Below are 61,064 nucleotides of genomic sequence, written 5' to 3'. Positions count from 1 at the left end.
ACGATGTGTTGTCACTTCTTTTTTTATATGTTCTGTGTAAGAAACCAGGCAAGAGTAAGAGACTCAGGCAAGTCATTGAAAGTTATGGAAAGTCAGACCAATACATTGCATCAGGAAATGAAGAGGTCATTTCTTTGTGTTTATGACAATTTAAATTTGCATAATATTCTGCCTCTGTATCCTAAAATCAGAAGGTCTTAGTCGTCAGTGCGCAAAAACAACAGAGCTTTAACCAGCCACTCCAGTCATCTCTCTGATTCTTGCCTGATTCTGGGCCTTGTACTGTTCCACAATGTGAAATTATCTTGACTTGACTTCAGCTGAAGTGATTACACACCCAGGTTGTCATGTCGCCCCCCCAGACAGGGGCTTCAGTGGGGCTGGCTGTGAGGAATGTGGCCCATGCAGGATAGATACCCACCATTAACAAGCACACATGCAGCCCATATGCTCTCCCAGTGTGAGAGACACACTGATCTGGATGCTCAAAGGACAGCCAGGACTCACGGGTCAAAGGGGTTTCTCTCACAGGACCCGTGTGTCTGAGGGGGAGGGAGCCATTATACAGCTCTGAATCACTACTGCTATTGGATTGGATGGGTATGGAATAAAAAAAAATAAATTCAAATACATCTATGGAAAATGCCAGATTTGTCTTGGGCTTTGCATTTGCATTATTTACATAAACACCAAAATATCTATTCACTGTGTCAAGCTGAATTGCTTGACACAGTGTAAGTGGTGGCGGCAAAAGTGTTAGAATAACCTTTGGAGAGCCTTTTCTCCAACATCATATGAGATATAAATATCACTCACCCAGAGTCATCATTTCAACATTAGAGACTTAAACTATAGCCTCAGGAGCTTTAACACCAAGTTCACTGAGACCTATTACATTGCATCAGGGTACTTAATTTCAACAAATCACACAAATTTTGTTCACATGTGTCAGCGCTGGCACTGAGCGTTCTCATCGGGGCTGGTAAGTGTCAAGTCTTTAAGCTTGTGTGTACCATTTATAATTTCAAGGCATGATTAAGTGTGTGTGCGTGTCTTTCTGCAGTGGAAGCAAACCATATGGACGTTGTCCTAAAAGACATCTGATCATTACCTCTGCCAGCAGAGCTGGAAGAGGTTTGTGTTTTTGCCCCATTCCATCTGTTTGTTTGTTTGTTTGCAGAATATCTCAAAAAGTTATGAACAAACTTGCATGAACTGACCATGAGCCAAAGAAGAGCTGAGTAAATTTTCACACTGATTGGCCAAAAGGGTGTGTGGCTGTGTGGAGTTGGTGTAGCTTGAGTTGTTTGTTTTTTTTTAAATTTATTTTATTTTATTTTATTTTTATTATTATTATTAATAGGAGGATCGTTACTCCATTGAAACTGTTACCTGATGGTTCATAGTGACAGTTGTGAAACACATCTGTGACTTACTGTCCACAAATACTTTCAAAGGTTTCTGCCCGGGGCCTGATTGAAAGTCCTTTGGTTTCTCTTTTTCTTCTTGTTTTGTTTTTTTGTTTTTTTGTTTTTTAGAGTTTTACATTTTTTTCTGGCCCTAGTCATTATGATCTTCTAAACTGACCTTCAATGGGCTGTGATCTGTGCTGTCAACAGTTGGGACCTTAAACAGTCAAACAGAAATGAGCTCCTCTAAGTATCATACCATACATTTGTATGCCAAAAAGAGACAAACATGCATTTTATTGTATTTTCATATCAAAATCGTATTCCTTTAACCTCTTGAAAATACAGAATCTTAGTGGCGAATTCATAGTGTGTACCACGGAAAAATTAAATTCCCAAATTGCCAAAAGGTCGCTCATGTCAGCCTTTCTCAACAAATAAACCTGCCTTTCTCCTCTAGATTGATGTCCCATTGGTTTACACTTCTGAATGTGTGTGTGTGTGTGTGTGTGTATGTATATATATATATATATATATATATATATATATATATGTGTGTGTGTGTGTGTGTGTGTGTGTGTGTGTGTGTATAGTGTTTTTCCTATGGTAACTAGGGACTCAGAGAGTTGGATGGTTATGCCTGAACCTAAAACTATCACTGAACATAAAGAACTGATGACACCTTTAAAGAACTGAATGCAGTCCTCCTCAACAAATCCCTTAGATGAAAATTATTATTTTTTTAAAATTAGACACTTATGGTAGAATCTTAAAAACATTTTATGTGGCCAGGAGCCAGATATTCGTTTTGTTCTGTATGTGGTTTGAAAAGCCATTAACTTTTTGTACATCTGCATGCACACAGCCTGTTTTTTTGCCCTGTAATTAGACAGTTAAAAGTGGAGAGATGCAGGAAAGAGCAGGGAGAGAGGCGGGAGTGACATGCGACAAAGGTCCTAGGCAGGATTCAAACCCACGATGTAGCGGTTCCATCTGTGCCGGAGACCACGGAGCCACCACAGTGCCCCACACACAGCACTGTCTTGTCAGCTCCCGACCAAAACACTGAACGATTCCCTGATGACCTATTGGGCTCACAGCATCAGAATGTCTGTGGGATATCCAGCCTCAAACTATCTGTCCCACAGAGAGATGCTGGCTGACTCAGCATACCTTTTACTGCAGTTTTTCTACTCTTGAGTTTTGTTGTTTTTCTGTTCATGATAAACACATCCCCCCAGCTTTTATTTAGGCTAACCCTTACCCTAACCCTAACCCTATTTACAGGGACTTTCCACAACTTAAAAGTATCATACAACCATATTTTAAACTTACTGAATATCATTTAAATTCAGGTGGGGATCCCAAAGTTTCCAAAGATACCAAATACATCTTACGAATCACAAGGAAATGTGATAAAATGATGCATCTATATTTTCTGTCTGATGTAACGCTGCAGCCATAAAACAATGGCAACTTGGGTTTGAATATTTAACTCAAAACTGTCAAAACTATGTTGAGTCCTCACTGGCAATCGGCAGTGATATCCAGCACACCAACAATTAAAATGCATACATGAGGAAGACATGAGCATTAAAAGTTTTATTCATGATTTTATTGCACACACCCTCTCCATTACAGGTTTATACTCAGAGCAGCTAACCTGTATTTCCACAGAAAGACACAGAAGAAACATGAAAAAGTGTCAGCTTGCCTGCACACTCTTATCATCGCTCTGTGTCTCCTACATTACTCTCAGAAGCAGCCGGTCTCACACAAAGTCTCTCAGCCTCACACACATCACCTGAGTAGATGAGAGCCTTTGGACAGCATGGAGGCAGATCACAATGAAACTTCATAAACGTGGTTGTTGTTGTGTCCAGAGCCCTCAGGTCACCTCTGCTGCCTGAATGGACAGTGAAGTGTAATAGGAGGTGGGAGGAGGGCAGTTGGGTGGGGTTAAGAAAACCAAAGCTCACTGTCCTTGATTTGGTTGCCTGGAACAAAGTTTTGTCAGCCGTCACAGGGTGCAAACGTCCTTGTTAGTGCGTTGGTGTGTGAGACTTCAAATGCTTCCACACCACGCCCCTCCCAGCACTCCGTCCACTCACTGTGTATTCTGCCTGCATCTGATTTCTTCACCAAACACTTCTTAATTTGTCACATCTGTTCTCTGGGTGCTATGGTGTTTTGCACTCACAGTTATAATCTTATGATTTTGCTGATCAAGCATTTAAAGCTTATGCATGTCAGTCTGCTCAGCTACATGCCTAAAACGTGCATGTAGCGAGTTCTGACTTAAAGGGCCACACCAGTCCTATTTTGACTTCTCATCAACAGTTGCAATTGCATCGCCCAACAAATATCATAATTCTGTAGAGAATACGCTTTGGTAGCATAGGAGACAAGGTTTACTGACCTCAGTTCACTCCCAATCATGTTCAAAAAATGTGAAAAACTTCTGTGTTAAACTTGAAAGTTGCTATGCACAGGTAATGCCATTTTGTGAAGGTGTGTCTGCTGCTAATATTTGCAAAAAAATACTGTTTTACTCAACTGGAATCACTTACAGTGTGCATTCACGCCACATGTGCTCTGCATTCAAAAGCTCAAACAGGACTTGGGTCCACTTGTCAACCCCCAATTTCTTAGTTAGATTTAGTTTAGGCGTATGTCAAGGTGAATGGCTAACACACCCTCCGTTACCAGTTTACATAAATGGTAAACATTTCTTTGTTCTGTGGTGCAACTTTGAGCCAGTTGTTGACCTTAACCATAATAGGATCTGCCATCAGAGCTGTCAGTCACAACCGCTCACAAGAAGAGAGTTGTTGAGCAGAGTTTGAATGTGCCTGGAAAAAATATATGATACATAAAATTAAAGTGAACAAATTTTAAAGAACTACTACTTTAACCATAGGGAATGTACAACGCAATTCTCAAGGCAGTTGATGCAATAGTCACAAATTTTAATCCACAGATTTCCATGGACTCGAATTTTCTGGACACAAATTAATTCAATTGTTTTGCACCAGTAACAATAGCTTCAACTACCTTTAGCCACATTCTTTTGCTTTAGCCAACAAAACTACCCTGCTAAGGTTAAAAAAAAAAAAAAAAAGTCATTATTAGGGTTAGCAAATGGTTGATCATCATGGTTAAGGTTAGGAAAAAGGTTCCTCATCATGGTTTAGGTTAGGAAAAAGGTTCCTCATCATGGTTTAGGTTAGGAAAAGGTCATGGTAACATCAAGAAACATAACGTAATGGTAAACCAACACCAGTCTCACTTAAAATAGGAATCAAAATTCAATCTCCTGAGTGAAAATCATGTTGATTGACCCTTCACCAACCCCGACCTTCTTGCTCTTTATTCCACCTCATGGTACATGGTGCAGCCATGAAACATACTTCCAGTTGAAATACATCACTTTGAAAGTCATGCTGAAAGTCACCAAAAACGGACAATTCATGTCATAAATGCACACAAATCTACAGACTTCATAAACTGCCGTGAGACCGGGCTGGAACGTAAGTGACAGCCAGTTATTCACATGAGGAATGACCTGTGCACAGCAAGTTTCACAGAGAAGTTTTTCAAAATTTCAACATGAATGGGAGTGAACTGGAAGAGTTAGCCTTGGCTTCTATGCAACTGATATTTGTCATGTACAGATACATTCACAGCAAGTGATGAAAAGTCAAACTAGGACCTGCACGGTACCTTAATGTGACCAGATTAGCTGTAACATAGTACAGGATTCATTGTCTACTGTTATCTTGCTGTATGAGGTATGAGGAGTGATTTTCTTAACTTCAATTACAATGTGATAGTCAGTGGCTGTTTTGAATGTAGAAGTGAATCAGCGCCATGACACGACGCAAACCAGACGATCACCGCTGCCTGCTCAGCAAACATTATATCATGAGATAATTGTGGTTTAAAAGTGTCCTGCTGTGCTCCCACTCCTGGTTGATTCTCTTAATTGACTGATAACAATGACGAGAGAAAGTCTGTTTACATCTGTAACAAGTGCATGATGAAGGCTTGCTTTACATGCCTCAGAGTTGACAGAGATGACTCCCATCCGACTTGGATAAGACGGACCTTTGGCAATAGCCTCTCCTAAGGGGGTCGATGGCCTGGAGGGGCTGCGTAGCAAGCCTCGGCCACGCTAATGTATCTGTGTGGTCCAGGCACAAAGCCCGGGAATTAGGCAGTTTGGACCATTGGAGGTTTGCTAATATGAAACACAATATGCACATACACATCCAGCCTCCAACCTGCGCTAGAGCCCTGCCTCATACAGGGAGGCCAGAATGAAGATTAATTCATGATGAGATCCACTGGAAGCAACCTGTAGATGCTGATTAATCCTATTGCATGCATAAATAGGAAACGGAGCAAATCAGGTTTATTGTGCTGCTGCATGCAGCTCTGGTTGCTTGTCAGTCAGAGTGAGAATGTTTGGATTTTTACAAGAAGGGTAAAAAGATCTCCGCAAAGGACTACTTAAATACACATCCTTTACTTTTACCATAGTAAGATAAAATACAGAACACATTCAGTGAACTACACAAGGCTACTACTGTCAGGTGTTTTGAATCTTACTTTGAAAGGCCAGCAGAACAACACTGAAATGCGGAGTAGACTTTAAACAGTTTTTGTAAAGGCATTCATTTGTGTTTTTTATTCATCATACATTATTAAAGCTTACATTTATCATGGGCCCTTTTGCTTGCATACTGCTAGTAAGAAGAACACAAAAGTCTCCTGCACCTCAGACATGAGTGGGCACTTTATAAATTAAACTGTACAGTTTTGTAATACACTTACAGACTGGTGTTATTATGATGGAGACATAGAGATATGTTCATTAATAACAGAGGAATCTAAGCATGTTATTGTTCTGTATCACTGAAAGCAAAATCATGGTGTGATGTAAAGTACAGGAAACTGAGAAAACTTGCCCTTTTCCACCCACGAGCAGCACACCTGTGTCAACAGCTGCATATTTATTGCTGCAATCACATTTTTTATGACAAAGTGTGACATCAGAAAAGTGACTGTTTAACAAATACATGGAAAATCTAATGCTAAAGTAAGAAAACACCATCACAACATCCATGCATTTTTGTGAGAAGCTCAGAGTTTACAGGCAGTTAATTTAACTGTCATAACTACACTTAATCTTGATTGATTCACTTTCTTAAAAAAACTTTACTCAGGATAGAGACAATGTTTTTTCTTCCATCATAGTATAACATAATTCTCCAAATATCAAAAATAAAGTTGCACATTAGTGTTGTCCTTACATATTGGACATATCGGAGCCGAATTTATAAAACATTTTTAAAGGTCTTAAGCTGCTCTCCTGTGCCAATCAAATAACGAGTGCCTTTTACTTTTAATCAGCTGCCACATCCTAATACACAGAGTTCCCTCTGAAGGACTTAAACTGGAAACATTGTCATAAAAATAAGGATTATGGCAACTAGATTCCTGACATCCAATGTTTTGGTGACATCTAGTGTTAAGAGGAGTGTCACACAGTCACACTATTCAAGTCTTCTCCCTTAGATATTTTTTTCATACTGTATTATCTCAGCTATCTTCCAAAGTCGCACACTGAGTTATAATAAGATAAGTATTTTATATACTTGAGTTTCTCTCTTATAGTTGTTGGGGACTGCAGAGTTTTCGGCTAGTGCAGCATGAATCCACACATTCACATCTCCCTCCTGTGACGTCCTAGATATACAAATATTTCTGGATAAATTGCAACCACAGTAGATCTCCACCCTCTGTAATGTTTCCTTGACTGTTGCTTTTTGTTTCCAGCTGGGGCAAAGGAATAATATGAACGCTAAAGTCCAGATTTGCAACTTCTATTCCAAATTTACATTTTTAAAATGTATTTATTTATTTATTTATTCATTCATTGTATTTTGCTCCAGTTTAAAGAAGATTCCTACGTGGGTATGCGGTTACCCATGGAGTTACGGTGGTCTGACTTTGACAACACAGAAAACATGAATCATTTCACTTTTTATTAGCAGCAGGATGTTTTTATTTCAGTTCTGAGCAAAGAGCGACCTGTGTAGGGAAAAGTGAGAGAAAAAAAACCCATGATTTTATTGTAATAACATCTTTATTTCTTACTATTGGTTTGCCATAGCATTTAGTACAACTTTGGTGGCAGGAACAAAGTGAAAACAAAACAAAGCTATCCCACCTCAAATAAATAAATTAAAAAAAACAAACAAAAAAACAACAAAAAAACAACTACAGCTTAGTTAGAAATAGAAATGCATGAATAAACAGAAACACGCTGCAGATGCAATCAAATAGATAGGTTCTACCAAAAGTGACAAAACAAAAAGAAGCATTGAGGCAGTAATACAATATTTGATGAGCATTGAGCGAGCAGCATAAGAAGAACCTAAAAGGCTTCAAGCATGTTCAGACAATCAAAGTGTGAGCTGTAAACATAAAACGTTACAGTGGAAGCAGCTTTGAAACTCACATGAACTCACATTACTCTTTCACACAACACACACATCATATTACGTTAACTCGTGTACAAGCAGTGAGGAGAACGAGGCCTAATTCAAACACATTTTCCAATTAGTTTCCCTCTTTAAAGGTATATTGTCCTGTAAACTGTGTATACTGTCCTGTTTGAGCTCCAGAACAAACCACTGAGCCAACAGTCTGCAGGTTTACTTACAATATGAGGCTGTAGGCTCCTCCACAATTTTTCAACAAAACTGTAAAACTCAAAGTTACACCTATGCTGACTTCAGCATGTGTTTTTGGGTCAAAGGGTAACCTTACAGTAGCATAGCACTTAGTAAAACATGACTTAAGGGTGACATTGGAAAGTGTATGCCGTATTTTTACATGTAGTAGTGAGAAGAGATGATTATTACATTTTTAAATAACTCTGTAACTAGCTTCCAGTGTCATCCTTAAGGTACTTTAAGTCCAACCTGTGAACTAAAAACATAGAAGTCAGCATAGTTGAGACTGTCCTCTGGCAATAACAAAAAACAAACCCCATGGGTCATTTGTACAGAGGCTTATACAACCTACAGTGACGTTTTAGAGTTGAGCGACCTCTTGTCCTTGCATAACGAGGTTAGTGCAGTTGGTGGGGTAGCGGAAGAGTGAATCAACACGCTGATAAACTTTTCCTGACCTTAACCAAGTATTTTTAGTGGCTAGCAAGCTCAGGAAACAGTCCTTTGGGTTGTTTTAGAGTCGCTCCTGTGGGCTGTATGGCACAACTAATTTCAGAAACACTCCAGTTGGTCATATTAAGAAGTTAGAGCAGATGACCTATGTGGTCTTATGGATTGGAGGACTTAACTTTTTTAAGGTGTTTCTGCTGTTAAAGAGAAAAAAGAGAAAAAAGCAACAGTCATAATGTGCCAAACAGGAGGGTGATTTATAGGAACTGAACTCCAATGCAATATCAAAACAAACCACACATTCCATGTTTTTGCCCATGTTTTCTGATTTAGAGATTACTGTATAATACCGAGGTTTCCCTCAGAGGAATTTTGGGGATCTGACATAAACCACTATTGGCAAGAAAGTTTGAGCAATTTTGAAATGATTTTTTCTTTTTCTTTTTTCTTTTTTTTTTTTTTTTGCTGAAATAAAACCCATAACTGCCACATCCGATTGAAGCCTGAGACACATGAAAGGTTGAGCATGTCAAGTCCATTTAACTTGTATCAGATACAGGGAGTTTACTATGCAGAACTCAAAAAGCTTGAATATTTTAACTGTTTAATGAATTTGTAGCACGATTACATTTGACAAAAACAAAGGGAATTAGAACTTTTACATACAACTCTATATTACAGGATGGGCAGATTTCTGTGATCAAGGTTCTTGATTGAAGTAATTATGCATGAGATGCAATATAAACCCTTAAGCAACATTATTTTTTTCTTAAAAAACCTACAAAACCATAATTGTAAGGCTAATTGCCACAATCATACTATTCTGATTGTATTTACTGAATGTTGTAATCTTTATTCATCCAGGTAGGTCTCACTGAAATCAAATATCGCTTTTACAAGTGAGTCTTGGTCAAGACAACATCAGCAGATTTGGCTGCAGACTACAAAAACAATAAAAGAAAAGTTCTGTGATAAACAGACAATCTGCTTGTTTCTAATCAACACCTAGAAAACAACATGTCACATTTTTTTTTCTGTTAGGTACAGTTATGAAAAATAATTCCTTAAGGTACAGTGGTAAGAATTAAGTTAATTAAATAAATATCTTGGCTCATCAAAAGTATATTTTAGTAAAATAATATGCAGTGTAAGGATGGAGATAACTTAACCTTGTTTTGTTAGCAGCTTCTAATCTTTGCCACAAATAAACAAAAAGAATGAATGAAGTTACACATTAACTGTAAATTAAAACAATACTGTATGAACATTAGCACCTCAAAGTGGTTATAGGGAAATATCACAAAAAAAAAAAAAAAAAATACTGTTCAACTAAGTTATACTTTTGCCCGAGGACTATTTTTCTCTATCAGTGGGCATTTGCTTTAGTGTCCCACTTCACAAGATACAAGAAACAAGAGTTTGGCTTGGCCCAAAGTCTTTGATGTCGTACCAATATACAGCGCCATGTTGAATGAATGAATCTTTCTGGTTGTTAGCTGAGAGTACCAGCTCAGGTAAAGGTTCAGATTAACAATCAGGCTGAACTTCTGTGTGGCACCGTTAGTCCAGGGCTTCGTTCTCTGGTATGTGGCTCTCGGAGAGAGTTATTTACACTGTATGAACGTGGAAATACTGAGTGGACTGTCGTATACTGCAGATTACAGTAACATATCTGAATTCTTAATTTCACTTGAGTCAAAAACATTAAAAAAAAAAAAAAAAAAAAAAAACTGTTTGACTTGTTAACCTGGGAAAGCGAGAGCGTTCATGGACTCAGAAGACCCACAGCCACAGGAAGTGACATCACCAGTGACAGAAGCCATGTAGCAGACCGGGACATGACACTGATTGCGGAGCAGATTGGGAGGATCCCTGCAATGAAGAAGAAAATGAGTTGTGATGTTTGCCTTAGGATGGCTGTGTTAGTCAGTTTGAAAATCTACTGCATGTGTTGCCATGAAATTTGGTGAGCACGGTCTTGCTCCCCAGAGGGTGAACCCTGTCGGTTTTTGGCGATCTCAACACATTTCCTCTAGCAGAGGGGTTCTCAACCTTTTCCATCCCAAGGCCCACATATTCATAATTAGAATTATGTCAAGGCCCATAAGAAAAAAGATATTTCTCACAAGCTCTTTTGATTAATCTATTTTTTTCATTTATTAAACAAGTGCTGACACTAATACCAGTTCTTCTTATGAACTGGAGAGCCAGTATGTCGTAAAATCAGAATTCACCCCTTGCCACATTCCATAAAAAATCAATCACAATAATTACAATCACAATAAAATCATTGTTTTAACCGAAAAGTGCTTGAAATAAAAATAATTTTAAATAATTTAAATATTTTTTTAAAAAATCAACACAAAGTCACTGCCCTGACTAACAGAGACTGGAAGTGATCAAAGACACACATCGATCTCCATCGGCTTGGATGTAAAGGTGCACATCTGCTATTTGAAAACACATCCTTGGAGGCCAAGCCAGACAGTGAGAATAGCATCCTGAGTGGCCTTGCTGTGGCGATGTATTTGACAACACAGGTCGGGTTGCAGGTGTTGTATTAACAGCTCAGGTCAGTTTCAGAATTTATTTAGAGAAAACGGTGGGTAACAGGTCAGGTACTGAACTGAGTTTTGACGGTTTGGATCACTGGACTCGTTCAGGACTCTGGTTTCTACCCATGGTATTCCACGGCCCACCCGAGGGGTGCTAACCATCAATGGGCTGTACCCCACTGGTTGAGAAACTCTGCTCTAGTGCCATCCTCTGGCCTAACATTTAACTCGATTCAGCCCTATTGATTTTGGTGAACCCATTTCCCAGTCCACTGGCATGTAATTAAAACACTAACATGAAATTTAGTAACTACATTCACACTCCCACATTGAGGAACCTGAGCATTCTCCCTGTTTGATTCACCTTGTCAATTTTGGTTATCTTGTAACATTTTCTCTAGTGCCACCCTCGAACAAATGTCCACGCCCACTTCTTCTACAACTTTCCTCCACCTGTCACACAGCACACCAGCGCGGTAGCAGTGGCGAAACACATGCTTGTTTCGACCAGGATGACATTTATTTTGCTGATCAACTGAGCAAAAATCGGGTTATTATTACATATTGGACATATAAAATCAGTCATCCACTGCTGATAAAATGGAAGTTCTTCCCTGACCACAGCTACATTACAAAGTTTATAAAACCTGCAATGACATATTATCTTTCTTTTGCAGTAATGTCTTATGTAAATGAATCCTTTATTTAAAAGCAGTAAAGCATTAAAACTCACTAAAGTTTAGTTTATTAGGAAATAAAAGTATGCAGACTACTCTATCCTCACCTAAGAATAATAAAACTCTTCACTGAAATTCATGAATTCAGTGAAGAGTTTTAGTGTCCCAAGATGGTCTAAATACTGCCTCATAAAATTCAAGGAGAAACCGAATACTTGTGATTGCTGATATTGAATATTATCAATCACAAGTAAGATCACAAAAAGATCAGTCACAAACCCATATCAGTTAAACCCTGATTGGTCTCATTAGCACATATAATCAGTGAAATCCACTGACCAGGCAAGCCTTTTGTGGTGGTACTCACTCTGATGCACAGCCATGCTGTTCTCCTTCCAGCTGCTGCCCTGGTAAACCCTGCAGGAGTAGGTGTAGGGCTTCTCATCGGCCAGGGGGGCCCAGGTGAGGCGGCATAAAGTGGGGTTGACCAGGCTGACATTGGCCCTCCTGCGGTCTTCTGTGGACACTAAGTTGACGACGTTGGGGTACGTGCTGCCCACCAGCCGGCTGTCCTGCCGATACTCACAGTAGGGGCCGGGGAGCTGATAAGTGGGCGGGAACTCGCAGTCCACCCTGACGTTTCTCTCCAGGTAGGTTAGACAGGGATACATCTGAGGCCCGCGGGGAGTGAACAGGAAGCCAGAGACTGAGGTGACTGGAGGAGACACACACAGGACATGAGACACAACTATGAGCAGGAAAAAAACAGAAAATTTTACTTTTATTATATTACTAATATTAATTGTAATTCACAGCATTGTTTTTCTGGGGCCCCTATGGACCCCCCTCCAGGACTCCTGGGGGGTGGCCACACCCCATGTTGAGAACCATTGAGCTAAGCCATCCAGTTAGTTTGCTTGCTCTGTTGTCTGTGGGAAAGTAAGCTGTATATTGGACTTACATTTATGCTTTTACCTTTAACAACATTTTAATGTCACTGGACAGTGTAGTAGCAATCCAATGTGTATTCTTAGTGGAGGATAGATTAATCTGAATAGATTAGTCTATTAGAACACACAGTCTTCTGGGAGATTGGCTCCTACTTTTATGCAATGAGAAGAGAACATTGCACTGTTTAATATTTAATCTGCTCCCTGCTTTCATCATGATGTAGCTCAATCTAGCTAGTGCTTGTTCCCTCTCCACACAAACAGAATGTATGTGGTATGTATGTGGTTAAGATGGCATGATTGTGTCTTTAATTGTAGAACATCTGTTGCCCACAACATTTTGAAATCCTTTGGATCAGATAGATGACAACATTATTGATCCCCATGGTTAAATGGAGTAGCAACCCATTGCTGAAACATAACTAAGTAAAATCATGATTTATTACTGAGCAACGGGTCATTAAGCATTAGCTGTACCTGGAAAAAGGCTGTGACTTGAAAAAATGCACTTAATTTGATTGATGACTCTGTTTCATTAAATTGCACTGCACACTGAAACCAAATAAAATGTCCAATATCAAACTAACTTTTGGCTTAGTACCACAGAACGCATTCAGACACCTAGAGTCACAAATGATGGACTGCCATGAAATTAGTTAATTGAAGGTGGAATAACCCACTGAGTCTGACTAATTAAAAGTACATTTAGATAGATAGATAGATAGATAGATAGATAGATAGATAGATAGATAGATAGATAGATATTCCTGTATTAGGAGCCTACCAAAGAGGAGGCAGGCCGTGGTAGACAGGTGCAGCTCCATGGCGACTTGCTGGTTTGCTGTCCGGTCAGATCAATAACCTTTAAATCCCCTGGCAAAGTTAAAGACGGGACATCGTTATAAAGTTTAACCTACAGCCCCATATTATTATCACGGATGAGAGCAAACAGCAGAAATGGTAGTTATAATCGGGGCCAAGACATAAACAGACGCCATCAATACAGACTGGAGCCTACTGTAGTCTACGTATGTGTGCAGCCACACTAGCGGGCCAGGATCTGCAGCCCAGTCTAGGCTATGCTCCACATGGCTGCGGACATCTATATGGCTGCAGATAGGAGACTACGCCCTTGCAGCGCCTTCATACTGCAGCAAACAGCCTCCCTTCACTTCACTGTAGTCTGTTTGCGCACATTTCTGTCTCCGCTGCAGCTGCAGGAGCAGTACAGGCATGCATGTCTCAAACTGATGCCACATCTAATCCAAAATGCATTAGATTATTAAAACGCGTCATGCCACCGGTCTCATGTCCTGTCTTTACACGAAACAGCAGCTCCTACCTGCCTGTGTATCTGGCGCGTCCCTGTGAGTCCGGCAGAGAGCAGAGCGGCAGATCTTCCCAGCAGCCTGGCGCCTGTGCACAGCTCCGAGTCTGCCTCTTCGCGAAACAGGCCTGCACTTCAGCAAACTTAACCAGCCAAGAAAGATAACCTCAATGCAGTGTCTCCTAGCCTGGGGCGCAGGAGGCTGCTGGAGTCCTTGAGGGACAATTAATGTTAAAAGTTGATATAATTTCATTGTTAGATTTGTTAGAAATTGAGACAAACATTTAGAGATAAAAAGTTGTCATCTTAATTTTACTTAAGATGTAACAGTAACTTGAAGGTTGCTGTTTTCACTTCATAGGTCTGCAGTATAGAGTCAATAAAGAAAGAAAGAAAGAAAGAAAGAAAAATCCCTCAGCTATGGGGGGTTGGAAAATGTCTTTACTGGAATATCTTGGAAAGGAAATTGTCCTAATGTGCCTTATGACTCATTATTATGAAATTCTGGGCCGCCACAGAGAGAAATCGGTCAAACCACCGGAAAAAAATATGAACATTAAGAATTGAGCCTTGCTGATTAAATGTTGAGTTAACCTACTAAAGAGCTTTTTTAATTGGCCTCTGTCACTCCGGCTGCGGTAGTGGCTGTGGATGACGTCACAGATTAAGTGCGCAGCTTCAGCCAAAATGCCAAAATCACATGAGAGAAATGTTGGTCTGGCTGAAGTAAAACACAAAACTGAAGTATGGTGAATTAATAATAGGCTTAGCAACAACAACAGCAACAACAAGAACAGTAAAACCACCACCACCATCACTATCACCACCAGCCTACAACAACAACAATAAAAATAAGCTTGCATAATATTATTATTGCCGACATTTATTTATTTATTTATTTATTTGCGTGTTGTTTGTTTGTTCCAATAAAACAAGCACCAAATGGTAAGTAGTTTCCTAACAGTCAAATGCACAGGGGAGACGCAGTTGAATATTTTTAACACTAGGGGGCGCTCTAATGATGGTACCAGTGTTGGAGGTTTTTGGGCCGTTTCCACCGGCTACAGTGACTGTTTCCCCAGGGACTTCAGTTCAATCCACTGCCTCAGCAGCAGTTTTGACCTTAAATGTATAGTTACCTCACTGCCTCCCACCGCACCGGAAACGCAGGGAAAACATGCTGCAGGGACTGAAATGTTTTGTTTCTGCATAACAGCACCGAAAACATTTCACCAATGAGGCAAAATACAAGATTGCCTTGTTAGGGCATTTAGGGGACCAAAGTGATGAAGATGCATTTCAGCTAATCGAACCCACTTCATAGTGCAGCAGTGGCAGTAGTAGGCTTGTATCCTTTATAAGTCATATAGATGTTTGTGTCATGTTTATGTATTGACAGAGGGTGGTAATCAGATAATCACATCATGGACGTGCCCCTACAGCACCCCACCCCACCCCACCATACCACACCCTCCCTCCCTCCCTCTCTCTGTCTCTCTGTCTCTCCCTCTCTCATTTCCGTGCAGTTCCTCCTCTCTCTTTACCTCAATGTACCCCGGGCTTCACACTGCTGAACACTGAGTACAGCTGAAACTGCATCACAGAAGGTGAGTGATTAATGCAGTTTTATTTGCTAAATAATTTTTGCTATGTTATACAGGTCCCTCCCCCTCCTCCCCTACCATGTTCTGCATTAAGTATTTGTTTAAAAACTAAACAAAGCATTACTGCAAATGTTTGAATGAAGGCAGAAGGCAAATTTGCATGAACCAAACGCATAATATGACTAGATTTATTGATCCCCCCCCCCCCTCCTTTAGAGTATGCACACAAAAAGGTAACTAAACGAGCCATGCTTTCTGGAGAGATTAAGTAAATAGACAAATTGTGTGCAAATGTTGGCTTTTCACCAAAGTGAATTTTTCAGTTTGTCTCTTTGCAGTGTCAATAGTGAGGGGCGTGTGTACTCAGCTGTGCAATATTATGATGCATTGATTCTTCAACAGTAACCTTTTTTGTCTTCTGTGTGATTGAGAGCTATGTGTAGAGTATGCAAAGCACTGCTATCCAAGACAAATTCCCTTCAGGGGACATCCTGAATCCTGAATCTGTGCGGGCAGATGCTTGACTCAGTGATAGTTGAGATGTTAGTGTTTCTTAGGTCTGACCTCAGCCTTGTCTTTACATGTTATACTTGTCATATTCACTGTTTTGTTTGTCTTGAACTTTAATGATCTAAAGAAAACAAAATACAAAACCATATATTAATTTGCTCTGACTCTAATTTAATTCAATTATTTTTCAGCAGAAAAGTTGAGAGAATGTTCTTCCTTGCCACAATTTTCCTTTTTGGTAAGATAACTTTAGTCTTGCATAATAAAAATAATGGAAAACATTTCTGTTACTGGCATGTTTTTTGCTGTCATTATGAATCTTTGTCTAATGCATGGATGTTACATTCGTCCACCTCATTGGGCAGAATTATCCTCTGGGATTGCAGACTGATGTTGTAATGGCTGACTGTCTGATAACATCTGTGTGTTGTACTGTATATAGGCTTTGCGTCAGCCCAGAAGGTGACTCAGTTGTCCTACTGCTCAATAGATGAGCACCACCTAAGGATGGATTGCAAATATTCGCTTCCTGCTGAGTCACCAGAGGCAGTTTGCAAGTATACACAGGGTGAGAGGGTCCTTGACACCACTGACCCAGAGGAGGAGCAGCATGCCCCCTTCAAGACCCGTGCCAAAGTCCGCATCTTCCCGGGCAACAACTGTCGTCTCTTGTTTAAAAACCTGCCCAACGGCAAATCCAATTTCACCTGCAACATCAAGCAGACGGAGACAGCGTCCAAAACCTCTGTGGTTGAAAAAAGTAAGCTGCAGCTCATGATCAGCACTGCATACACATGTCCTGTTGCCTATTAACTATTATTTTGGCAATTGACTGACAGAAATGAAAATGCTCATCTATCTGTATATGCGTCTTTTTTTTTTTTTTTTTTGCAGAGCTTCTCCTCCCCTGCTCTGCTTTGAGTGTCCTGTTACAAAGCTGCAGTGGACTGCTGTTGACCTTCATGACACTTCCCATGCTGCTGGAATTTCATTGGCTCTGAATGACAAACACCCCCCAAAAAACTGTAAACAATAACGAGAGCATCCATAATCATCTGATGACTAATACTGAACTATTCTTGATGTTGCATCTATGCACTAATAATTTCAAAGACTTGAAACTATTATAGAATGTACCTTATGTCTATTTCGTATGTCACAGGCCTACATATTCTGCGTCTTTCACACAATACTATGCCCACATACTGCATACAGTACTCCATACACTCCATACTCTACTGTCATATAAATATTACACAGTTTAAAATACAGTGTGCAAATCTGTTGTGCAGATTGCTGACAAACTACAGCTTAACCAACATGAATGTGATTGGCCTATAACATTTATATAATATCTATAACATTTCTGTTCAAGTAATGCCAGCGATGACAATATTTATGCTTGTATTTCTGTGACTTTATTCCATGTAATAAAGTTATTCTTTTTTTATCCATGTTCTGTGGTATCAGTGGGAAAATCTAATTCAGATTGGTCCTGTGATACATGTGAGTTGTGAAATACAGATAATAAAAAAAAATTAGAGCTCAGATCATACCATGCTTTCTCTCTATTTGTCATTACTCTGGTGTCACACTTCAAGCTATTTCCTACTGTATCGCTAATGTGAAGTGAGGACATACAGTGTTCTCTGTTAGTATCTGAACAGGGACATATTGTTTAACGTTTTAGCTTACATTGCAGCTACATTTATTATGTTGAGTATAAAATGATAAAATGAATATGAATTCTCAGTTTTAAGGTTAGGTTCAGCCATGCTGGATGAACAGTTATGAAGCTACAATTATTTTGTATGTGGTTCTCAAATCTCTGGATTCCAACTGTATTCAGGCAGATTAAAAGTCTGGCTGATTAAACTGTTTAATCAGGTTGTGCTGACTTTACAGCTCCACATACACCAATTTTAAAAAATTCAATTAAAAAAGTTATGCTCTTTATCCAAAGATACCAAATATGTCCTGCTGAGTTGCAGAAAAATATGCATCAACTGATGCACAAAACATTTAGATATTTCTGTCATTGTGCAGCCATGAAACAATGGCATCTTTGATTTGGTTCAATTTTAGTGTGCTGTAGCTTCAATGAGGTGTTGCAACCAGCACATTCATTATATGTGTCCATCGTTGTGCATAATATGGAGAAAAAAATTCTAACACTGAAACTACTAAAGAGAAAATCTGATTTCAAAAGGATAGGTTCATTAGAAATGCATTGAAATTAATCCAAACCTATCAGTGTCTGCGGCTGTTGGTGTAACAGCAGTGCAAAACTGAGGGTTTGGATGTAATAGATGTGGTTTGAATTATGAGCTGAGAAAAAGGAAATTACTGGAAGGTATGAGATGCATTTTGGAGGTGCTGGGAGCCAAGAGGTTTGGTTTAAAGCTACTCCTGATGGACGTGGACAGGTCATTGTGGTTTTAACCTGGAGTCATATGAGTATTTTTTTTTTTCAACATCAGACACTCAGTCAGCTCATTTGAGGTGGATCATTCTCTGATTACAGCCACACAACATCTAAAATCCAGACGTAGCACCCCTAGGAACACAGCAGACTTAAGTCCCTCTTTGAAGTCCCTGCGAAGCTTCTTCTTCTTTCTTTTTTTTTTTAACAGTCCTCCCTTTGTGCCTATGTCTTTTGCTAGTGTCCTCCATCTGACCCTCACAGGTAACAGTCAGCATTGGCACGGCCACCTGTCTTAAAGTTTCAGACAGCAGTGCAATATCTGGCCTGAGTTGATCAAAGTCACTGCAATACTTTGTGGGTTTCTGAGGTTCAGCTGCTTGTCATGTGATGGTCTATGGAGCCAGTTCAAAAATGTGGTGAGGTGTGACAGAGAAAACCAAATCACATCTTCAATGTTCTTTTTTCTTTTCCTCTGTTTTAAATCCATATTCAGTCAAAACTTCACAGTGAGGTTGGTTTGACAAGCCTAACGTTATATTTACTGCTCCTTATTTTAAATGAAATTAAAGGGAAAAAACTGTGTTCAGGAAACAGATTGTAACCAAAAATGAAAGTGACACTGTGATAGACCCATTACACTGAAAGCCATTTTTCTGCAGTTTTCCAGTTATGATTAAATATTAAATCAAGATGAAATCTTTGCATGATATTGTAATAATTACTAATCTGGAGTGTATTCTCAGTGCTAAATGGATTGTGGGTTCTGTTTTGTTGCTAACCCCTTACCCAGAACAAAATGTACTAATCATAATTATGCATGAAAATAATCATAACTATGCAGGAAAAATGCATCATTACTGTTGTGTGCAAAATGTGTAACTCCAATTTAGGTGCTTTTCAGGTGGAAGGATTAGATGATTCTCTTTGGGTTTAAATCCTATGAGCCTTGTTGGCCCTATGAAATTCACTCAAAACTCCACTGAAACACATGGTGGTCAAGCTAGAAACACGTCTGTTTGTTTGTTTATTTTTTTCTAAATTCCTGAAAACTTCACATCTACATTTTGGATATGCAAGGTTTTCACATGACAGTGATGATGTTTTCACACATCACAGATCCTGACATGCAAAGCCAGAGTTGGCGTTTGTAATACATGAAAAAAAGCTAGTCATCTTAGTGTCCTGTAGAGGGCAGCACCTCACTAATGCAGATTGTTTTATGATTTTGCTAGAAATTCCACAAAGTGAATAATGAGATGACTGCAGTGATTATAGCCAAAGAAGGAGCCAATGAAAGCTCAAAACTATGCATAGCAGAGCAGCGTGTGCTTCTGAACACATCCTAAGTTTTAATCATAACAGGATGTATTTAAACTGGTTCTTTCACCAGCACACCAGTGAAGATTATAACATTGTATCATGCACTGCATGTTGCACCAGAGATGTAATGTATCTTTTGTTTTGTAAATGCAACAAATTTTCCATTGGCCCACACTCCACAAATAAAATAAAAAAGTCTTAATGAAGACAAACATTGCATCAAATACAGAGTTCTAACTTTACACACACAGAACAAAAACTTGAAGAATGTGAAAGGTCAGAGAACTAGGATGGAAAAAGTGTGGTTGAGTCATAAATGCGGTAACATGACAAAAAACAAGCAAGAGAGAGAGAGAGAGAGAGAGAGAGAGAGAGAGAGAGAGAGAGAGAGAGAGAGAGATTTGAACACTTACTATAACATGAAAACAGCTCACCCTGCTGGTGTAAAAGAGTAATACAATATGCATGTTGAGTAAATGTTTGCACTTACATCATGAAGACATCATGAAGGTCTTGACAAATGATGCCAGCAATTACCAATGTAATAATAAGAATATTTTGAGTGATTGTATATTGTTAATTTGTGCTCGATCATTATGTGTGTTGTAGCCTTTTTCACGCTACACTGGTCTCGTGTCACATTTGCAGCCAAGATTGTGGGATATCCCAGCCTTAGCCTGGGCTCACTCTGTCCTGCTCCAGAGCGGGATTATCCCTGATTTTTGGAGGATATCCCCAAAAGATCTGGCTTAAGGTCTGCAGTGTGAATTGAGGTGAGAACAAAAGCAGCAGAATTTTTGTTGTCCAATCAAAACTGATTTACAAGTGCTCTCAAGACATTTACCATGAGCTTTGACTTTCAAATGTGAATCCTTAACCCAGGACTTACTGTAAGGTCTGGGTTAATAACAAACAAATCACTGATTCTTGGGAATTTGGATAAAACAGGTTTTAATTTTGAAAAAAAAAAAAAGTGCATTAAATTACAAAATCTAAAGGTATATCATTATAGGCCAATGTCTTTGCTGTTCAGCAATGTACCGGTGCAACCTCCTCATTTTGCATTTTTTTTAATAAAATAGGTTTTTCCAGTTATTAGGCTACTTTGTTTTTGGCAACACCGTCACCGTAATGTTTTTTTTTTTAAATTTGAAAAACATATTTTTGTATTAGAGAGACTATTACTTTAATAACTCAACAGCACTAAAGAAACATATTGTAAGCATATTCATTTAAAACCAATATAACTGCCTCTGACGGTGGTGACACTAATCTGACGGTGGTGACAGTGGCCTCATTACAACATACATTTCCAAAATTTATACCACTCAAGTCAATGGCTTCTTGCTTAACAACTTTATTTAACTATTTGGTACAAAAAATAACAATCCTGAGCACTGTTATAAGCATTTTTCAGACTTCAGTCATCACCATCAGACAGAAAACCTGACGGTGGTGACGTCTGACGGTGGTGACAAAAACCTACTCTTTCACATGATAAGCATGAGTTTTTCACATTAGCCAGCTTGTTTCCCCCCTGTTGCTACCTGCATCAGACCTCTTCTTAAAAAGTATACATTTATTCCATAATCTAATTTAATATTTTTTATAGAGAAGTGACGGTGTTGACAATTTATGGTTGTGACAGTAGCAGTGTCCCAAAATATGAAGAAATTTAAGAGAAAATAGAAAACTTCCAGGAGCCTGAGCGGTCTTGAAGCATGCAGTAGAGCTGGAGGTTTGAAAAGGGATCCTCAGGGATCCTTGACCTTGTAGTTTTTTTCATTATTATTTTTAAAATATATATCTGACGGTGGTGACAAATATCTGGGACACATTTTGAGCGACCACAAAATAATAGTAAATATTGTTCAAAACCCATCATTTGTAGTTTTTAATACATATTATGATGTACTCTTTCATGTGGTAAAGATATTATTCAATGAAATTATTACTTTTTGTTGTTTTAATCAAGTTGAAATGATTATCTCCTATCCGAGGACAACTGGTTTTGTAGGCCATGGGCCAACATATAATCATTAAATTAATACAAATTAAAAATAAACCTATAAAAGAACCTTACAAATATGCAAAGGACCCCCTGATTATGCCCTTGATTCTTTTTATTCATCAAAATGTTTCTTAGTGGGACATGGTTTATCCAAATTCTCAAGAATCAGTGAAATGTGACTTGAGGCTAAAGCCTAGGGCTAAAAAATGCAAGTGTGAAAAATGGGCTCATTTTTTATTAAAACTGTGTAAAAGTATTTATTACCTGGCATCCAAAGACATAGAGTCAAGTTCACATCTACAGACAGAGGTGGACGGTGGACAAAGAAGACATTCTGCAAATTTTCAGTGTAGTGAAATATGTTCACTGTCAAGGTGAGTCCCGTCTCCTCACACCGATATGTTCCTTATTATGACAATTCTTAAATGCACCAGGCAAGTCAAGTGCATGTGTGGCTTCATCCTGTTAATTTATTCTACAATCAAGAGCAACCAAGGGGACATCGAAAGGCATCTGACACACAGCAGAGTCTGGTAAGCTCTAGCTGCACAGTTTCTTGACCTTTTGGTACGTGTGGCACTGTTGCATTACCTGGTTGTGTTTGCTGTCACTGTTGCACTGAATTTTATTGTGCTGTCAGAACAAGTATCTTGCTCCTCCTTCCTGGCTGTGTGCCCATGAGAGGAATTTTAAGCCTGAAACCTGAAACCTGAAATAGTTTGCCCATGTTTTCTGTTAAATATTGTCATTATTATGGTGTAAATTGAGAGGTTATCATATCCTTAACTATACTTTTCTTTTTGGATCAATTAAGCAATGCAACGTCATAACCACTCTCACTGTCTTAGTGTAGTCACTGTGCTTGAAATATAGTCACCTTTCCTGGACAGGTCAGTTATTATGTTTTCCTTTATATTTTTAATTTATGGATTGGATTACATTATTGGATTACATGGATTACATTATTTGCTAGTTTCCATGTTGCATGTCTCATAGGGCTGCATGACCTTTGACCGTTAGCGACTGCATGATGATTTTTTTTTTTTTTTTTTTTTGCATTGGTCTTTGTAAAGCATTCTTCAACAATTCATCATAGGATTTCTTTGTTTTTATTGTAGGATGCAAGTGAGGCAAAATTATATTTGATAAAAGAGAAATTATTGCATTTACATCACTGAATGACCCAGGTTGCCATGAAGGAAAGTGACTTAAATGCACAAACAAGGTATGTAGATTAAAAATAAAAGGCGATGTAACTCAGTTACTAAAATTGAATGTGGTCTGGCCAACATTTCCTGTGTGGAGCTGGGAAGTGCAAACATTGCTTGCGTAATGGTAAACAGCTTTGCTTTTCTCCTCTGTGTGTGTCAGTCCATGACAATCTGCTTTGATGGGAGTTTGGGACCGGTCGTACCTGTTTGGCCACTGAGTCACAGGCACAAGGCGGAGTTACGTCAGCCAGGTGCAGGAGCGACTCTTCTTACAGGAAGTCTCCCAGCTGCAGTTTGTCACCTGGCTTCAAGTCACAGGTGAGGGCGTGCAGTGACTGTCGACACACACGCCTGTTTTAGTTGTTGTTGCACTTAAAAAGGCCTCGGAATATTGCTTTGTCCTCGTTTACTCGACGCAGGGAAGGTTTTTACGCATTTTTGTTGTCGTTTTCCCAGGAGGTTTGTAGTTCACAGTGGGACTCGGCCGAGTTGTAAACAAAGGAGCCAATTTGGGAGGGCCGACATGTTTATCAGCGGGCTGGTTTCGGTGGTGTTGTTCCTGTACGCAGCGACAGGTGAGTGATAAAGACAATAAACTATTCAAATACTCTGACAAGTCGGTTTTTGTGTTTGGATATGTTTTCCCAGAGTTTAATATCAGACTAAGTAAATTATTTCAACAGTTATAATGTATCCTGTAAATTATCTCCCAATTGGTTAATGAACGGTCGGGCCTGTCAACGAGGAGAAAGCACCAACCTCTCCAATATTGTGACCATTTGAATGTCCTTGTTATTACTGTATGGGTTTATGTTTAGTCTCCATTTTGTGATAGTGCAGTTGTATTATCCTCTAAGCTTTTGCTGTGTTTTGTGTGACCAAAGGCAGACCTGTGTGTGACCAAAGGTTCGACGCTGTGTATTTGTGTGAACCAGGAGCCAGGAAACATGGGCGTCAATAGGAGGTTCCTCTTCTCTTAGAGATGGAGCCCAAATAATCCTTTAATAGGTGTACAGATGCCTAATCCCGTGAGAAACTTTAGAACCACTTGTCGGTGCACAAAACATATGCCTGAATAACATACAGGAATGTAAGATATGGTAATGCAAGGCAGAAGTGCATGAAAGAGTAAGGTAACTGTAATTAGCTTTCTTGAGAGCAACAAACAGATAAGTCCCAGTAGGTATACGGCTGTGCCTCTTTGTATGATATCTTGACTTCAAAAAAAAAAAGGGAACTGTTTGATTCATGATGCCTGTGTCAAGGCTTTTACTTATTTATTTATTTATCTATTTATCTTCTAACCATGCAGACTATTCTTGTGAAGTGTGAATAGAGGTCGTTTTGCTTTAAAATGTTAATTTTATGATTAATGCTCATCCTCAACATAGTGAAAAACATGCAGTCTGGTGAATATCCATCCCTATTTAAGTTTTAATCTTAAGTGCCACCATGAAACAACAAGCTAAAGTAGATACAAAACCAGCCCTCCATTCATTGCCCTTGCTGTGTCTGCAGATGAGATCATGAGGAGTGTCTTGTCTCCTGACTTTGCATGGCGCTCTGATTAGCTTTCACAAATCTAGAGTGAACTGTCTGAAATCACAACATTAACTCTCTGGAATTTTGTTTTTTGGGGGTTGATGCTCCTTTTCAAAGAACAATGGGACATTTTTCTAATGAATGGTCTTGAATGACCTTAACTATTACTTACTGAAAGAAGCATGTTTTCAAAATGTCAAAAACTGTTCCACTAATACTGACAAATTAATTACGGCTATAAGCTCAGAGCTTTAAATGTAATTCAGTGAAAAAGCTTTGACTTGAATCCACAGTGTCCACCTGCAATAGCCTGATCAATTTTGATCATCAAAAAATATCTGTAAATGGTAGACGACTGTTTCATTTTGCTCAGGCTAATATTATGACCTTTCCTGTGAATTATCCAATTTGGATGTGACCTTTTGGCTTTTTACTGCGTACTTAGAGTTTTAAAATCGGAACCACTTCCTATAAGATCCTGTGACATAAAAGCTAAAAAAAATTCCTTTCTTATTTAAGATTATTTTTTTGCACAGATATACCATTGGCACAAGTACATTTGGGTCATTAAATGAAAGAATTAGGTCCAGACACTCTTTTGCACTGACTGCTGCTCTGCATAAATATGACACACATTTTGCCACAACACATCTTCACCCATTGAGCAGATAATGTAGAAAAATTGGGTCAGGCGGACGTCATTGTCCTATCTCATGTTGTTTCTTCATCATAATTGGTTTTATTTGGATCTCCACAAGTTTCTGGAAAGTGACTGGATTTTGAAGTCTGTTTGAAACAGGGAAAGACAGGGATTTTAATAAATTTGTGTTACCATTCTGGAATATTGTTTAATATTGTGATACTCAGTTTAAAAAAAAAAAAAAAAAGTAAGTCAGTAAGTAGTTCCATCAAATGTAATATTTTCCTTTGTATTCATATTATATTCACTTCCCATGCAGGATAAACAGAATAATAAATTCTGACAACAAAGAATAATCATCTTTAGTTAGACCTCTGAATTTGAAGTATGTTTAAAATTAAAATTAGATAAGGAAACAGAGAATTTTTCATGTGACGTTATATGGGAACCTTGGAATATTTTGATTGAATAATGTGTGTTCCTTACAACTTGTTTTTTGTGCCTTCCAAGTTGGTTTCTTCTTGTCTTTTACTGCTGTAATACTCACCTTTGCTCCTGTAAGTTGTAAATTCTGCCTAATGCATCAAGTTTTGCAGTGTGGCTTACAGACATTTGTACCTACTTATTAACGCTCATCTTGGAGCTTGTTGCTTTGCATAACAAAGCAATATCTAAAAGTGTGTTTCTGTCTCAAGTGGCTTCTCTAGCGTGTCTTTGTTGTCGGTATTTTACGTTGAAAGGCGTCTGTCTCCCCACCCTGAAACTCGCACAGCAGCCATGCAAACAAGGAAGTCATGGAGATCCCTGGTTTCGTTTTACACCAGAGCCCTCGGCTGTATTGAACCAAAACTATGAGTGTGCCTCCTTATCTCGGCTATTCTGTTAGAGTCCGCCCACGGGAAAAGTCAGCAGTGCTGGAGTGGGAGCGGGAGCGGGGGTGGTGGTGGTCTGGCTGTTGTTAAAATACTTGACCTGCCAGCAGATGGGCTGTCTGGACACAACTGAAACTTGCTGAAAGCCTGAAAAGTTGTTGTTTGTAATTTGAAATATCAACACAGCAGTCATAATTGAATAGATTCAAAATGTTTGACTACATTATTTTCTTTCTTTTTAAGGCAGAGGTAGTGACTGGCTACACGGTTCATGGTTAACAAGTGTCTGTTGTTGTGCCTGGGAGGTGAATGATGTGAATGATGTGCCTGTGTGCCGGTGGTGTAATGTAATGTCACCACACTCATGATGTGACAGCCCGGCCAGTGGCTCAACACAGTAATGATTTACTCGACCTCAGTTCCTGCTGCTCAGTTTCAGCCAAGTTCACAACAGTTTCACCAGAAGTGCTCTGGCTCAGCACAGAGGAATGAAACACACTTTGTTTGTCCACACCCTAAACACTTGTCATCGCAGCACAGTGCAGGCATGCTCTCAGGGTGACGCAGGGTGTGTTATTAAATATGTGTTGCTGTGATTTTTAAAGCTGTGGCGTTTTTTTTGAAGTACTGGCAGGGCCCACAGGTTTGGATCATTTCAAAATAGCGGACACTGTTTTAGGTACCTTACCAAGTTACCTTAACTTGCTCTTGACATACTGACATCCTAACTTATCCTTATCTAACTTAAAAGAAATACCTACTGATATTTCCCGGCCCTTTTTCAAAAGGTGCAAGCTTTGTGCTAATGACTAAAAAACATTCCTTTCAAAACTGATGTATCAGGGCCAACATTATACCAGTTTTCATTCCCATTGCGGTTTCTTCCTGTTCATCCTTATAAATATTCCAGCATGGAGACCTTTCATCTTGCCTCTTTCCCTGTGTTCATGGGAAGATCAAAAATACAGGCCTCCGACATCCAAAAAACGTTTGTGTCATATTCCACACCATAAATACAACTTGGAGACTCGGGAGCTCTTGAGTTCCCAAGTTTCTGCTATTTCTGAAATCAGAAGCAAGCAACACCAGTGGCTGCTTTCAATCATTTTTAATAACAACGTATTACAACAAAGTCTTCTAAGTAATCCAGTCTTTTCATCACAAATAATTCTCAGACATGTACAGTGTTAATGTTGTGGTATGCTGGCTTTTTTATTTAATTTTTCACAATCCACTGTTGGCCACAAATTTGTGCTACACCACAAAAAATGTGTGCAGACACATCTGCAGGCAGCCTGTCAGCGTGGCTGCTGTGGAACAATGTCAGCGCTTATCTGCTTATCCACTTATCTGCGCACAGATGCTGCTGTTAAGTGATTTCTTTTTCATATGTTTTTTTTTTTTTTTTAACAGACTTCATTTTTTTGATTACCTGTGGATATTTATTTAGTTGATACTTTTTTCAAATTTAAAATACAAGCATTGCTCAACAAGAGACAAAATAGACAATAAATGCTAAATAAAGGTTAATTTAAGTTTAACCCTAACCCTAATTTAAGTTTAAGCTTATTTGTTAAATTGAATTAAATTGTTTAACTTTATCAGATACAAAAAACAAGCAAACATGATATCGGCATTATATATCGGCCATCAGTCGCCCTTCCCGCTAAATATGGGCCATCGTGAAACCCATGTTGGTCAACCACTAGTTTTTTTTCTTGTGTTAAGGCCGAAGTAAACTACACCTACTAGTCCGGTGGCTATGCAAACAATTGTGCACTTTACAATACAAGCATGAAATTTGGCACACTGTTAGAGCATGCCATAAGGATCTATGTAGAGCCTTGAGAAGCTTTGTTTTCATCAATACATAGATACTCCGCCCATTTCCAGGAATGGCACTGGATGGCTCAATGCGTCAACAAATTCCCTTCCCTCTCTTGCTGCATGTTTCAGCCTTCATTGTTTCTGGTTAACCAGACAATACCCCCACAAAATTTCCCATCAAGAGAAAAAACCTCCCTCTAATTGGCTGGCCTCCAGTCCAAGAAAAATTCAAGTCTCAAAAAGAAAATATCATCCCTGAAGAATGAATGTTCCTTGTTCTCGAGGCTCTACATTGCATCACAGACATGTGATGGAAATCTGGATGAATTCTTTGAGCATGAAAACCAGGCATGTCCACCAGCACTGTCACAAATGGGCAAGCTGCGAACTGGTACCAAGTCGGACTTGGTGGGCTGTTTGATGGACCTGGTTCCTTCACATAAAAATGCATGATGTGGTTCCATCAAAATATTGCGCGTAGCCGCTGGACTATACAGAGAGAACTCTGCAGCCACATGCAGCTTTTTCACAGGATCATGTCAATCAAAAGACAATGGAAGCAGTCATACATTAGAAAAAAGATGTGCTGCATTTCTGAATACCTCCGTACGTAGTGATTGTCACCCACAGTTTGTATTTAGGATTCAGAGGCATCAGGCATTTATCATCTTTAGCATCCTGTTGAGTTCACTGTTGAGTGTAACCAGCCAGGCAGCCGGACACCCCACAGCGTTACGTCTCTCTTGGCAGGATTTAGGTTTACAGCACCATTGTGTTTAATCCACAGCAGCGTTGCTCAGATTAATTTACCCCACAGCCGATGGCAATCTCAGCTGTCACAAATATGTAAAATCAGCAAATCGTGGCACATTGCTAAGTTAGCCCCTGAAAGTCCGTTTTTTTCCTCATGTATTGTATATTTGTCTGTCTGTTCTTGTCTCTTTCAAATGTAATATGCACATTATGTATGTACAGTATATTGTTCTGTATCTTTACGCAGGTTCACTGATGCAGTTGCCAGACTGTTATGTTTAACTGTCCTTAACATTGAGTGTAATGTTCAAGTTGAATTTGATTGTCCTAACATTGCTAACATTTAATGTCTGTCACCCCACCTCCCCAGGTGTTTGTGGTTTTACAGTCACAACAGCCAATAACAATGTGAGGGTGAAAGAGAATGAAGGTGAGTTCTGAAAATGTAAACAAAGCCAGGAAATTATTATCATTATTATTATTATTATTATTATAAACTGTTATAATGAATTAAGTGTATGCTGAATCTGGGCAGAACCTGGCAGTCAGTTAAAATCACTAATACCACTTCAGCACCCCAGGAACATTAATCTTTTTCAAGCCAATTCATCCAGTATTAGATGGCATTTGGTGTCACATATCCTACTCGCCAATTTTTTTTTCCAAAGATGGCGAAGTCATTTGAGTGGTCATTCTGGCACATGGTTTAAGGTTAGGGTTATTTCATGTGATTTTAGCTCTCTTTTCTGTAAAGTGGCTTTGACTACCAAGAAAGTGCTGTACAAATAAAATGTATCATTATTATTCTTAGTGTTGGGTGTAGGCATAAATTGGTTATGGCTAAAATCAGGAAAAAGGCTGTAGAGAATGAATGTAAGTCGGTTAGATCATGACTTCACCATCTTAGGGTAAAGATAGAATATGGCATCCCTCTCAAGCTGAACTGCAGCCTGCTTTTTCCTGTTTTAAAATGAGGCGAGCTCTCCTGTGACAGTAGATTAGTTCCCATGATTCTCCAGGCTTGGTTTTGGATCCCCTCAGGCGTTGCTTGTTATTTCAGAGCACCCTACCAAAAATACTCCACCCTGTTTGACACAACACGGCCTGATGATAATCAAAATTTCAGTCACAGACAATATGTTTTTAATTAATTTTTTTTCTTTGTAGTGATTTACTAGATTGACTGAATACTGAAAATGATTGTCTTGGTGTTGAATACAGATTAACACCATGTGATAGCTAAACAGTTATATTTTTAACCTTGGAGAGCTTATGCTGGTCTGAGCAAGAGTAAAACAAACCTGTTGTTGTGGTTAAGAGTCTTAAAAATAGAACGTAAAAGTCAAATTTGCCAAGCATTTAGTGTGGTTATGCACAAAATTAAAATGGAGAAAAGGATTAAAATAGTTAATATTTAATGCATAAGACAGGGGATGGCTCTGTTTGTGGTAATGTATTCCTGTTGGATTCATTGAAGTCTCTCATTTCAGGGGCTGACCTCACGTGCTCCTACTCAGCTGACTTTGGTTCAGACGCCAGAGTTGAGTGGAAGTTTAATGACCCGAAAGGCTCACAGGTATATGTGTTTTATGACAAGAAACCCACAGGTAAGTTGATTGACAGCCTGGTTTTGTATAGTGTCAAAAGAATATTTTCAGATCACTTAACCACATTTTCAACGCCAGCGATTTTATTGTTGCGTAACGGTGCCACTCTCCCACAGCATCATATGCTTCACGATTAACGATGTTCGGCGATAATTTGAGATTCAGCAAAGTGACCCGCAAGGATAATGGGGAGTATGACTGTGAAGTGTCTGGCAACGGCAAGTTTGGGGAGGCAAAAGTCAGACTCACTGTTCTGGGTAAGACTATTCAGAGGATATTCAGAAACTTATTAAACATATAACCCCATTTATAACCCACCCACACTCATGTATTGTTACCATACCCAAGCAGATGTGTAAAACGTGTAATGTAGCTATCATTGTATTGAGTTTATGCCCCGTAATGTATTGTGTGAGACTGACCAGGAACATCGTTGTGTCCCACAGTGCCTCCGTCTCCACCTGTTTGTAGAATCCCCACATCGGTGACAACAGGCAAGGGCGCGGTCCTGTCCTGCCACGACGGCGACGGCTCCCCTCCTCCAACCTACAAGTGGTTCAAAGATGGCACCCTTCTCCCAGATAATCCCAGCCAGTTCCCTGCTTTCAGAAACGCCACGTACAAGCTAAACCCAGCTAACGGCAATCTGGTCAGCTGCTCGCCGTCACTACACGCTGTCTTTACTTGCACTGTTTTATTTGCCTTTCATAAACCAATATCCCTCTCAAATGTAACCTGTCTCTCCCCGTAGAACTTTCCCATTGCGTCCAAGGCGGACTCAGGTGTGTATTACTGTCAGGCCTCCAACGAAGCTGGTCCCCCTCAGCAATGCAAAGCTGTGAGAATGCAAGTCCGTAAGTGTCTTTCACTTTAAATAAAAAAGCATGCCTTAGCTTGAGCAATTAAAGATTTTTTCCATGATTGAATGACTTTTTTTCCCCTCTCAAGTAGTTCATAATCAGTCACTTTTGTGTATGCAAGTAGCAGTGATTTTTTTTTTTTTAAGCCTGTTTGTTGGTTTGGTGTAGCAAGTGTGGCGGTGCTTATGCTAAAAAGTCAAACTGGTTTGGCTGCACATGTCAACAGGAAGTCTCTTTTTCCACATCGCAGGTTACTCATAGCGGTGGAGAACAGTACTAGTCTAGCTTCAGTGTCTGTGATCCTCACTTCCACTTTGAAATGTAAACTGAAACTGTAAAGACAGAAGCATTGTTGTGAGTTTCTCTGCAGGCTGGATGTTGGAGCCTTTTAGAGATGAAGTTTTCAGCTTTTGGATTCGAAAGAAAGCCCAGTTAATTGAACCGAACTGACCTGAATTAAACTGAAGCTGATTTATGTCGGATCAGTCATGGCCCTGATGTTTGACTGTAATTGGGATGTCACAAGAGTTGATCAAGTCAAAACCAAAACTTTGAAAATGATGCCAGTGCTTTTTTTTTTTTTTTTTTTTTTTTTGTATCTGTAGTATTGATGTATCTTGATCTCTCACTCTGTAACTCATTGTTGTTATTCTAATGCAACCTTAGCCTGTATGTTTATCTGCGGAAACACTGAAAGGTGCAGTCATGCTTACAAGACTGTAAATCAAAGACAACATTTAATCCTACTTCTGTATTTATTGTTACAACAGGACATGTAATACCCTTGTTTTAATTTGAAATAGTGTTTGTTGGGACTCTGTTTCCTTATTGAAAGCTAGAGATTAGTGTTTTTCTTGTAACTCAGTGTTCTTATTTGGTATTAACTACCAAAACTTCCGTATTATCACATCCCTAGACTGTATTTCAGCTTGTGACCTCAATGATTTGATGCCATAATTGTACAATGCTGTTCTTTTTAAGGTGACTTGAACACTGGTGGTATTGTTGCTGGGGTGATTGTGGCTATCCTGCTAGTGGTCTTACTGGGATTTGGCCTTTGGTATGCCCACAAGAAAGGATACCTGCCCAGTGAGTGCACAAGTCTTCATTGTTTCTAATTCAACATTGATTTAATTGTAATTACTGTGATGGTCATTTTTCTGATATTCGGTACTGAAACTGAATTCCATAAACCTTGTACTTGGAAATGTGTTTATCAGAAACTGAGGGAAGCTTGTTTTACTCTCCTGTTTTTTTTTCTGCCATTGATCAAACATTTACTTATTCATACTTATTTCTTGATGATAAGCAATACGTTGGCAGCATAGGAAACACTTCCAGCAGCCTCAGGTGCCAGCTGGCCAGTGGAAACACAATTTACGTTTTTTCCCCCCTCAAGCAAGTTCCGTGAACTGCTGCCAGGCGTGAATATTTATTCTCTATATGTGCGTGGAATCAAAGGGGAAGATGCTTTCGTTATGATTTGTCCAGCTTTCAAGGTGTCACATACTTTCAACCACATACCCCACCCCGCCCCCCCAAAAAATGTATAATTTGAATCTTTACAGCAGGGCTGTCCCCTGATACGCCCACTGAAGCGAGAGAAGTGAGCAACACATGCTGTCATATTTTATGGCAACACCAGCTTCATGTTCATTTTCAAATGTGTTACGAAGACATTATTGTCCACATTACTAACTTCACCAAGGTGTGTAGTTTACATAAACTGAATGTAAACCTACATTCATGCTGCTGATAAGATTTAATTTGTTTTTGTTTTTTTGTTTTTTCAATTTCCAAGGTCGTTCTTTTCCAGATGAGTTTCAGATAATACAAATTAGTGATGGGCTTTAATGCAATGGCAGCAGTAGATTAAAAGAATGAGGTCAACTTTAAAATTGAATAAGTGAATGGGTTTGGAGCAAATGGTGTCATGATCTTGCCAAGAGCTCCCAAAACAAAGCTCGAAAAAAGTGATTCAGTTTGGTTCCAGCATCAGAAAATACGTTTTTTTTGTTGTGTTTTTTTAAACATGTGAAAGACTGTACTGTCTATTACATAGCAAAGACAAATGAAATATGCACGAAGCTGACATGTGCCAAGTCATATGTTGTACTGAATTTCTTTTTTTCCTCCTTCCTTTACAGAAGCGAGTGAAAGGTAAGAGACTCATTTGTATTAGCATTTTACCATTAGCTCAGCTAGTTACTGGAGACTGGCATAACCAGTGATTCCTTACTAACCAGCATGTTCCCATGTTCCCCTCAGTTTACCTGTTTACCTGTGAAACGTTGTTTTTTCCCCTTCCACAGCAAACCAAAGCCCTCTGTGGCCTACCAGCCTCCATCCTTGTACGGTGGTGATGATGAAGATGTAAGTTGTCACCTTGTTCTTTTTTAACCGAAAATATGTTATTCCAGTTTTAGAGGATTTAATTTCTTCAGTCAGTGTGCTTGTTTGTTTACTTTTCACCACATTTTTTCTGAGCTGTTGACAAAAAAATAAAAGTTCTCATTTGCATGTTTGATATGTTTGTTTCTCAGGGGGAGTTCAGACAGAAGTCGTCTTTCGTGGTATAACCTGCACAGGTGCACCGAGGAGTCCCTTACAACGGAGAACATTCCCTTCATTGTTGCCTGCAACATTGGACTTTGTTTTGTTTTTGTCTTGTTGTTTTAACTCTTTTCAGCATGATGTTTTATTGACTTTCTAACACGCTTTGTTGGACAGGTTTTGTCAGACTTGTATGATCGTTTGGGTCGGCCTGTCTTCACTCTACTCCATCAGTGCCTCAGCATCACAGTCTCAGATGCACCTTCTAGTGGGGTTCAAGTTTCAAGGTTATGTGGAATAATCACTAAAAGACAGATTAGAAAAACATTAAGAGCATTGACTCCGATGTCTTTTGTACGTTGATAGATTTGTTGATAGAACAAGCTGTGATAAGTGGCTACTAGTCTTTGATTTTATCTTGAGAAATTCTGCCGCGTATGTTTGGTTGATCTGGTGTGTGTGTGTGTGTGTGTGTGTGTGTGTGTGTGTGTACACTTGAACCTTTGAGTTTACATGTCTGCCAGTCGTAGGACTATTTCACTTTCAGTTGGAAAGATAAGCCTGGGTGGAAAAACCTCAGTGGACTACAGTAACTCCACTGGCTCCAGCTGAGTTTTATTTTTTCTTTCCATTAACTGAAAGTACCAAATGAAATCTCTTGATCTCTTATCTCTTTATAAACTTAATATCCGGTCAACAGAGACTCTTTGATATCCCTGGTCTCAGTGTTTTCATCATTTGATCATACAAGATTTTTACTGATAATGACTCAGTGCCTTCTGTCATTGTACTTAGATGAATAGAAAAAAACATATTGACATTTTTGTTAGGTTTAAGTGTCGTGCAACTGATAACTCTATACATAGATGATTTGTAAAGTGTCTGAGTGTCTCTTTATTTTTCTCATTTAGCTAGTCTTAAGTTGGACTACAGTGCTTTATCAACAGTGCTCAGTCATCTTATTGAAATGTACGGTGTGTTTTCTATGCAAAGTTTTCATTTGTTGTAAATAATGATATAATTCACACAACTGTAATTTAAAAAGAAAATAAAAACAAAAAGCAACCCTAAAACCAAAAGCAGCTGCATTCAGGACATCTGATTGGCCAACTGGACATTGTAGAGAAGCTTTATATGAAAATGAAAGGCTTGTATCAGACCTAAAAGGCTCATCTAGGTTGACTAGCCTCTCTTCAGATGTATTGATTTCTGGTTGTGTTAATGTTACACTTGTATAGTGTGTGTTTATATGTATGTGTGTGTTGGTTTGGGCTCAGGCAAGTTTAATGAGTGGTGAGAGAACATGGTGCAAACCTCTCAACTGAATACCGGAGTCTAATGAATTTCTACTTTTTTAGATTAAATATTAGACAGTGATCACTACAAGCTGATCCACGAAGAGAATAGCATTGATGGAAGTTTAAAGGTTCAAGATCAAGGTGTTAACATTATTGTTTTGTTTTTTTTTCTCCTTGTATGCGAAGAATGTGTGGACCTGCAGTAAATAAACAAACCATTCCTAATGTCATTTTAAAAGCAGGCTACAGTAAAATGCATTAAGTGCAGGTAAGCTTAACTGCATTAAAAGTGCAAAAAAAAAAAAAAAAAAAAAAAAAACTGGTAGCAGTTGTGTTTTAAAGAATAAAAAATTACATTATACGGGTTTGCCATTCAAAACAGACATATCACAAATAAAATACCTTGAAAGTGCAAAGTGTACTTGTCTTAATGTTGCAAACATACTGTAAAGCTGCAATAATGAAATCATAACTGGAATATGCTATATTTTTTCATGGTTTATATTAGACTATATACAATTTTGGGAGTAGTTAGTAAATTAGGAGCCACTAGGAAATGCTGGTTACCTTTGTCTTTGGGTCAGAGGTAAATAAATAAGTCAGTTTGCCCAACATCAGAGAGGATGTTAATTGCAATAAAGATGACAAATGTGTGGAAGCATCCTCTGTCATTATTCTTAATTATCCCTCATTTAAGTTAATAAAATGTTTCTCCTATAATTGTACAGGTGCAAATTGAGGATCTCAATATCCACTAATTTCCATAGCAAAATAAGACATTTACAGAAAAGAGGGTACTCAATGAAACTTGTATCATATATGGGAAGTAAAGACAAGGAAAAAAAGCCATTTAAAAAGTATGGGGAATAATTAAAAATATGTTATATGGTCCGAAGTAAGAACATATTATTGAATTTTAAAGAAGCTAATGTTAAAAAAATAACTTAAGAAAAAGTTCACAGTCACACCCCAAATGGGTTGCTGTGGTAACTGATGATAGCTTGATAGCGAGCGCCTGGGTCGTTTCCGTCCACAGCGCATGCGCGTGTCTAAAGCCTGCCTTTTTTTTTTTTTTTTTTTTTGCAGGCAGGAAGTTTTTTTTTTTTTTTTTTTTAAAAGCAAATTTTCCCTTTGCTGTGGAGTCGACCATCTCAAATCTCTCACGATCTTTGGCCACACCGCCTCAATAAATGTGCTACACGAGTCTCACATTTTCCACACCGTTACTTCCCGTTTGACCCACATTCAGAGCGGACGGCGCGCCGCTCTGTTGCGTCGCGGTGAACCGGGCCACTGTCTCTTTAAAGAGAGGGGCAGCGCTGCCGGAGCTGCAGCCCTGTACGGATTGAACCTTCGCTCACTCCAAACCCATTCATAAATAACACATCGTGAAGAAAGGAAGTGTAGTTGCATCTGATTTCTCATTCAGCAGACCGGATGCGAGGGTCTAGCAGGAACCAGACATGCTCATCTCGGTCGGGGACTGTGAATCGGGGCCATGGGTGAGAGAGCAAAAGTGACTTCCGATGGCTGACCCCCCTTCTAATGGTTTTGACTTCATGTACGAGGCATCAGGAGGCGGCTTGTTTGTGTTCAGAGCACACTCGGCAAAACAAAAATATGTTCATTTCCGCGCGGGGCTCGGTGAATTTGTGTGTGTAGGTTCTTCCGCTCAACCCAAACAAGCCCGGTCTGAACAGCCTGCCGCTTCCACCTCTCTGTTTTCTGTCAAATAAAGACACACTAGCGGAACCGAGGACTTGGTCCACCAATGGAAGAGTGAGTTATGGCAGCTAAAGAGGACCTCTACTCCAAAGTGACCCCGCGGAGGCAGCGCCAGAGCCGGCCAGGCACCGTGAAACATGGGTCCACTCTGGACGTGCTGCTGTCCATGGGCTTCCCCAAGACCAGGGCGTGAGTATACAGCTGCTCTCTCTCTCTCGCTCTCTCACCAGTGCGTTGCACACATCTGTATTGTGTCTGGGCTGACCTGCAAGGAGGAATCAGGTGGGAGCTGCACAAGTTTTCCCGTGCAGTGCATCACTTGTCTGTGTGTGTAGTTTGCACATCATCAGCATCTTCAGCTCGAAGACAGCTCCAGCCTGCCCTGCACTGCTGGCACCACGTCATTTACAGGAGGGCATGTCAAAACAACCCCTGCCCAGCTATAATTTTTTGTATTCAGTAACAGCTTCCCCAGCCATATTGCATGTTCCAGAGCAGGGTTATGCAATGGGGATTTAATCCCACTGTTATTTTGGAAGGTTAAACCACTTTGATCGCCCTGCCATTGTCTTGAGTTTGGTCTGGGCCGGAGGCAAGCAAGCATCCTGCAGGAAGATAATACAGCAGAGGGATGCATTAGAAATAAGCCGAGGATAAGCTGTCGATTCCTGGAAAGTTTGTTGCGCATCTGCTGCATTAACTATGTATCATTACACATGTTTCCATGCTTTTTTTTTTTTTAAAAAAAATAATAATGTCTGCTGTGTGAGTGCACACACCTGTAAAGTTATTGCCAATCCAGAGCAAAAAGTTTTTGTTTTTTTAACTGAAAATAACATGAACATTTGGTGCACTCTTGTCTACTGTATTAATTATTTGAATATTAAGCGGTGAAAGTGATGGAAAATTGAAATCACTCAGAGAGAAGAACAACCGAAACCCACATGGGGCTGGCTGACGACCGATTGCCTTCCTGCAGCATATTAGTGCAGCTTTTTATTACTTTTAGAGTAACTATAACATGAAAGCTAAAGGGAATATCACTCATTTTAAAAATATATATCTGAAATGTTCCTGAGACAGTCAAATCAACATTTGAGACCATCAACAAAAACAAAAACAGCAAATGATGTTAAAATGCCAAAGTGAATCTGGAGATGTTCCCTTGTCGTTGGATAGGAGACAAATTTTACTGACATAGAGAATGTTGATTTTTTTTTTTTTTTTTTAAATGCTTACGTGCACTTAATTAAACCTTGCTTAGATTTTTTTGACTCTCACCACTAGGTCTATCTCCAGTTTTACAGAAGTTTTACGGCAGACTTCATGGCACAGGGGCTGACTTTTTTTCCCCACCAACCAGTGACCTTTTAGCAGCAGGTGCAGGGGAATGTCTGGCTGTAATCCCTTTTAGACTCGAGTGCAGTCTTAGATACACTAGAAAGAGCAGTTTTAACTGATGGCTGAAAACAGTGAATTGGTATCAAAGACTCTGCTCCCACCTTTCTCTAACAGCCCTCTAAACTACAGGCAGGTCATTCTGATCTTTGCTTCCACAGGGCTCAATTTTAGGAATCATTTTCCTCTCTCTGTACAAATTCTACCTAACCATATAATCTGCACACATGCTGCCCCCTTTACATTTTATGTCAGTGACACCCACATTATAGGTTAAACCCCATGATCCAAACAGCTTTGTCTCCCACAAAAGCCATGCAGACGGTAGGTGCACAATGCCTCAGCATTGTACTCCGGTGAACAAAGGCAAATCTGAAATAGTTCACATTGAATTTTTGTGCACAGTGGTGGTTATCTCAGTGGCACACTCCTTGCTTCAGTGTCAGATCCAGCAGCTTTTGGGCTTTAAAATGTCTTAAATCATAAGATGTGAAAATGTTGCAGTGTGAATGTCCTAGATATCCATCATTGTGCTCCAATGATATTTTTTAGCCATGTGGGGCCAATACTTGACGGATGAAGGAAGGGGAAATGGTGGCTTCATTTTTGCCCTTTTATACTCAAGAAATTTATTCACGGTAATCTGTGCGGACTGCGTGCCTGCATGTGTGAAGCTAGTGGCCCAGCACTTAGGAGCGACTGTTGACAGTTATCTGAGTTTTGATAAGTAGGTCAAGAGGCCTGTGCCGGCTTGTTTCTTTTAACTGAGAAATATCTCCAAAATTAAGCCTTTTTATCCTCTGTGAATCTGGATAAGGTCATCTGTGCTTTTATCTTTTCTGTTTTAGACGGCAGCTCATTCCGCTCCTGCGTAATCGACTCCGCTTAGGATCTGCAGAGAAAAAGAGTGACTTGGTTTGGCACGTTGCATCTATTAAGAGTAATATCCTAATGAACCTTGATATGACTGAGGCTGTAATAACATAATGAAACACAGCAGGTTAATGACATCGCATTCAAACATTTCTGGTCTGATGTCATGGGACATACAATGACAGCGTGAGCGAAAAAGATTCTTGATAGAAATGTTTAATGAAACGACACACAAGGACCTGAGAGTGTGGTCGAGGTGACAAAAATATCAGATGCTGAGACTAGAACACACACTGGATTTAAAGCAAACTGTGGCACAGCCTTAGAAAGCAAACCCTTAAACAGCAGGGCAAAAGTTTCTCGATAGCAGGAGCCACAACAGCATTCCCTAAAAACATATCTATAAAAACAAAAACTGACCTTAACACAGCCTATAGCACACTGTGCAGTTTGATTTGTTGGACCTCACTGAGTACATTACAAAAAGTGGATCAAAATCAGAGCCCAGTGACTTCTAATTTTGCTGTTAAGCCTTTGAACTCTGATTTTCCCTAAAATTTAATTGAAGCAGCTTCAAAGTTAAAAAAAAAAAAAAAAGTTTTACTGAATGATGTTTTATGACGGTATCATACGCAGATTTTGTATCTGCTGGTTGCCAGGTGTCATTGAAGCTACATCAAACTTACACTGACTGAGTATTATTGTGATATCTTTGTGATTTTTAAATACTACTACTACTACTACTACTACTACTACTACTAATAATAATAATAATAATGATGATGTGCATTTTCTCTCTTTTTTGACAAATAAATTACACTCAAAAGTGTTTGGAGGTGGAGAGATGGTCTGTAACCACATTGTGTGTTTGTGTGTCGCTGGGGGATAGAGACAAAGCGAGAGCAGAAATTATTTAACTAGCGCTGGATTATTTTACACAATATTATTGTATGCATGATAGTATATGACATGGTATCAATATTTCTTTTTTAAATTACATTGATTATTGTTAGTGCCAATATGTCACAGCACTCCTAATTCAAACCCAAGCTGCCATTGATTTATGGTTACAGCATTACATCAAACAGAAAATATCTATGATTTCTTGTGCATCATTTTATAAATATTTCTCTGTAATTGACCAGGATATGTTTGGTGTCTGTGGAAACCCTGGGGTCTTTGCTAGAATTTGAAATAAAGATCTGTAGGTCGGAACAAAGCTCGGCCATACAGCAAGGACAAACCACCAAAGTGACTGGCGTAGTTCAAGACGTTCATATTTAAAATAAATGAATAGAAATTTGTTTTTTAAAAAAAATATTTCCTGGGAAACTGCCGCAGTTGTTGTAAATAGAAAGATGACCCACACAGCCAATTATTAGCTGATTCCACAACACTAAGCACCAATTTGTTAGTTTGAAGAAACTGCTCACAGCAGCTGGCCCAGCAGGCATGACCTGTCTTTAGGGTTAGAGGTTGTGGTTCTGACTCACTTTTGGTATTAGTTACTTGTCTGGATTTCGTTTTCTATTCCTCACAGCGAAGCTCTGTCAGTCGCTTGTGGGCGTATTGACTAGTGTTTTATTTAAAATAAAAATCAATAATACCGAGTCAAAATGGCTGCCTCACATGAACAATATTAGTGTAATTAAGAGATTCATGGACAAAATATTTTTTTACAACTATAGATGATCAACTATATTTCTGGGTTGGTCAGAGAGAAATTGAGCAGCGAAACCCTGCCGGTTGCTGCTTACAGTAATTGGTCTGCAGCGTTTCACATCACATTTTAGTATCAGCTCAGCTCGCTTGGAACCTCAATGGAGGTGGTTCCAAAAATAGGATCTAGTACCAGAACCTATTCCAAACTTTTGCCTAATGGAAAAAAGCAGTTAGAATAGATACTATGTCATGGAAAAGCGCCCTTAAATACAGCATGAAATGGCAGTGAACCCGACACTTTGAGCCAAAGCTGGAAAGGAGCATCTCTACCTATGCAAACCCTGGTACGTTGTCAGTCTTTTTGTTATGTGCGACAACGCCACATCAAACGACATCTTAAAACATCAGCACGTGGCACTTAAATGTGGCATTGCATATCAGCAGCCATTCATGTCAGGTACAACCTGATTCAAGACATTTTCTTAACTATTACGGTCTGTTTCTTCAGTTTGTCACAAATCCAGTCCACCAAGCTCCACCAATAAAATGTCAGCTTCAACAGTTGATTTGCACTGCTCACTATCAGGCCATACCCTGTATTTTGGTGGAAACAGGCAAAGGAATAACAGCAGAGCAGTTATCTGTCATAGCTTTGGGGGACAAGGGCTTCATTGTGTATGAGGGCTGCTTGAACCAATCGGGAGCATGACACACACACACACGCAAACACACACAGGGCCGTATGTTTTACGGGGGGAATTCCTGCTTTTCCTGAGTCATTCAGGAACTGACCAGGATAGTTGGACAGTGGTCAGTCTCCAGCCGAGAACACGGCAGAGCCACACACAGTCTGAAGCTTCATTGTGTCTCCTCTCACTCTTAACCCTGTGCTTGGATAGGCTGAATAAATACCCGTTGTCTTAAATGAACAATAAATCTTTTTTATGAACACTTTTGGATGTGGTCTTGATCCACAGCATCTTTCAATAGTTTTGTTGTCTTTAAGCATTTATTGGGTGGCAAATGAGTTCCCCCTTTTGGGATCAGTAAAGCTATCTAATCGAATCTAGTCTATTCCGATACGAGTTAAAATGTCACAGAATAAGAAGCGAACAAATTAGGGAACACTGTTTGAATCTTAGTTTTATCATCAGTTATGTTACCATGAAGTTTAATATGAGGACCATTTTTTTGCATATGTTTGTTAGCAGAGATGTATATCAGGATATTTTGGGGGATTGTTGTAATACTGATCAGGCAGTCCTAGCTGAAGTTCAAGTTGCTGTTGGTTGGGTGTTAAAAATGTTATCTGGACTGACTGTGCTAGTTACTGATTAAAAAAGTTAAACCGCAGGCTCTGTGGGTGTGGAAGAGTCGGACGTGCAGAGGGATATTCAGCTTTTGGAGCTTTGCTAACTCATTTCACTGGAATAGTTTGAATTAATTTGAGAGTTTTTCCCCCTTCAGGTGAATCAGTGTTTGCACCCTCCGTCAGCTCATTTCTTATGGGAACTCTTCTGAGGTTCTTCTGAAGGCCATGAACTGCAGCAGTTTTTTTTCCGCTTCCAGTCCATTTTCTTTCTCACCACCTCCTCAGTATTTTATGTCCTGAAATAACTCTGTTTAGCGATTAGTTCTCCCCACTGGTTCCCCTTACTGTTAAAACTATATGTTCTCTTGTACTTATACTTGTACTGGTGTAAATGACCCACGTATCTGTCAGTGAAGCCCTGTCAGTGTGTCAAAGATAGCCAGTGTGCATGTTGAAAGCGTGAGGATGTTAATGTAACCGGTGAATGTAATCAGTTTCACAACTCCAGCACCTAAACCTTACCGACTAAAGCCTTCTTCATTGACTTTTATTCATGTGTGGACCCTGCAGTACGTCGCCAGCGTACATAATGATATTGTTGCATCTGCGTGTGCGCCTGCTGCCCATAAGAACACACTTACAAGTATTCACGAGGGCCAAGAGGAAGCCAGCTATTTCAGGAAGTGGTTTGTGACCTTTACTGAGCGCTGAGTGTTGAGACAGTGGCAGGGTGTGGGGTTTTTGGGGGTGGGAGAAGAAGATGGCTCATTGCGCTTATTTGCACACAGGAAAACATTTGTTCTACAGACCAAACTGTCATGCTCTGTCACTTTTAAGAAGGGAAGTACTTTCATCGCCCAGACACTGCTAAAAAATACAATCCCCAGTCCCCGCTACTGATACATAAACATTTATGAAAATTGAATGTTGAGGCTTGTGTGCTATAGTTTGCATTGTGACTGATAACTTTTCCTGCATTATCTTAGTATAAGCGGTATGTTGTGGATTACTTGGTAAACGTGGATCATCAGATGGAAACACTTAGTTTAGGCAAAGAAAGTTTTGTCTAAAGTTTGCTCTTAGACTTAATGTTTATTTTTAAATAATGTGGTGATTTTGATAATATTTCACATTTCCACATAGGTATAGGCAATATGGTTGAGATCAATGTCACAGTACCGATGATAAGACTGTATGCAATATGTATGCAATATCACCTCTTAAGTAACCAAATTAACGTTCACTCCATTGAACAAAGTGTTAACGTGAGGTGTAATGTAAAAGAAAACTTCAACTAATAGTCTAATGGATAAGTCTAATAGAATAGTCTAATAGATTGACACAGCTGTTCAATAGACGGCTGTATCATCACCATATGAATCTACTGAATGATGATATATGATAATATTCAGTCATCAGACGATAACTGAATATCCTGTTTCCATATCTGAGGCACATATATTTTCCATTTCTCTTTTCATTTCTCTGCACAATCAACCGTCTGGTCTTTTATAGTTGACCGGATTCCGAAAGTAATTAATGTAAAGTCAAGGTCCGAAAGATGAAGTCCATAACTTTCAAACGGCCTTTTTTTTTCACCTCTAGCCAAAAGTCCTCTGGCTGCTGTTCTGTAAGTTTCTAAACAATTTTAAGAATTTGTGTGTGCTTGAGGGAGTAGCATCCAGTGTGTGTATGTCTCTGTGTGTGTGTGTGTGTGTGTGTGTGTGTGTGTGTGTGTGTGTGTGTGCGTGCGTGCGTGCGTGCGTGCGTGCGTGCGTGCGTGCGTGCGTGCGTGCGTGCGTGCGTGCGTGCGTGCGTGCGTGCGTGCGTGCGTGTGTGCGTACGAAAGCTGGGGTGAATCTGGTTAGCATGCAGGATGGAGAGAGCTGGTGATTTTGCACTTTTTTGTGCTCTTTCTAAAGGCTAACCACGTCCAATAACAATTTAATGTTAAACAACCAATTCAGCAAATTGACCCATCAGACTGACAGTCTTGCTTGCGGCATGTTTCCAAGTCCAAATTAAATGCAAAAGGCCTCCACTTGGCTGGGGGTAGCTAAACGTCCAAGGCCTTGCTGTTCCTATTAAGAAATCAACATGCCCACCTACCACGGTCATAACTCTGAAATGCCTGCTGTTTTCCTCTCAAGATATATCCCAGGACTTTTAGGAGTGTTTCATTTGTTTGATGCATCAAAATGTTGGCAGCGCGCCTTGAATATTTTTAGTTAACTATTTGCCTTGTGCATTTTTGCTTGTGTCACTGTTGTTAGCCGGGCCTAAAAATAGCACCAATGCTACAGTGACACAAGTCGCATAAAGTTTACTTTCACTGAAGTACTGATAGTGTGTTCAATCTGATGAACTTGGACACAATCACTCAGCAGAGAGCATTTAAACATTATTCATTCCTGCACATGCCTGGCGCGCACACACACACACACACACACACACACACACACAGACAAACTTCATTTAATGGTGTCATTCTCTGCCTAGCACTGTGAGACAATTCCCTGCTTGACCATATGGACTTCTCTTCTTCTTTTTGCAGAAATAATGAAGTGAGAATGAGAGGAACAGTGTGAGGCTGGATGCACATAGCTGGCTTTGTTAGAGACTGAAACTCTGCCCTGTCAGCGGGGAACAGAAGCCTCATGAGTGTGTGTCACCCAGAGCTGGCCCTGTGGGCTTTCAGCGGCCTCCGACAAGATCGTGTTTTTGCTCAGAGAACATCGTCGAGTATAGTCTGGCCTGTGAATGTGTCTTCCTTTTCACAGCCTTTCAAGTAGACCTCGCTCCTCCCTCTATGTCACTGTCATAAGACGTGAACATCACGTCCCGAGCCGCTCTCTGCTGAGAGTGATCTAGAGAAAAGATATGACAAATGGTTTGCGTCCGTCATACACTGTTGTAGCATAATCAACTTTGAGGGAGCAGCTTTTGAAAAAGCCCCAGACTTCATGAACAGGCTGAGATGTCCTGTGTTTGGCTCACTGCAGGCTCACAGGGCCCATGTTGAGCCGGGAAGAACATTTCCTCTGTTAAAAGGCCTCTCTTGAGTGCAGCCTGGTGTTGTGCGGCAGCAGTGGCTCTCTGTGCTGTTGGTGTGATAAGTGGTTAGTGATGTGTGCTCGTCGTCAGCTTGTAAACAGGAAATGTTGATTTGCCCATAGAGCTGAGTCAGGGGAGGGGCCTCTGGGAGCGCAGAGCTGGGAGCATTTCTGATCTCAGGGGCCTTTCTCACAAAGCAAGCTCAACAGAGTCAGGTTGAGATAGCTGGCCTCACCAAACCGAGCTCACAGATAAGTGGGCGTGTGAGGGTGGTTATTGACTCGCTTTGTTAACCCAGGACTTTCCAATTCAAATATGATAAGGATGTTTGCATGAAAGAGGCGGGGTTTGCGATAAATAAGCCAATCACAGGCCATGTGAACCGCTCTACATGAATTGATTTAAGATGAGATTAAACTATCGATTCCTGTAGGGAAATTAGATTATTGCAGCACCAAAAGTAATGACTTAATGAGGTGAAAGGATATACAGTATAAACACATAGCTAGAATATAACCAATAGAAACTGAAAATATTGAAATGATAGACTATAAGCAATTCTGTGATTATGTAGGCCTCACTGTATACTGCTGATACTTTTAACTTGTATGGAAAAAATGGATTTCTAGCATTTGTGTTCTTTTCTCAAGAAGAACAAAATGAATGTAAGCAATAAAAAAATATCAACAGTGAAAAGTAATGCTGCTGCTGCTAGCAAGACTATTGACAAGTGCTGAAAGTTAATTGCAGATAGTCTAAATGCATAAAAAAGGCTTTTCACTGCTCTGTCATTATGGCACAGTGGGCATACTTACAACTGATACAGTATGGTGCAATCAATTGGAATCTATTAAAAGATTTTCTATTCACGAAGTCAGGCCCATGTTCCCCAGGGCTACGCTGATGGAATAGGAGTGCAACAGGCCCCATTGGCCCCATCCTGTGAAAGACGTTCAGTGCAATTAACATGTAACAGTAAACGTAATTTAGTATTGGTCTATGGTCGACTAGCTACCTGCAGTTTGTTAGCAGCCCTATTTTATAAGAAGACTGGACCCTTGACAAAGCTACATGTATTATGATCAGCCCTTTTTTTATACTGTCATTGGTGTGCCTCAGTGCCACTGTGCTGTCTGTTGACTACTTGCTAAATTCTTTTGAACTCAGTGTTTTTGTCCATCTTGGGATCCTGTAAAAATGTGGACTCCATTTTTCCAGAGAGCTGCGTGAGGAGGCGGACAGGCGGATCTTCTATGTGTTTTGATCCATAATCGGCTCTGGAGCAAGTTATCTGTGCAGCGCAGGTTACCATGGTGATATGCTCTGGTTAAAAGTGAGCCACCTTCCTGAGACTGAAAAGCTAGGGTTAACCCAAAAGTCAGCTCATTAGCTCATTGATCTCCCTTTGTGACACAGGCTGGCCCCTAATGTGCACATGAATATGCTGAGACAGGTTGGCATTGTTTAATGCTGTTCACTTTTAAATGCATTTTACTTTGGACTATTAATCTTTTCCATTTTCTAGTTGTTTTTAATTGTTTGCAGACATTGCAGACTATCCAGGGTACATGGGTGCAATGCACCATTTCATGCTACAAAGCTAAGTGGTTGGACTCCCACAAACGGTGTGCAGCAAGAGACATTGATTTGTTGAATTGCTCAATTGGGTCCATTCTCCCTTTCCCTCCACCACCTGCTGGGGAGCGACCAGCACATTCTGGCACATATTCTCCTCCTGTCACGAGGCATTTGGATGGAGGTTGGTTTTGGCCACCCTCTCCTGAAAAGTTTCTGCAGGGAGCAAGGAGGAAATGTCTGGTCATACTTTCCGGGAGTTGCCTTTGGTCCTTGAGGCCCTTTCAAAGCAGTTTTTCAATCGCATTAGGCAAGGCTGTCATGAGTTGTCAGTTAAGATGGTGCTACAGCTGGTTTTGACTTCAGCTCATAGAGTGAGTGATTTGTGCATCCTTTAGGTCCACCCCAGCTGTCTGCTGACAAGAGGACTAGTGAATTGCATGACACTCACTTTGCATGCACACCACGCAAAATCCATTTTTTTGTGCGTCGGGTCGTTATGAGTTGAGGTCAAGGACGATTCAGCTGTGCGTAAACTATCATCCAACCAATGAAGGAGAGAGAGATGAGGTGTTGCACTGTTTGTGTGAGGCACACGTAGCAGTCGTTTGTGTATTCGAGACAGAATGAATGGCAAACCACCGTCTACGCAGATGACCCCTGAAGCAGATGAGGGGTATGAGTATAGAAATGGAGTGGTGTTTTTCCTGCCTTTGTTATAGGGAAGAGCTCCATAGAATTGGCCAGGTTCACTGTGATTGGCTGAGCATATCTGTGCAAATCTGCATTTTGCTGAGGCAGCTAGTGTAGGTCAGTACAGCACTCCACCTGTGATCACAGAGCTATACATCACTATCATTATTGTAAGATTTGTGTCCAATAATGCCTGCAGCAACAGTTTATATACAGGGGAATTATAAGCCTTCCTCTTATAATAGTCAATATCATTCATGGGAAAAAGTGGTGCTATTTTCGAGGCTTACCTAATCTAGAATGAGTTTCCTCTACACTTTCTAATCTCTAACCCTTTTATCTTCGGGTGGCTGTGAACAGGAAATGCAGTTTATAAATAAATTATTCAGTTCCTCCTTGGAGCAAAGGAGAGGCCTTTGGGTTAGATACATGTGTTTACAGCTTTTTGTCAATTACTGATTCAGCTATAACCATTAACAAGGAAGTATGTTTCACCATTTTATAACTCGTTTCAAGTATGACCCATCTAGACTGTGTGACTTAATGATGTCTGGCTTTTATGAGGCTCTCTCAAGATTCAGCTTAAGCCCTGAAGCTTCTTGCATTAAATTTTGAATATATCTCAAAAGGGTTTATGTTATGGTTTAGGTTTGCTGGTACTATGGTCTAATGTGGACCGCATGACTATTAAAAGATGGCAAGGCAAAACACCACACTGTATCTGCTATGCCCGTTTATAGCTCAGGGTGGTGGCCTGTAGTGATTTCAGACCCATGTTTTTTTTCTTGCAGCAGATCAAATTTGAAGAAAATCATGTCTTGTTTGAGCCCCCATTCTTGCTGACACATTTGCAGTATCCTAACAATTATTTCTTGTCACAGGAATTCGTTTTCATAAAATACTACACGATAAAAACCAAGCAATCTAATGTTGTTGTGTTTGATTTTGTGACATTTCACACACATCTGTATGCCTGTAATCCGATTGTGCCTCTGAGAAGAAAATCCCTGTCCTTCCCCCCTCCATACAGCACCAGGTGGAGTCTCTGCATAAGACGATTGTAGCAAACAAATTACTCTCATTCTCTCTCTCTGTAAGACTGAGACCTTGGCATTTAAGCTGTAGACTTTGGAAAGCAGTTTGAGCTAAACAAAGATAATAAAATGCGTTTGTTGTAAAATACAAAGGTCAAGTGTGTATTTGTGTAAATTGTGGCCTCACAAATCAAATATGCATATATATGTGTGTATTTTCCATAGTGTGGAAGTGGGCGAGCCATCTGTTGGTGCTCTGCTCTGTCAGGGCACACTGCCCCGGGGTTAGGGGACTTTGCCGTATCTAGGACCCTCTCAGTAGGACAGATTTTAAAAATAGCTCATTGAATGTGAACACCAGAGTGGCACAACGCTCGCTGTCATTTCATCACAAATGGAGATGTGGTAGCATGTCGGCTCCTCGCTGTGAATCGAGTGAAACAGTACTGTAAACGCCACTTCCTGCTCATATGTTTAACTTTTATTCCACTCGGAGAAGTGAAATGAGAAGTTTTACTTCACTTTATCATTGGAATTTCTATTTTGAAATTATTCCAAAAAAAAAAAAAAAAAAAAAAAAAAAAACCCTGTTCAGAGCATGGACAAGCAGTTGTTTTGTTTTCAAACAGCACAATTAGTCTTTTGATAAACTATGAAAGGAATATGGAGGTTTTTGTTATCTCATGGCCTGAGTGAAGGGGCGATTAATTCTCACTGGTTTGAGGCTGTGCTTTATTTTCACATCACACACAAAGAACTTGAATAGGGGTAGAATGGCTTGCCATAGTTCTTTGCCTGGCATGGCGACAATGGCGATTATGGTGTTTTAAAGGTTAAATTCTGTGAAGACAATGTGCAGTGATTCAAACAGTGTGCCATGCATGGGAGGGGGGTCAAAGTCAAAGTTTTTATTCTTTTTGTGTATGTGTGTGTGTGTGTGTGTGTGTGTGTGTAGGTGTGTTTTGATGAAGCACAGCAGCTGTCAAATGAGACCTGCACTGTTGACTAACAAACTATCATAGTTCACCCAAACCAGGGTGTATTGGCGACACATAAAAGCTTGGATAAATAACCTGAGTGTGAAATTCTGGATCGATCTCCCTTTTAGTTTGCACATTAAAACTGAACAAGGCTTTAAACTACTGCTCATACTGACTTTTGGTTTCTAAGGGTTCTACTTAAATGCATTTCCTGATGAAACCATAGTTTAAAAAATGCCAGCTAGCTAAAATAAAGCGTTGTGTACCTTTGTGAGGCAGGGTTAACACATCTTCACCACAGTTGCGAGAAAATAGCATGAAAGGCAGGTAAGGTGTTAAAATATGTAGCAGCTTAGTTGTATGCCAAAGGCAAAAAACAAAAGTTAAAGGCAAAAAAACATTGCAGAAGGAACAAAACACCCAACAAAAAACAAGATCCAGAAGCCTCAAAATGACAACACTTGGTAGTTTTAGCTTAAAATTTTTTCCTCTAAATTTCACAACTATTATAGATAGATATTCATGATTTTTTCAGTGATTTAAAAAAAAAAAAGATAATAGAATAGGGCTATCAGAGCACACACCTTTACAGTTGCTTTTACATCACTTTTACATGCAATTTATTTCTGCTTAATTAAAACCTGGTACCCTGTTTCTGCAGTTGTCAGCAACACTTTTATCGTCATCACACCTTATTTTGGGAGTGTTATACTGAGGGTTTCATGTTGATTAGTGATCATTTTCCTTGGGGGAAGCTTAAAATAGTTGCTGATATAATTGTAACAGGTTAGCTCATTGCTGATTGATTGCAAGAGGGGCAGAGATGGCTCGGTACTGTGCGTGGTCTTTGTTGTGAACGTGCTTCAGAGTTACAGTTCAGTCGGATCTTTAGGCGTTCGTCTCCAAGCCAAAGAAAGCCACTTGAACCAGTGAGTCCCTTCAGAGGCAGCCTGCGATACCAGAGGTTTTATAAAAAGACACTAATTAGATTTCGAGCACTCAAGAGTAATGTAATCAGCTCTGCCTTGTTTCAGAAAAAAAAAATGCCCAAAGATGAAGAAATGACACAGATAAATGTCAGATTCTGTGAATGCTTCTAGATGAAAGCCGCCTGGTCTCTTTGTTTGCCACAACTACACACAGTAGCTGGCACAGAAAGCTTTTTAAATGTTACCTTTCACTTCACGGGCAGATTTCTGGGCTTGAATTTGGAGGAAAGAGGGATCTGCATATTCCGGTATTTTGCTGCTGTTGAAATGAGTTGTTTACTAACACTGTAAGCTCATTTTCTGTCAGAGAAAGCCTCTTGTCCTAACACTGTGGTAGTGATTGGACTTGATAATTAGGTTAGCAGAACTCTATTAGCAGGAGCTGTGGCTTACAATGAAATGTGGATAGTGTGAACTTCTTTTGAGTTTAATACTTTGGCCATGTTAAATATGCACTGAATACAGTGATTTGCAACCATTTGACTTGGGTGAATACTATCTAAGTGATGATATGACTACATTTTTGAACATTTCCAAAGGCAAACAAGAGCTGTTCTGTACATTTGCTGCCTATGTGATTTCATGAACCGCTGTTATGAATTGCTGAATGCTTAATTTTTACTGGTTTCTCAATATGTTTGTTCATTCTGACAGGGAAGCAGGGCAAACTTAAAAGGTCCGACAAACACACTCCGGATGAGAGTATTGATTTTGTGACTGTATTTTGATCTCTCTCTCTCTCTCTCTCTCTCTCTCTCTCTCTCTCTCTCTCTCTCTCCCTCTCTCCCTCTCTCTCTCTGCAGGCTGAAAGCTCTTGTCTCAACAGGAAGCAGAAATGTTCAGGCAGCTTGTGACTGGTGAGAACACACACTCACACACATCCTCACAGTTATTTATTAATATAGAACTAGGTTGCGAATGGCCAGGTCTGCCACTGTGGTAAACATTATATCTGGTGACCTAATAACTACACACTGTGTGGACCTTGTTGCTGTGTCATTACGGGTGCTGGTGCCCTCTGTTGGACGTTGGCTGTCCAGTCTGCTATTTACTGCCTATCTTCCCCTCTCCCTTATAAATGATATATTGCATCCTAAAGGCCTTATCTGTCTGTCGGTGCAGGCTCTTCTCCCATGTGGACGATCCCTTCCTGGACGACCCTTTGCCCAGGGAGTACGTGTTATATCTGCGGCCCAGCGGACCACTGCTGCACCAGCTCACACACTTCTGGCAGCAGTCCCGCCACGCCTGTGGCAAAAACAAGGCACACAACATCTTTCCCCACATCACCCTCTGCCAGTTTTTCATGGTCAGTGTCATCTATATTCTGCACACAGTGTCAACTTTTGTACAGAGTGAGACAAGTTTGTTCTTTAAATGGATGGTAAACCCAGTTAAAAGTAGGGATTGTCTCATTTTGGATTATGCTGGAGTGCTATCCTCATCATCCACCAAGATTTGAGAGTTCCAGGAAAGTGTAAATATACCTCTTGTTGGAACTGAAATGGGCTTTGCATTGGTGATATGTTATTGTTTGATTCCTGTGTCTGTCTGATTGTGTTGATGCTGAGTTTTCCATTTTTTCCGCTGTGCCCAGTGTGCAGATGGGAAGGTGGAGGCTCTCTCCGACGCTCTCCAGACCACTGTGGCCAAGTGGAGGGGTCGCTTTCCTGTGCCCCTGCCCCTGGAGCTCTACACCTCCTCAAACTTTATCGGCCTCTTTGTGGAGGAACAGGTGGCTGAGGTGCTGAAGAGCTTCGCTGCTGACTTTGCTATGGAGGCAGCCGCTAAAGCAGGTTGGAGTGCTCCCCTCTGTCCCCTTCATGCAAGTTAGCTGATGCATGCATATTGTCTTCTACATTTGGGAATTGGGATTAATTTTGGTGCTCAGACCCAGGTTGGCTTCTGCACTCATTAGACAATCAGTTCCAGTAGGTGTTGCAGTAAGAAAGGCTCTCATTGTAAACGCTTTGTTCATAATAGGCAGTTATAGCAGTTGTAATTGTTAGGGATACACTGATATGTTCATTTTAACGACAAGAACAATATCCAACATCTTCACACCAGTAAGGGCCGACACCAGTATCTATATTTGTAAGAATCATAATACAAATATAGGTGTAAAACAGGTTCAGCTTTTTAGACAGACCCGTCTCAAGATAATTCAAGATAGTTAGTTTTATTCTTTTGCTAATTTGAAAGCATTATTAAATGGCACACTCCTAGAACACACCTTTACAGCCAGCCACAGATAGACAGTAGAAATAATATCCAACGATATCGGATCTGCTGATATATCTGTGCATTCCTGGTAATGGTTATCTTAGCAGCCTCAGTGGCCTGATTTTTTTTTTTTTTTGTACTCTATATGGTGCATAAAATTCCCATGTCTCTTAATTTCCACATCTCTTCTGTTTTCCTCTTTCCAGATGCTCATGTGGAACCCCATAAGAAACAACTTCATGTCACATTGGCTTACCACTTCCAGGCCAATCACCTGCCAATGTTGGAGAAGTTGGCCAAGAATGTAGACGTCTCTTTAGGCTGTGATTGGATGGCTGTGCTGTTCTCCCGGGATATTCGGTTTGCTAATCATGAGGTACACTGACTATGGTGCTTTTGCTCACTACATATACTTTCCAATTTTGCTTTGGTATCTCTGGTTACAATAAATATTTGTCATTTCAATCAAAGTTTTATCATGTGATTGCAGCTGGACAATATATTGATATTACAGTGAAATCATGATATAAGACTAGATATTGTAAAATATTGCAATATTTTATTTTGTCCATATCGCTCTGACCCCTCCAGACGCTGCAAGTAATGTACCCGTATGTGCCTCAGAATGAGGATGAGCTCGAGCTGGTGCCAGGGGACTTTATCTTCATGTCTCCGGTGGAGCAGGGCAGTGCCAGCGAGGGCTGGGTGTACGGCACCTCGCTGAGCACGGGGTTGTCTGGCCTGCTGCCTGAAAACTACGTCAACCGTGCCGATGAGTGTGACACCTGGGTCATCCATGGGTAAGAGGGGGAGGCATTTAACACAAGCACAAGACTATCAGCAGTGTTCTCACTCCCCTTTCAACAAAGCAAATCAGCTCTGTCAAAGAGCAGCGGCATTGTCAGTGATGATGTTGCCAAGTCCCAGGCACACGACAGCACTGGGGCACGAGTGAAGCGCACTTCACTGCAGCAACAGAAAGTGATCACTGACTGCCCTTGTGCAACCACACCACAAAGATTTCCATGCAGACAAAGACCTGTGTCACTGGTTGGTGCTCAAACCCACAAATCCCTTCAGCGTGCATCTGCTTGAGTTTAACCACAAATATACACAAATGAAAGGATTTTCTTCAACCGACTGAAAAGACTAAAAAGAAAACAGAATAAATAGAGCCTTTTGTCTTGTTTCTTTACTAAACCTGTGACCCGGGCTCCCTTACTCTTATCACTACAGTCCATTGTTCTGCTGTTTCATATGCACTGCCTTGAACAGGTACTACTGATGATTCATCCAGACTTTTCATTTTTTTGTCTGGTCCTCAGGTCTCACTCCTTCCTCAACTGTGCCTCCCCATCAAATTCTGGCAATATTATGGGTGGTTTATTATTTGATGGACAGTTGGATGGCCTTGGGGATCCACCCAGCCTCAGTGGCCTCTGTCTACCAATGCAGGTACAGTACAGTTGTATTATCTTGTGTTATGTGACCTTACTTGTTGTTTGAGGAAAAAAAAGAACTTATTTGTGTGCAGCTCAGACTTCACAGTTTTGTGCTTTTTTGTTTTTAAGTATTAACAGTGTGCCTCCCAAGCCCCAGGAGTGTGTATTAAATTTGTACCCAAGTTGTAGTTCACTATGCAGTCTGCAGTGCTTTGACAGCTTCCTGTCACAGCATAGCAGCAATTACTGTGTAGGCTGCAAGCCAGAGCTAAAGTATTAGTGCTGTTCAACTCGCATTTGCAAAGATTCCTGATTTTGCCGCAGTACAGTTGAATTGTTGAGTTTTGATCGTAACAGTTCCAGCTTTCTCTTAGATGTCAAGGCCGAGCAGCCAGTCTTGCCTGTCTAAGAGGAGCCTGTTTGTGTGTCGCCATGGGGAGAGGATGGACGTGGTGTTTGGGAAACACTGGGTCACTCAGTGCTTTGATTCCAAAGGTTAGTCTCGCACTACACTGCAGGCTTATATTAATCACTTTTCACTTTTGTGCCTCCTTGCTTCTGAGCATCTTATTTGTGTTTGTGTAGGCCGATACGTTCGCTCTAACCTCAACATGCCACCCAGCCTGCCAGCCAGAAGTGGGGGCTACCGGGACTACGACAAAGATTGTCCAATAACTGTGTTCGGCTCCACCCAGGCCCGTCTAGTAGGTTGGTAGAGCCATTTATTGTTACAGGCTTTTCAAAATGCAAATGCATATGGATAAGAGTGTGATTATGCTTAAAAAGGCAACGATCAGTCAGTGTTATTATTATTATTATTATTATTATTATTATTAATATCTGTTGTACTTGACTGCAGCTGTAGCCCTACTACGTACAACAACAGTGCCACACACAGGCACACAACCATTTTTTTGAGTGCATACATACAGCAAAGTGTCTAGAAAAAGCCTGAGGACAACACTTGTGGGCATTAACTGCCTACTACAGCAGTCAAGCAGTTAGATGTTTGTTTGAAGCACTACATATTATTTTTTAAATAATTCTGAAGGGAGAATAATAGCAGGTGATTTTTTTTCAAGATGTCGATTCACATACATTATACTTTATCATGGAAGCTGATGAAACCGATCATCAGAGATATATCACTGCAGAATTAGGCTGCTGAGTGTTTCAGTACACAAGCATTGCAGCATCGAATCATGTTCATCAGTAAATGAAATGTGTATTTAAAACTCAAAATATTATGCCACAAAAGTTGAAATGCTTGTCAAAAGAATCACAATATGACATGCCGTCTCCAAAGGCCTGAGGTATTTTCTTGTGATTTGGCAGCACTGTTTTTAGTGTTGCCAGTCACACCTATAGAGCATGGCTTGCAACAAAGGAGACTATAAAGTCACATAAAATAACTGTAACCCATCAGCAAGCTAATATTTGCCAAATTATTGCTACCCAAGTCCTTCTTGACGAGGAGGAAGGGAACAAAGAGCTAAAGATTAAATATCGCCTTGTAGTCGTTATTTGAATTTCCTGTGTATTGTGTATGTGAACTCTTTCACTGTGTTTCCCCCCCTGTGATAACTCTTACGTACCTCTGATGTTCCTGTTATCTTATGTGTTCCTCTGAAGGTGAGGCTCTACTGGAAAGCCACACAACAATAGACTTTGTGTACTGCTCTCCCTCGCTGCGCTGTGTCCAGACTGCACAGCACATTCTGCAAGGTAGGACATCTTTGTCATCACTGTCGCCATCATCACCACCACCTTGTCCTGCATAACTAACTCATGTTCACCATCCACTCAGGCCCTCCAGCTTAGGTAGTTTTGGCTGTATTAAAATTTCTATTGTTGCATGATAATGCTGTATTTATACTGTACTTTTTGCCCTTAAACGTCATGTATTTGGATCTCAGCAGAATTAACCTAGTTAAATATAGCTTTCATAAATGACACCAGAAATTCTGTGGTACCCAGAGGCATCACCACGAAGCAAGATGCTAGGAAGAGACTGATGTGTAACAAAAGATCACCTTCTCACCTCACCTTGCTTTGTGTTAACACTGTGCAAAAGTGAAGCATCAAAGCTGCTTGGATTTCATTAGATAAAGGCTCTATCATATTAAATGGGTATGGGCACAGAAGACCAAGACCAGAGAATTACTGTTATAGCACCAAGTGTTTTTTTTTTTTTTTTTTTTTTTTGTCAAGATCTATTTATAGCTTTTCTGTAACAGTTCAAATAGGAGAGTGAGGCGGGATGATTTGCAGCACGCGACAAAAGTCAGACTCAAGCGCACAGAATCTCCGGTAAATATATCTGGCTTGACCTGACCTGATTATTAAGAAATATCTTTCACTCAGCTCCTCTCCATTTTCCCTTTTTTCATCCTCTGTCAGGTCTCCAGCAAGAGGGAAAGACAAAAATCCGTGTGGAGCCTGGATTGTTCGAGTGGACCAAGTGGGTTTCAGGCACATGTTTACCTGCCTGGATCCCCCCTGCTGAGCTGGCTGCTGCTAACCTGAGTGTGGACACAACGTACAGGTAGGCAATGATACTAACTTATACACACTGCTGGTTGTAAGGCTTGTGATTTAACCTCTGTGACTGATCTGTTGTTTTCTTATTCTGTCTATCCTGTTACCCCCCTAGACCTCATATTCCCCTCAGTAAATTGGGGGTGTCGGAGTCCTATGACACGTACATCAGCAGGAGCTTCCAAGTGACCCGTGAAATCCTGGCAGAATGCAAAAACCATGGTAAAGTGTAAATATTCCCTCTAGCCACGGTTCAAAATTACCACAGATGAGCACATAAATCACTATGTCATTAACTGTAGTTACTGGCCTGTCTGATGTGTCTCAGTTAGGCTGTATATGAGCACTTGAAGACACTTTTAGTGTCCTCAAGTGCTCATTGGAAACATTGTATTTTCAAGTTGACATGCACATGAATGCACCCTGCGGGAAAATTAACTGAGGAACTGAAAAAATTAACCCTGGAGGTTAATTTCGTCACTCGCATTACCTGTTCCACTCCCAGATTACACAAAACATTTATAGTAAGAACTTTATCTGTAGTCATGTCTCCTAAAATATTCTGTTACAGAGGTGGCTTGGACTGGGTGTATTTTCAGGTGCAGGTGTTGCTACTGAATGGTAATAGAAATATTAAAGGAATATTATATTATATGAATACTACAGGCAGCAGTGTGTCTATGATCCTCTTGTGGTTCCACAGCTACACACTGCTACTTGTCACTTTGATCATGGCGGTGACATGACTCTATTGATCAGTGGTTCTCAAACTTTTTCAGTAATGTACCCCCTTTGAAAATTTTTTTAGGCCGAGTACCCCCTGACCAGTGCAAAAAAATAAATAAATAAATAAAAATAAAAAATAAAATTGGTAGAGAAAAGCCTCTGAAAGAGGCCACCGGCGTCTGAAAGAACAACTTGATACTGACTAGGATATTTTTGTTGGCTCTCTTTTTGCTCTTTTTCCTCCTCTTTCACCTTGTTTTCATCTGTATTGTTGCTACGTTTCAACCATGAATTCATTTTCTTGATTTTTGTCTGGCTTCCTGGTCATTGTGAACAAACGCTCGACTACCACGGCTGCAGATTTAAAGCAGATTTAAACCAGAGACATACACATTTGAAACCCTCAGGAAACCTGGAGGAAATACTGAATATAAAATATGGTTTATCAAACTTAAATTTCCAATTCTATTGAACTTACTATAGCACAGACAAATTATTTTTGGAATTATGTATGACTGATATTTTTTAAATCACCATATATATATATATATATATATATATATATATATATATATTTTTTTTTTTTTTTTTTAAATCTCACGTACCCCCTGCAGTATTCCAACTTACCCCTAAGAGTATAGCAACTGGTATAGAGTGTATCAGCTACAATGTAATGTAGAATGAAGAGTATTTTTAAGAATATTATAGGTCCAAGACGAAGCTGATAGAAGGGCAGGATTAAGAGAATAAGGGGCAGTTACAAATCCATCTGTTACTTCAGCACCACGGACAGCGTCATGGATTTATCAGTACACAGCACAGTGAGGCTGCTGATATTTCAGAGCTGTGGTCAGGGCCATAAACTCTAACTTACAGAAACCTCAGTCGGATAAACCATCAATGAGTCAGGCAGACTAGATTAACAGATTCAACTAAACAACCCCTCTGCCCCTGCACTCTCTCTGCTACAAAGGGAAGGAGAGGAGGGATGGCAGCGTAACAAAGAGAATGCATTTAGGTTATTTTGCTAAGAAGGGGGATGGCATCTCCCCCTGATTGGCTGACTGACCATAATCTTTCTGACAATGAGCCAATCACATCAAAGCAAAGCAATGCCTCTGTATAAACCGGCTTCTGATTTGCTGCACGTTACTCACAAAGCACACAGTTCCTGACTGTATGCATGAAATTGCATTGAGAACAAATATTGTAAGATGAAAACCCACAGGCCATCAATGGCGGATGAACCACAAAGTTAATTTCAGATGCTCTTCCTGTCTGTGTAATATGGAAATTAATGTGTCAAGCAACTAGACCGGTTCAAGCTGTATGTCTCGCACAGGAAACACGGTCCTGATTGTGGCTCATGCTTCTTCCCTGGAGGCCTGCACTCGCCAGATGCAAGGCCTCAGCCCCCAGAACTCCAAGGACTTTGTCCAAGTCGTCCGAAAGGTTTGTCTGCTGCTTTGGTTGCATCGCTCCACACATTTCATCTGTTTCTATCCTCGACTCTCTCTCTCTCTCTCTCTGTTACTGGTTTTCTCTGTAGATTTCCACTCTCTCTCTCTCTGTGAGCTAACATGCACATCTGTCTCCTGTGTCTCCTCTGCAGATTCCCTACTTGGGTTTCTGTGCTTGTGAGGAAATGGGAGAGACAGGGGTGTGGCAGATGGTCGACCCACCCATTCTGCCTCTGACACATGGACCCAATCACAGTTTCAACTGGAGGGAAATGCTAATGCAGGACTGAGGAATATGCTTTTTGGCCCTCCATGTGCTGATGGCGATGAACTGCTGGATAAATATTTATTCTCTACCCACACTGCTATAAACCCAACCCAACTATATAAAAAAAATCTGGCTTCCGTCAAAAACAACATGGAAAAAAGCTCATTCGATGACACAAATGTATTTCAGATACACTGCTCTTGAATGAGAAGGTACTGTATGTGTGGACATCAGAGCAGAGGTGAGCTACAGGTTGACCTGCGATCTGTCCCATGGTCGTCCAAGTTCAAGCTCTAACCACAAATGAAGAAATGTTTCAAGAAATCTGAATATTTCTTGTTGGTTTATGGTTGCTGATAGTTCCTCAGGTTTTGTGCCATGAGAAATTGTTACTGAAGATTCTGGGGAGTAAAATACATATACTGCCTCCTCATACACTGTGACAAGAAAGAAGCGAGAGAGACTTGTACCACAGAAATTATTTTTCATGTCTGAGAAATTATTCATTTGAGCTTCATGTGCAAACCTTGTGAGGAAAAAAAAAGCACAACAGAAATGTGACTTTTGACAATCAGACAGGAGAGAGCTGGTTCATGGCTGAGGTGGATAGTTTAATGTACCTGGTTTGTTCCTGTAAATTTCATATCATAAAATAAGTTTCTAAGTTAACATTTAGCTGACCACAGCCAAGAACCCTTTTATAATCCTTGTATAACCTTCTTGTAACAGCTATGATAAACAAGCAATATGTTGGGGCAATTTGGATTGGCAACAGATGCCAGCATGGAAAATAAAGCAGTTAAAATGAGTGTGGATGATGTAGTGACTGCTGCTAACTGCACTGACTTAAAATGTTGCTTGTTTATCATGGCTTTAAAGCCCTGTCACTATCTGTAAGCATGATCACATTGCTTTTCAAATATTTGATGCATTTTTATTTTATTTTTTGATTACATGATTTGACTGCTTACAAGTTATTTTTGTATAAATCCTGTTGATGCTCTGATACTGCAGGTAGTTTTTTTTTTTTTTTTTTTTTTTTTTTTTAATAATAATAATAAAGCAATGATTAGGATCCAAGTACATTAGCCTACATATCAGCCTGTGCCATCTGTTCTGTAATATGAGGAGAAACATCTTTTTTCTTTTTTTTTTTGTGCTAAGAAGTGGACAGGATCACATTACAGTCTCACTGCATCCTCCACCCACCCACCCACCCACCCACCCACACACACACACACACACACACACACACACACACACACACACACACACACACACACACACACACAACTTTAGTGCAGTGAGGCCTGTGTTTGTTTTCTTCTTCCAAATCAAACAAGCCCAAACAGGTATTGAAATGTATACCATAAAAAGTTTGCTTAAAGTTATCAGTGACTTTTAGAGATGTCACTGTTCTGTTGACACTGCCATCTGGATTATTAAATTGACTCCCAATGCAAACATTCACACTCAGTTTAGGCATCATGAGTACTAATTACAAAGGCCTGCTGTTGTGTTTCTGCATGGAGGAAATGAAATTTAAGTGTTTGCCCACTGATAAGAGAGAGAGAGACATGAGTAGCAACACTTGATAAATATAACTATTTTAATTGCAAGAAAAACAGGAAGTCTGAAGTCAGTGTACTCTTGGATAGTTCACCCACCGTTAAGGGAACCAAAGAAAGGAATTGGTACACCTTAAAGGCTTAGTCCACCCAATCTCACCACAGTCTTCCTCTTGATGTTAATTGGCTACAGGGCGAGTTAGCTGGTACAGTTCCCCCAGCCTTTTCCAAAACAATTGCAGTGAAAGGAGGCTGTTTATTTAGAGCTTCAAAAAGGGGCAAAAAGGACCATAAAATTGTGCCAAACAGCATAATCCAAGTGTTGTGAAGCCAAACGATTTTAGTGTGGGTGAAGTCCAATACTGACCTCATTATCTCCTTGAATTTCCTTTGCAGCAGA

General features: G+C 40.1%; 2 protein-coding genes across 2 annotated transcripts; both read left to right on the top strand.

The window, feature by feature from the left end:
• Positions 1 to 23,336: 23,336 nt before the first annotated feature.
• On the top strand, positions 23,337 to 35,495 carry f11r.1 (F11 receptor, tandem duplicate 1). Its single transcript, XM_030069459.1, has 11 exons — positions 23,337 to 23,510; positions 23,649 to 23,767; positions 29,197 to 29,256; positions 30,317 to 30,433; positions 30,550 to 30,690; positions 30,880 to 31,082; positions 31,185 to 31,287; positions 32,275 to 32,382; positions 33,441 to 33,453; positions 33,606 to 33,666; positions 33,837 to 35,495. Exons 1-11 carry the CDS (start codon positions 23,356 to 23,358, stop codon positions 33,870 to 33,872), a joined length of 1,116 nt encoding a protein of 371 aa, XP_029925319.1. The 5' UTR covers positions 23,337 to 23,355; the 3' UTR covers positions 33,873 to 35,495.
• Positions 35,496 to 36,349: 854 nt separating this feature from the next.
• Positions 36,350 to 60,102, top strand: ubash3ba (ubiquitin associated and SH3 domain containing Ba). The gene is made up of 14 exons (XM_030069515.1): positions 36,350 to 37,058; positions 51,243 to 51,296; positions 51,562 to 51,748; positions 52,037 to 52,235; positions 52,869 to 53,038; positions 53,254 to 53,462; positions 53,988 to 54,117; positions 54,479 to 54,599; positions 54,690 to 54,812; positions 55,737 to 55,829; positions 56,505 to 56,649; positions 56,758 to 56,864; positions 58,711 to 58,820; positions 58,981 to 60,102. The coding sequence occupies exons 1-14, from the start codon at positions 36,931 to 36,933 to the stop codon at positions 59,116 to 59,118; spliced, it is 1,914 nt and encodes a 637-aa protein (XP_029925375.1). The 5' UTR covers positions 36,350 to 36,930; the 3' UTR covers positions 59,119 to 60,102.
• Positions 60,103 to 61,064: the final 962 nt, after the last annotated feature.

This window comes from Myripristis murdjan, chromosome 14 (genome assembly GCF_902150065.1).
Source record: "Myripristis murdjan chromosome 14, fMyrMur1.1, whole genome shotgun sequence".
Lineage (NCBI taxonomy): Eukaryota > Metazoa > Chordata > Actinopteri > Holocentriformes > Holocentridae > Myripristis > Myripristis murdjan.
This window is presented reverse-complemented; position numbering and strand designations above follow the sequence as displayed.

What these genes read in the sequence shown, in the direction of transcription:
- f11r.1 (XM_030069459.1), top strand. Translation starts at nt 23,356, where the DNA reads ATGACAATCTGCTTTGATGGGAGTTTGGGACCGGTCGTACCTGTTTGG. An exon ending in AGCTGTGAGAATGCAAGTCC is followed by an intron (nt 31,288 to 32,274) that starts GTAAGTGTCTTT and finishes GTTCTTTTTAAG; the next exon opens with GTGACTTGAACACTGGTGGT. An exon ending in ACGGTGGTGATGATGAAGAT is followed by an intron (nt 33,667 to 33,836) that starts GTAAGTTGTCAC and finishes TTTGTTTCTCAG; the next exon opens with GGGGAGTTCAGACAGAAGTC.
- ubash3ba (XM_030069515.1), top strand. Translation starts at nt 36,931, where the DNA reads ATGGCAGCTAAAGAGGACCTCTACTCCAAAGTGACCCCGCGGAGGCAG. An exon ending in GGAGGCAGCCGCTAAAGCAG is followed by an intron (nt 52,236 to 52,868) that starts GTTGGAGTGCTC and finishes TCCTCTTTCCAG; the next exon opens with ATGCTCATGTGGAACCCCAT. An exon ending in TGCACAGCACATTCTGCAAG is followed by an intron (nt 55,830 to 56,504) that starts GTAGGACATCTT and finishes ATCCTCTGTCAG; the next exon opens with GTCTCCAGCAAGAGGGAAAG.